Below are 72,089 nucleotides of genomic sequence, written 5' to 3'. Positions count from 1 at the left end.
AATGATAACCAATTTCACTCGCATTTTAGAATGAGCCGAGAATTATATGAGGTGAGGTATTTTTTAATAACAATAAATTTAACACTCTGAAATAATGTATATATTAACTATAACGTCTTTTTAAATATTTTTTTTACACAAGGAATTGGAAAATTTAATATATCGGCAAATTCGGCAAGGTGAAAACAACGTTCCGTTACGAAAAAAAATATTGTTAACTATATGGATTGTTGGCACTCCTGAGAGCTTTCGATCCGTTGCCGACAGATTTGGGCTCTCAAAAAGTAACGCTCATGTAGTATTTAAAGAAGTAATTTGTGCATTAAAAGAAATAATGCCACAATTTGTAAAATGGCCAAATGCCGAAGAGTGCGAAAATAATGAAAGGGTAATTTATATAATCTTTATTTTATTTCATATATCAATAATATGTTGTGAATTCTGTTTTGTTTGTTTTAGATTTTCCGTATGCGATCGCGAGGATTTCCAGGTGTTGTGGGGGCCATTGACGGATGTCACATTCCCATCAAACAACCGCCCGGAAATGCAAACGATTATTATAATCGTAAGGGATTCCATTCAATTAATTTTCAAGGTTCGTTGACTATCAATTTTTCATAATGATATTTACTTACATATTATTTAATACTTACATATTATTAGGTATCAAATCGTTGTGTGTGATAAAATTTGATAAAAATGCTGTTTTTGTTTTGAGAATCGAACAATTACATTCATAGGTTATTACAGGCATATGCGATCATACGGGTAAATTTATAGATTGTTTAATTGGTCGGCCAGGACAAGCACATGATGCAGCTGTGTTTCGCAGTAGCTCCATTTTTAACAGACTGATGGATCAAGAAAATCCAATTCTACCACCACAAAAGCACATTATAGGCGATTCAGCGTATCCATTGCTTCAAAATCTGATGACACCTTTTCGGGACAACGGACATCTCACGCCAGAACAGTCCACGTATAACACCAAACTTTCGTCTATACGGTCGATTGTTGAGCGTGCATTTGGATTATTAAAGTGCAAATGGCGGAGATTGAAATATCTTGATGTTAAAAGTGTAAGAATGGCAAATTACATCATTGCAGCGGCCTGCACTCTCCACAATTTCCTTTTAATGCACGATGAAGTTGATATAAGGGAGAATTACTTTATGAATGAGGACATTAATAATGAAAATGGTGAAGACTACAACGATATAAATGTCGATGAAAATGAAGCAATTAATGAAAATGCGCGGATGAAAAGGGAACAAATAATGAATAACTTATAAACTGCAGTATTTTTGTTAACATATAATAAATTTTGTATTTTTATTTTAAAATTAAATAAATCTTTTTTATACATTAAGATATAAGAGATAATTTTTAATTACTGCGTGGTATTATTCTTTTTCTCAATTAAACTTTCCAATAGCTCATTTCGTCTTTCCAATAATTCATTTTTCCGTTGCAATAATTCATTTTTATGTGCTACTGCTATTTCAATGCTTCGCAGTACATCTATTTTGCTCGCCTCCTGCTGCAATACTCTGTCATATTTATTTTCAATGCTTCGTAGTACATCTATTTTGCTCGACTCCTGCTGCAATGCTCTGTTTCTTTGTGAGTATAAGTTTTTTGCATGGGTGGATTTTCTAGTTTTAGATTCTTTTGATGGATTAGAACATGTTAAATATTGTGCGCTCCCTGATGATATTGGCTCTCCATTTGACACTGCATTTGAACTGCAACTACAATCGCCAGCATCCAGGTGATGTGAATTGGAGGATGTGTCAGCACTAGTTTCTGCATCACTGTCCGAAAACGCGTCAGAAGACGAGGAAAGAGACCGAATACGTGACGAAAAATGTGTAAAATTATGACTATCATAAAAATTTTGAAAAGATGACATTAATGTCGATGATAACCTGTATGCCGATGAAATTCTGTGCTGCGATAAGTTGATTGCTCCATCATCCATTGATGAGATACCGATGTCAAAATTGACAGATTTATCACTTTCTAAAATTTCCGCCATTTGTTGGTACCACTCCCGTGCTTGTCGACCTCGTCCGGTTTTTTTGTTATTATTTTTTATATTTTTATATCTGGCTTTCAAATTGCGAAATTTATGGTCAATCATTTGTGCATTAACCTGCGAAATCCCTATTTTATGAAATTCTTTTTCTATTTCTTTCCACAACGTAATTTTTTTTATTGTTGGACTTCTAAATTTCGCAAGCCGTTCAGAATATTTGGATAGGAGGAATAAAATGGATTTATTATCCCATCCAAATTTAGAATCTAAAATAAAGAATATATAAAAAATTGATTATGGTATCAAACAAATGTGCGTATTGTTTTTTTACATTTAACTTAATCTCTAACACATGAATTTAGAAAATTCATAATGTACCATTTTCATCATCGTCAGGTGATTCGATGAGGATCTCCTGTCCTGGCATTGTATGATGTGGATTGATTTGGCTAGAGTAAGATTCATCCAAGTTATCTTGTATAATATTCTTTCCAGTAGCTTTTTGGAAAAATTCGGCAAAGAAATTTTCATCTGCAATAAAATAGTTAATTTTATGACAATTCATATATTACTTACTCGCACTTGTATTACTACGAGAAACCTATAATTTCTACGTCCAATATATTGTAAATTTTACTAACCTGCCTGTAGTTTAGAGTGAGTTATACTACTTTCCGTCACTTTATATAACTTGCCCTGATAGCTATATGTTACTTTTAATATAGTTTTGTCTTGTGTCACATCCGATAATATCTCAGTCAATTGTTCATCCGGCAATACGTATTCAACAGGTGTGCTAAAAATAAATAGAAGTACATATATATGTGTGTGTGTCGGTGGCAAATGTCACAGACATAACTTACATATTAACACGTAATTATACTTACTAGTCCACATCATCTATCGACTTGAATAATACTTCTATGGGCTCATCATTCATGATTATTCCAGATTCTACGCACTTCATAAAAAAATTGTAGGCATATTCATCATTGTCTAAAACATAATTTTTTGGTTTTAAAGTATTTTTTCCAAAATATTGAATATATTTAAATTAAATTTATTTGAACATTATTACTTTTCACTTGCGCGTACGTATTTATTTTCAACCCTGGAATTATTATAGGTTCTTGCTCATTAATTCTAAACCAGATTTTGAATCGCCTTTTATCTTCACCTTCTATGCAAAATAAAGTGAATATTCGATAAATAAAAATAGATTTTTAAAAGATAAAAATACAGAAGTTTTCTATTTTATATCTGTTAGGATAAGTAACGTTGGAAAATTAACAAAAGGTAACTGAAAGAAAGAAACAGATTCATTTAACATAGAATTAAGGAGAATTTTAGTGATGATTTGAACATAGATTAACGCTTCGCGTCATACGACAGGTTTCGATGGTGTGTTCAATTAAGTTCAGGAGTTTTTCGGTCTGTTCCGCTATGATGAAAAAACGTTGTCCGTGCACGTTCTTTTGTCACCAGCCAGGATGGGAGGATCCATCGACATATAGAATGGATTGAGCATTGCGATAGGTTAGCGCGCGCCTGCTTTAGAGTGAGAGGTACTACACCTGAGGCCTATGTTTGTCTCTTTTGCAAGCTTCTGATTTGTTATTTCGTCCCCCTCCATTCACGGAGGAGGACGAAATAACAAATCAGAAGCTTGCAAGAGAGACAAACATAGGCCTCAGGTGTAGTACCTCTCACTCTAAAGCAGGCGCGCGCTTGCCTATCGCAATGCTCAGTCCATTCTATATGTCGATGGGGAGGATCTCGGTCGAGGAAAGGGGGAAGAAAAGATGGCCGGCTATCCAAGGAGTTGACTAATATAAGGCCCGAGTGATGAAATTTATGCCGAGCTGGATCTGAAACGGAAACAGAAACTCCTCTCGCTCTTCTAGATTGGACGACGAGGGCGTCCGCGAGTCTCCCTTTATCGGATACGACACTCGGAGTGTCCGTTCCCCGTCTCCGTTACGAATCGAGCCTCAATGGCCTCTACGAGTCTCCCTTCGTGAAATAATTCTCAACTGGTCCGAAGCTTCCCGGACGACAAGACTTACGGATCCGGCGTCGATATTAACCCAAATCTTTAACTCGATCGCTTCGCACGAATGCAAACACAAAGAGGAACAACAGCACGCACATACGCACACACGACTCAAAAAAACGACGAAATCGTATTCAAGCGAGCACCCGCCGTGTCAATCGCCTCAATCGACAACAACGTCCTCCCCCCGCGCGTGCGCGGGTATGTTCAGAGATTCATGACAGTCACACCAACGCCGACTGCGTGATACTCGCGGTACACTCGACTGTACGCTCTGCTCTCTTCGTAGGTGTGGAGACGAATACAGATACAAGGCTCTTATTCCGTAACAATATCACATACATGTGTTTATATATCAAGATATTTTATATCGCAATAATTTACAATTTAAAGAAATATAATACCTGCTTTAGTAGTCATAGTTTTCCAGTATATAAATATAATTTTTAGTATAAAAATAATCATCTAATTCAATAATCATATAATCATAAAATATAATCCCAAGATTTGTATGTATTTTAATCTAAATATTACAGAAAAACAGACTTTTTATCGTTAGAACATCAATATATTTCTCAGGTTATGTTCGATGAAAATAAACTTACGTAAAAATGGTGACCGCTAACCACCGCTAACTACCGCTGTTATAGTTAATTACTCAGCGCTTCTGTCCAGCCAAATGTTATGTAGCAAACGTTAGCCGCTTACGTGCGCTTGGCTAAGCAGAGGTTCGGCAAAACACAGCCAATATGATCTTCTGATGTTGATGGAAATGTGATATACATCTTGTAATCATATTATGATGATACATATCATGAGTACAAATTAACATTCATATGAGGACAAGTGTGAGAACACATACTGATGACACTTGTAAACTCATGATGATCACATACTGACTGCAATAATTAACTATCATGTATTATAAGTTTTGTATATTCAGTATTTCGTCATTATTATATATTACTGAGCTCAAGCGCCTGATCTTTTATTTTGCATAATATGAAAAGTTTTCATGTTAAAAAAATAGAAAAAGAAAATGAAACATTGTTAAATACAGGAAAAAAAATGTAATAAATGTAATAAAATTTTAATGTGTAATTAATAATATTAAATAAAATATTAATAAAATTAAATAAAATATATTTAACTCCGATTTCAGATATCTTGTATAGCTGTTATCTGCGCGCGCAGCGGCTACTACATCGATAATTGGTCGGCGAGCGACATTTATGACAAAGCTGACGCTCATTGGATATCGCGCGTTGAACGTGACGCTTGCCGCGCTAGTGTGCCGAGGCACGCTGCTTCATCACTCGAATCGTTCACCACCGTCCACCGCCGTCATTGCGTGTAATTGCTTAGTTTCTTTGTGTAATCGTCGATATGTTCGATCGTTCTCATGCCAGCGTGTGTTCCGTCCATCTTATAACGCGGGCACGCGGCTTCGCCGCCGACAGTTCGATCGTCCTCGTGCCGGCTCGCGCTCCGTTCATCGTATAACGCGATCGGGCACGCCGCTTCGGCACCGTTATTGCGTGCAATCGTCGATAGTTCGATCGTCCTCATGCTGGCGTGTGCTCCATCCATCTTATAACGCTGGCACGCGGCTTCGCCGCCGACATTTTGTGCAATCGTGGTCGATAATTCGATCGTCCTCGTGCTCCATTCTTGTTATACATCAGATTTGCTGCCATGCAGTACAGGTATTTTCTTTAAAATCTGCTTATAAATATGTATACATTCCTATATCCATACTTATTATATATATATATATTATATATATATATATACAGGGTGTTTGGTAAAGATTTATGCAATTTTTATAAGCAGGTAGAGCGCATTAAGCTGAACATAAAATCCTCATCGTTTTTCCATTTTCACAATAGTTAACGAGTTATAGACTTGTAAAATTTTCTGTATTAGCCCGGCCTACCGGCAAATGCAAGCACGCCGAGCGCCCGACCGCGGCGGCCGCCCCTCCTTAGCGCTTGAACCTTGAGATTGCTAGGCGCGCGGGGGGAGTTGTTACAACAAGCGGCAATGGCTACGCACAATGTGTACGTGTACATACATGTGTACAAAGAAATATCAGTTCTAATGCTTAAAGAAGCAATTACTAAATTTATTTTTTTTTAATAAATAATGATTATTTTTAATAAAACATTTTTTTTGGTGATAGTCTTAAATGTCGTAAACTGTCATAAATTTTAAAAGAAGCTATTATCATGTGCTCAAAAACAAATTTATCCTTCTTTAAACAACATTAGAAAATTTTATCGATTAAAATGGAAATAACAACCAAATAAAATGTTTCAACTTTATATTCTTAATTTGTTTCAACTTTATATTCTTAATTAAAAATTAAATAACGAAGATATTTATATTTTTAATAAAATTAATCCTTGTGATAGACTTATAATACACGGAAAAAACTTTGTGATAAAAATTACTATGGTAAGTAGTAAACGCGTGCTAAGGAGGAATTATGAAAATTTTTATTATGTTCTTCATCAAATTACGATAATATTTACACTACTTATATGATATAATTCTCTGAAATTTCTTCTTACAGTTCGTGGTTACTATCATAAATAATAAATCATACATAATTTTACTATAAAATTTTCTCCGTGTAGATTTACAAATATATGAATTTATTAAATGTTTGAAAACTTATAAACAATATTTATTTAATTCAAGAAAATTTTAGTATGTAATGTGTGTGTATTTGGTGTGTGTGTGTGTGTGTGTGTGTGTGTGTGTGTGTGTGTGTGTGTGTGTGATACATACACGAAAATGTTAAACATTATTTGTTTTGTGTAAAGTGAGGTGTTTATTATCAATATAATATTCTTTTCAACCATTAAAAATAAGATAATTATTAAAATTAAAAATAAATAATTGATTTTCTTAAAACTAGAATCATATTTTTCTACGTGTGCGTGTATTGTATAGTAATCAGCGTGAATAATAATAGTGATATAAAATCGCGAACTAAGGAATGATTATTCATTTTCCTGTCACAAAGTGATTATTCTTTTCTCGCGTATGTACGTACATACACCACACACGCACACACACACACACGCACACGCACACACACACACACACACACACACACACACACACACACACACCAAATACACACACATACATATTAAATTTTCTTGAATTAAATAAATATTGTTTATAAGTTTTTAAACATTTAATAAATTCATATATTCGTAAATCTACACGGAGAAAATTTTATAGTAAAATTATGTATGATTTATTATTTATGATAGTAACCACGAACTGTAAGAAGAAATTTCAGAGAATTATATCATATAAGTAATGTAAATATTATCGTAATTTGATGAAAAACGTAATAAAAATTTTCATAATTTCTCCTTGTCACGCGTTTATTACTTACCAGAGTAATTTTTACCATAAAGTTTTATCCGTATATTATAAGTCTATCACAAGGATTAATTTTATTAAAAATATAAATATCCTCGTTATTTAATTTTTAATTAAGAATATAAAGTTGAAACAAACATTTTATTTGGTTGTTATTTCCATTTTAATCGATAAAATTTTCTAATGTTGTTTAAAGAAGGATAAATTTGTTTTTGAGCACATGATAATAGCTTCTTTTAAAATTTATGACAGTTTACGACATTTAAGACTATCACCAAAAAAAAATTTTTATTAAAAATAATCATTATTTATAAAAAAAAAATAAATTTAGTAATTGTTTCTTTAAGCATTAGAACTGATATTTTTTTGTACACATGTATGTACACGTACACATTGTGCGTAGCCATTGCCGCTTGTTGTAACAACTCCCCCCGCGCGCCTAGCAATCTCAAGGTTCAAGCGCTAAGGAGGGGCAGCCGCCGCGGTCGGGCGCTCGGCGTGCTTGCATTTGCCGGTAGGCCGGGCTAATACAGAAAATTTTACAAGTCTATAACTCGTTAACTATTGTGAAAATGGAAAAACGATGAGGATTTTATGTTCAGCTTAATGCGCTCTACCTGCTTATAAAAATTGCATAAATCTTTACCAAACACCTTGTATAATTTATTATCGATATAGAAATTCATTAACTACCGATAAAGGATATAAGATTTTGCTAAGTAAATTTCGAATCTAAAAAATTTTAATTTTTGATAAATAGTTGTGTAATAGTTAAGGAATTTTAAGAACATTGTATTTTATATTACTAAAAATAGCAAAACCATTTAAATATTCCGGAAAGCAAAATGCAAAATTAAAGATATGATAATATTTTTATACAATCAAAATAAGTAAAATGTTTTTTAATATTTTACTTACTAGTTCTCCCTGTTTTTGTTCATTTTTCTCAAATTCTTCAAATTTTTGCATATTTTTTAATGGGAAACCTTCCGGAAGCGAATAAACTGGATAAGCTCCACTGTTATTTGCGTTTTTGTTTCTAAAAATAATTTAGCTGTTTTATATTTCGAAAATTAATATTTAAGAGAGTGTAAGATCTTGATTATCTACTTTTTGTCGTACAACTTCTTTTTTATCTTTTAAGATATTTTGATAAAATTAATAGATTTTTAGAATAGAGAATCACGTTAATGCATACTTACACTTGCAGATTATCTAATTTTGTATTGAAGTAAGTTTTCAATTTGTCCATTTTTTTCCCATAATAGTTTTGCATATCGTCTATTTTTTTTTGAAATATATTGTTCCTGAGTCTTGCAAAACATTTGCATTTTTGCCTCAAATTTTTGGAAAAATCTTTCTTGCGATGCCCTCAAGTTATTAAAATTGGCATTTTCAGATTTTTCATTACTTATAGGGCCATAATTGTTATTGTGAGAGCTGTAGAACTGCGAATGTCTGCGTGTATTATCCAATGGAGATCCTGTAAAAATTTGTTTGTTGTTTTAATATTTTATTTTATTTGATTTTACTAATTTTATTCATTTTAATCCATTGTATGTAAAAATATTTTGCCTGAGGTATTTAATTCCTGTGTATATATGGATGAAACATTGGCTGCATTTGTGTACATGCCACTAGTGCTCGAACTGTCGTAATATTCATAATTTGAAGAAACAGGCGGAGGAATATATACATAGTTACTTGTTTCAACAACTGTCCCTGAGTTGAAATCGTACACAGAATGATTATTTGATGTACGCATGACATCATCTCCTTGATCATAATTATTTTGTACTGTTTGTGTTGAACAACCAGGTGAGTTAAAATTATTGTTTCCATGGTGTTTAAGTTGCTGTTCCGATGATGGTTTTAGTGTTTCTTCTTGATTTTCTTGTTTTTTTCGGGCTGATTGTTCATTTTTTTGAGATCCTTTTTTCGTTTCAACATTGTTCTCATTGTCAGTCGAAAAATTAAATTCATTATCAGATGATTGACTTGATGCATCAGTTAATTCTTCAGAATTAGAGTTACTGAACATTGCTGTCATTTCTTCTAATAGTTTATTACTTTTAACCTTTTTCTTACTCGTTGGCTATCAGAATCTGTAGTACAATACTTTTTAGGCTTTTTTATTTTACGTCCTCGTCGATTACATTTTGAACTTTTGTCAGACATTTTTTATAACACTGCGGATCAATACATACACACACACACACATATATATAATATATATATAGTTCTTCCTTTTTTATCTTGTAATGGAAAAACATTTAATAAAGTTATGAGGTACAAAAAATAAACTATATTGGAGGATTTACATTGACAGATTATAAATCTAAAATTTGTTATGCAAATATAATAAGACATTCGCGTTATACAGGGTGTCATATTTTAAATAATACGCTCAAATATCTTCGAAACGGTGCGGTAAATAAAAAAATGTTTTAAACAAAGTGCACATATGCAGAATAATCAAGGACATCATGTTATGTAATAGAAATCATATAGTTCCATTAAAAAAAATTATGATGATCACCATATCACCTTGAGTTTTTTCAAAAATTTATATTATTATGTGTCCCCCTTCAGACCATACAACTTTAGTTTAAAACATTTTCTTATTTACCGCACCGTTTCAGAGATATTTGAGTGTATTATTTAAAATGGGACACTCTGTATATAATTTGGCTTTACAATATAAAATTACTTAATATAGTGTAACAAAATAGAAACAATATTCATCATTATTTTTTTCTGATTTTTTAGTTGAAGAGAATGAATTTGACCAACTTGGCATACTATAGCACTTCGCAGTTACATAATTTATACTGATTAATTGTAAGTCTTTTGATAACTCTTTGCATTTATAAACTTCGACACTTGAAGACTGAATTGGCAATTCGTAAAAATTTGTAACATTTTGAAAAGTTTGTACAACAAAAAAAACATCTTCATTTAGAGTCAAAATATTTTTAATTATGCAAACATACTTATCTCGGATCTTGCAGAAACTATTGCAATCATCTACTGCAAAATTAAATTTATTTGAGTAATATTTTTTGTACTGTATGAAATTGGTATTTTTAATAAATTCAGGAATAGGACCATTTGTGTGTATTGCTGAAAGGCGATGAATCTCAGGATTACGTTCAGGTGCACGTTGTATATAATTTTTTTCTCGTAATCGATTTGCAAATTGCTCAAGTGGACGTGGATGATTTCTAATACTTTTTTTAAAAAGCGGCATATTATTTTCATAAACGAATGCTGAACAATTTTCTAGACATTCTAATTCCGTTACGTCATCAACTAAATGTTGTAATCCATGAACATTGTAACTTACAAAGCTCGCTGTATAAAGATGTTCCGCATGTATAACAAACATTTAAGCATTTTTCAGCCGTTTTTAATTGCCTTTTCAAATATTTATTTGATGTGACTATTCTCATGGCTACATTAAGCAATAATAAATGAAAATAAAATTCTTCTGATAGAATTCCGAACGAAATAATTGGTGCTGCATATAAAAAAAAAATGTCTTAACTCGGTCGCTTTGAATATAGAGAACTTTGCAAGAGATCTAGGACGACGAGCAAATTCGTTAGGGCAAAACTTGTTTAACTCTACATATCGTGAAGACATTTCATTAAGCTCTGAGCTACGTAGTTTCGCTGCATATCCAAATTTGCCATCATACCATGCATTTAATAGCCTCATAGTAACATCAAGGTATACCAGATGCATAATTTCAAAAGGTACGTTTGTGACAATCGGTATTCCAAGATCCGCTTTTTCCTTTTTGATTGTCTTCATCCACACAATATATATATATTGCTCATTTGTTCGCTTTTTGTGATTAATGCCCAAGTAAACCGTTCGATTCTCATGTCGGAAACCACTAACTTTGCACTTAGAGCATGGATTACTAGAATTGTGTCCATAATGATTTAAAACTAAAGCTCTCGCCGCAGCATCAGCAACAAAATTTTTAAACACTATAGAAATGTGATGATTTCGTATTAGTATTCCTCCTAGTCTATTAGCTTCTTTCACCTCATTAAGAAGATTTTCAAAAAATTTATATACATTGCAAGGTTTATCAAGTCCTTTGTACACACCTATAATCATTGGCTTGAAATAGGGAATATTAATGACTCTATATTGTAAAGGCCAATATTGCATAGGATTGCTTTTACTTAATGATAAACCGTCAGTGTTAAGTTCTATTTCTAGAACAGGTGGAATTTCATTTGCAGCGTAAAACGAAAGGTGCTTTTCTAATGGTTTTACAAAACCAATATGCCAATATACACCTGAGCCAATCGGTATAAAGTTAATGCGATCACGGCTTGTTTTTAAAAGAGTTTTGCTATCTTTTGGCAAATTCCGAAAACATTTATGCGAACGAAGTACTCTTAAAATTGCTTCAGTCTGAAGATGATTTATATTCATGTCCAGACAGCATTGTCGTAAAAGGTTTTGAAAGTTTTCAAAACAATCTATTTCGATATTTTGAAGTTGTGAATCTTCGTGTATTATTTCTTCTACTACATTATCATGAGCACTCGGCGTTTGTGATGAAAAGTCTAAAGATGTTTCTTCAAAGTAAGTAGTGGAAGCTAAATTCTCTTTAGTTTCACTATCCAAATTTCCACAAGTCACATGATAATGATTTTTTTCAGATGAATAAATTAAGAAATTATTACTTTCATTTTGATTTTGTAAGTGTGTTTTATCTACAGAAAGATGGAATCCTCTACGAGTGCATAAACGATTATATTGTTGACGACTTGATAAATTGTGAAAAGCTTTGCGAGTCGTCCAATTCATGTTTCCTTTGATTTCAATTAAAACTTTCCAATTCAATTTCATTCAAGTGTAGCACTGTCAAAAAAAAAAATATTAAGACAGTGAAAAACATAATAATAAGGTAAAGTCTAATCACTGACATCTTAAAAATTCGAATAGAATAAGCTACTATTATATTTAACAATGTACAAATACGTTGATGTTTATCGGTGAACAAAAAAGCTTTATATTTTATAGCTCTTCAAAATTACAAATAAAAACATCTGATTACTAATGACTTAAGGGGGTGTTGAAGCTAAAGTGGTCACATTTTGAGCTGAATTTCAAATTGAATATCTACAGTTCATAAAATAATGGTAAAACAAAGCACGTATATTAATCAGTTTTTAATCAATTATTTATAAATTTGCAAGAATCTATGAAATTAGGAATTAAAAAATATCAATATTTTTGTCTGAGGTACTGCAGGTAAATGTGATTAATGTATTCATTATCTTCTTTAAATAAATAAGTTTTTTATTTAAAAAACCCTCAAAACTAAATCACACCGCATATTTATTATGTGTGAATATGTACGTCATAATAAGCAAACCAACCAAGTTGTCTTTATTAGTTCAATAATTATTTTTATGTATATTTAAAAAATTTTTATTACTACCGTGCATAATACTTCATATTCAAAACATTTGCTTATTACTATGAGTTTTAAGTTACTTTTCAACAATTTATTAGCTGTTTTTTCTTTATTTTTTTTTCTTTATTTTAATAAATTGAGATGCAAGAGTTATCAAAAACTGATAAAAAGTTTGCCAACACAGTTATAAATTACATATTGAAAATATTCATTAATAATTGTATACAAAAATCTGTTAATGCATAGGCTTATTTGTAAGTTTTCTGTATATGAATAATAAAAAAAAATAATACAACACATTAGACTTATACTAATACTTGTCATTGTCACTTCTCTAATAAAATTGTCTTACATATAGTAATACCACACACAATGCAAGCTTAATGCTACTAATCGCAGTATTCATTATTAAAAAATAAGACTTCATAGATATTCACAGTACATGCAATGTACATACATATACTGGAAATCATTATAATTGCATATGAAAATCTGTCAATGTATATGCTGTTTTTGATATAATTTATATTTCTATGAAATAAGCTTATTTTTTTGTAATTGTAAGTGTTTAATTGTAAATTGTAAAAAAAATAAAAATAGTAAGAATAAATATTGTACACAAATTTATACCAATCAATGAAGTTTATAATAATATTGACATTCTAGCATGTATTATTGACAATATATAATAATTTGGCATAATTTAACGACATTAATTTGAGTTATTATCACGGTTGTAACAAAAGGATTATATAAAATTCTAGGTTATTACGTGTGCAACATAATATGCTATTTAATGAAGAAAGATAATAATTACCAACAGTTATGATTTCCAACAATTCAGAATATAACTTGAATATGACGAGGTATATACCCAGACAGCACAGGATATCCTATGGATATCCGTTTTATGTCCATTTCTTGTCCTGATGTCCACGGACCTTATAAGGATATTCATAGGATATACATTTGTGGACATTGAAGGGATATCCTAAAATGGACTACTTTGTATGTCCATATGCTATCCTTATTTGTACTCGCTCCGCCAACACCATCTGCATGCACAGGTGAACTAAAAAGCAATATGGCCGTAGTAGTGGTTAGGTTTTCGTTGGTTATCAGCACGTTTTACACAGTCAGGTAAGAATCCTAAAAATTTTCAGAAATTATAAGTTACAAGAGCAGCAAAGAATCTCATTGTGTGCCGTTAGCTTTGCCTCTGCCTGATTGATCAATTCGCTAATATATTCCACCACAAATTCTTCTTTAACGAGAATGATGATAGATGCTCGGCCGACGCTCGCTTGCTCGTAGGCTCTGACCTACGTACGTAAACAGAACAGTTACGTGTACACGGTAGCAGCGACGAATTCTAGACGTATAATTACAGATGGTAATAGACGACGGCGAAGTGTACGCGGATTACGACGATGGTCTCGATAAAGAACAGCAACGAGATTAGAGATTGCAACAACGAGAACAATCAGAGCCTACGAGCAAACAAGCGTCGGCCGAGCACCATTATTTTCGTTAAAGACGAGTTTGTGATGGAATATATTGGCGAATTGATCAACCAGGTAGAGGCAAAGCCAATGGCGCACAATAAGATTTTATACAGTCTACTCTATAGCCTATGTATATATGTATATATATATATATGTGTGTGTGTATGTGTGTGTATAAACATAAAATTTAATTTCTGTTATAGTTGACGAGTCACAATCATTTGTTGCCTAGACGAGATCACTTGCATGCTGCAGTCATTGTCTGCAATATAAAGAATATTTGTTCCACTGTAATCGTTAAACAATGGATACACACTATATATATATATGTGTGTGATAATTACAAAATATTTTAAGCTGATTGTTTAATTAATATTATACGTATGATACTTATTTAATTAAAATTGTTTAATGTATAATCTATCGAAAAAATAATATAATTTCTAAAATAAATATTTATATTTATATATTTTATTCTGTTTTTACCCTTTTATTTAATGTAAAATTTAATTTTAAATACCGCTTTTTATCACGTCCATAGGACGTCCATAGAACGTTTATCGGACATATTTTATGGATATAGCATGTCCACCAATTTCATAAACCAATATCCCATGGACGTCCATAGAATGTCCAAAGGACGTAAAACGGATGTCCCGTGGATATCCTCAATATCCGTTAAGGACGTCTTATGGATGTCGTATGGATAACAGTGACCAGTATGCTCTGGGACTCCCTGTATATAAAAGGTGAAACTGAAGATGGCTCACTGGCGCCAAAAATTGAATGTTTTCAGCACAGTATGATGGAAATAACTTATAAATATATGAATTTCAATTATAAATTTATGAGATCCGAAAATGTATCTTAGGCCGGTATTCATAGTCAAGTCTTATATTTAAGACTGTCTTAAGTACTGCCTTAAGATGCCATCAACCAATCACAGAGCCGTATTAGCATCTTAAGACATTACTTGAGACGATCTTAAAATAAGATTCGACTATGAATACCGGCCTTAGAGAATGAAATAAAATTTAGAATAAGATACTTTTTATTTTCATGTGAGCTGGATCAAGTAATACTTGTATGGTATTATTTTCAATTTTAAAACTAGTTTTCATATTTTGTAAATTTAGTGTACATCGTAGCAAATTTGTTATTACAAAATTACTTTGGCAACTATCAGAAGTTAAACTTATTACGTTGATATTACAATCTAAGAGTGTTTTCAAACATGATATAACTAAATTCATTTTTTGTGTCCCATTAAATCCGTTTATAAAATAATATTCTACTGTACATTTCCACGTATTATTTATAGCAACAATCATGAAAACAAGAGCTTCTCGCGCAATGTCTCTATCTTGATCTAATGAAATTTCAAAATTTACATACCCACAGTATTTATTACCATCAAATTCTATTGGTAAATTTCAATGGACTAATCATCGATTAAAGTTAATCGGAGTTGGTTAAAATGGCCATTAGCGCTCAAAGCATCGCTCTATCTTCGTTTAATATTCAATGTACCACGAAGACAGAATAATGCTTACAGCGCGCTGAAAGCGTCAAAAGGAACGCAGCCTGTGTGTATTCGAATGATACACACGGTCACATGCACGCATGTCAGATATTTTTTTTTAAATATCGTATTGTACTTTTCAATATGATATGTATTTTTTTAATAATATTGTAAAATTAATAATTAATATCTGTAATAACTTACAGATTCTATTGTATTTTAATTTCCAAAAAAGTTAATTAAAATCAAATATAAAATATAAGGAAAATTGCTGGATTTTTATCTTAATTTAATAATGCAAGAACATACTTTAAAAATCTTAAATTTCCAAGAAATCATTCATCAAATAAAAAATGTGATGCATAATTTAAGCATTTTCTACCATAGTTCATATGTAATAAAACTTTTTCACAAACTGAATTCTACTAAAATTAAAAAATTTTTATCATTTTAGAAATTTCAAATATCATCACGGAGCTTCTGATTAAATAAAAAATAATTTTTTTAATTAATAAAGAAATAATTTAACGTTTCATTTATATAATATTTTATTTGACGAGCATGGTGTTTGTACAAATCTCTATACATTTCTGAGGCTATAATCATTCTTGAATCTCGGCAATTTAAGCGACAAATATTTTGTAATTATGCTATAAATTTGAAAGATCTAACGCGCTAAGCAATTTATATAATCAGACGTACAAATGCTTGCCTATTTTTTACGCGTTTTTGCTGCTCGAATCTATACTCGAAATTCGTCAGCATTTTAAGTGGCAAAAACTGTTGTTATTCTGCTGCAAATGTGCGTGAAGAGTCTAACGCGATTTGCTATTATTTTTTTGTCAGACAGATGCTTTCACATTTTTTTCGCATTTCTGTGATTCAGATCTACAAGGCAAAAACAACAATTTACGCGACATACACTTATGAAATTTTGCTGTCAATATGATTAAAAAGTGTAGCACACTTGACTGCTCTTTTTCTGACGGGCAAATGCTTGCACGTTCTTTTCGCGTTTCTGCCGCTCGAATTTGTACTCGAAACTCAGCATTTTACGTGACAAAAACTGTTGTTACTCTGCTGCAAATGTGCATGAAGGGTTTAGCGTGATTTGCTGTTATTTTTCTGTCGAGCAGATACTTCAATGTTGCTTTCACACTTCTGCTGCACGTCTACTTTTAACACATTGTATCAAATTTCATAGTAGCTTCTTATAGCAGACTTGCTGCAATAGTACAGTAAGTACTCGTTTAATAAGAGATATTATGCACCTCTGTCGCAATTTTGGATTGTTTTCTTGCGCACATCTTTGGGACGTATCTGAGCTATCATTTTGTGTTACCAGGGTGTAGATCTGTATTGCTTATTAAAAATATATTTTTAATAAGAGAGAATTATACCATTTTTTAAATTCTATTATAGCTCGGTATTCATAGTCGGGTTTTTTTAAGTACTGTCTTAAGATGCCATACCCACAGAAAAGATTTCTGGACCTAATGCCATTATTCTTTGATCTATCATAAAATAAGATCGATATAGCGCCAATCATATTTATTATCAAAGAAGGAATATTTCATTTTTAAATGGAAAGTTCTTAAATCTAAAATAAAATAACTTCATGTTACCTTATTAATTTTCTTAGAATAATTTAGTAAATTTGTGACAATCTTGTGATATTCTAGATTTAAGAATAGACCGATCTGAAGATAGAAATTTCTGATTTAATCTTAATTCTGTTTTATTTTCATACTATTTGAAGTTATAATAAGATGAAATGTGTCAAGAATATTTTTTGTCTTGGTATCAGAAATCCATTCTGAGAGGGCATCAACCAATTACAGAGCCGTATTAGCATGCTAAGACATTGCTTGAAACGATCTTGAAATAAGATTTGACTATGAGTACTAGCCCTAATGATGTAATTATATTAATTTTTACATTTAGTTCTTATATAACATTATATTCGTGTTTTACGTTTGTTACAAATAGCTAAATGATTAATTAATTGTTTTTAGACATTCCCAACAACAAAAACTTTTCTAACGATATGAAGGATTCGATTCTTTTGGAGAGGAAGTAATTTTATCTTATGACAATAATAGATTCATGTTTTTTATAATACCCTTAAGTTTTTATAAAATATTAATAAAAAGTTTAAAAACAGATAGAGAAATAACTTTTAGAAATTATGATATATTATCACGTTATAGATCCTTAAAATCCCCAAAATTAGTAAGATATATTTTTGTAGTAAGAAAGGAATAATATACATACGTACGCGTTTAGCAAAAAATAGTATTCAAAATTACAGATTGCAAAGGACCTATATATGCAAAACGGAAAGAAGGTATATAATCGATTTTTAACAAAATGATCTGAATATATGTATGTAGACGTATAACGATACGTTTTTTTTTTTTTTTAGTTAAACTAATTCATCATTTATTTTTCTCCTTCTAGTACAAAGAAAAGAAGATAAACTAGTGCAATCAATTAAAAAATCTTTTTTTGTTCTATCTCGGCACATGCACGTTTTTGTATTCGTTCACTTTACAGCATTTATAACTAGATGTTTTGAATTTTTGTATAGTGCATAAAGAAACGGATAGTTACATCACCGTATAGAGTAGAATCGTTCCGTTAGATACTGTTCGCGACTCGGCGACGAGTTCGCTAGTGTCCCTGAGGATGATAAGCAGAGAGAACGTCCGTAGAACAGGTGTTAAATAAGAAAACGCACTGCAATTACGTGTCACATGGACTTATCATAATGTCCGAGTCGTACGTCGGAAACAGATAGTTACATCAGCGCACAGATTTGGATATTTCCGTTAGAGATCAATTAGATGCAGTTAGCTTTCTTTCCATCTTTATATATACAGGGTGTCCCAAATCTGGTGTGCAATACTTCATGGAAAGATAGACGGGATCGAGATGAACATAAAAATCCAATATAATCTTGGTTAGGTCTATCAATAATCAAGATATAAATTTTTTAATTTATGCGAATGAGAGCGCGCCTTGCGCGCCGAAGGAAGGGCTCGAGCCGCTCGAGCCATAGCACGGCCTACTGTCTCAAGCATTGGCTGCCGGCGGCGGCGGGGGGAAGAAGGAGAAGCGTGGCGTCGTCGCCGTTCCCACGTCTCGCCGCACCGCGCCTAAGCTCGCGTCGATGGCTGCTACGCATACTCGCGATTACATGACAAGATTATAAATTATTAATAAAAATATGACAAATTTAAATCGTAATAAACTTCTGTAAATAAGAAAGTCAAAAGAGAGAAAGCGATGGAAACGTATGAATCCTGCAAATAATATAATATTTGCTGCATCAAATTCTCTTATCGTTTTTTATGGAATATTCAATTAACGAAGATTTATCACGATTGATTCTTTATACATTCTCCTTTCATAACCATCTTATTAGAAAATTACAAAATGCACGAAATACTATCCTTAATATACACTCTTTGTAAAATAACACGATAGAAAAATATTCACGTTTGATCTAAGGACTTCAGGATAAATTATTCGATGCGACTTCTACGGTAATTATAGGTAATCAGAGATCAATGTTATGTCAAGTATCGTTAGTATGGTTAACAACAAAGGATTTTCTCTTGTATATGATAGAGAACTTCGAGTTTCTTCTATCGTTAATACATTATAAGTCACTGAAAATCTGTCGTAATTAATAATGCAATTAAAGGTAGAAGAAACTGTAAGTTTTCTATGGTTATAAAAGAAAATCCTTCGTTGTATTAACAATACATGATATTAAACATTAATTTTTAAGCATAATTATTGTAGCATCGCGCCTAAGCTATCGTGAAATCGTTACATCAAGAGGGAATATTTTTCAGTGTTATTACAAAGAGTGTAACATACTATGGATAAGTATTTCGCGCATTTTAGTATGACACCTCTCTCTCTCTCTCTCTCTCTCTCTCTCTCTCTCTCTCTCTCTCTCTCTCTCTCTCTCTCTTTCTCCCTCTTTTTTCCTCTTTCCCTCTCAAGCACTACGTAGTACACAAATACAATAAATATTACCACGTTTAACAACATTAGTTTGTACTATTCTACTTTCATTATGTGTAATTAAATAAAGCAGAACGTTGCTACAATTTTTATATTAAAAAGACAAAGATAAAAAGATGTATTTCGCGAAGTTAGCAGAATATCTTTCCCTCTAAAGTATTTACAGAAACACGATAAATGTCATTTTCAACAACAGTTCCAATCAATATTATTAGAGTTTCATTAAATGTCATATAAAATTTTTTTAACAAGATTACTATTTTTTAACATTTTTAACATTAAACACGATACGACACTCAGAAAGAAAGTATCGTGCTGATTATTTATCGCAGTTTTAGTGATAATTTTTGATAATTTTTTTTTTGATCGTGTGTAATACTAAAAATATAAAGAAATGATAATTGTTAAAATTTTATTCAATTTACACACATAATGAAAGTAGAATAGTACAAACTAATGTTGTTAAACGTGGTAATATTTATTGTATTTGTGTACTACGTAGTGCTTGTGAGGGAAAAAGAGAGAAAGAGAGAGACAGAGAGAGAGAGAGAGAGTGAGAGAGAGAGAGAGAGAGAGAGAGAGAGAGAGAGAGAGAGAGAGAGAGAGAGAGAGAGAGAGAGGTGTCATACTAAAATGCGCGAAATACTTATCCATAGTATGTTACACTCTTTGTAATAACACTGAAAAATATTCCCTCTTGATGTAACGATTTCACGATAGCTTAGGCGCGATGCTACGATAATTATGCTTAAAAATTAATGTTTAATATCATGTATTGTTAATACAACGAAGGATTTTCTTTTATAACCATAGAAAACTTACAGTTTCTTCTACCTTTAATTGCATTATTAATTACGACAGATTTTCAGTGACTTATAATGTATTAACGATAGAAGAAACTCGAAGTTCTCTATCATATACAAGAGAAAATCCTTTGTTGTTAACCATACTAACGATACTTGACATAACATTGATCTCTGATTACCTATAATTACCGTAGAAGTCGCATCGAATAATTTATCCTGAAGTCCTTAGATCAAACGTGAATATTTTTCTATCGTGTTATTTTACAAAGAGTGTATATTAAGGATAGTATTTCGTGCATTTTGTAATTTTCTAATAAGATGGTTATGAAAGGAGAATGTATAAAGAATCAATCGTGATAAATCTTCGTTAATTGAATATTCCATAAAAAACGATAAGAGAATTTGATGCAGCAAATATTATATTATTTGCAGGATTCATACGTTTCCATCGCTTTCTCTCTTTTGACTTTCTTATTTACAGAAGTTTATTACGATTTAAATTTGTCATATTTTTATTAATAATTTATAATCTTGTCATGTAATCGCGAGTATGCGTAGCAGCCATCGACGCGAGCTTAGGCGCGGTGCGGCGAGACGTGGGAACGGCGACGACGCCACGCTTCTCCTTCTTCCCCCCGCCGCCGCCGGCAGCCAATGCTTGAGACAGTAGGCCGTGCTATGGCTCGAGCGGCTCGAGCCCTTCCTTCGGCGCGCAAGGCGCGCTCTCATTCGCATAAATTAAAAAATTTATATCTTGATTATTGATAGACCTAACCAAGATTATATTGGATTTTTATGTTCATCTCGATCCCGTCTATCTTTCCATGAAGTATTGCACACCAGATTTGGGACACCCTGTATAATTCCATACAATCTGCAACATATTTTATCCGTTTTTATCTGTAAATACAAAAAAAAACCGTATAGTAAAACAGTCAGAAACGGATAGCTTGTGACGTGATAGTTGCGCTGCCACGAATAGCAGCGTCCTTCTCCCGTCACAGGTTGCAAATTCGCGCCGAACGGGGAAAATAGGCAAGAAACGAGAGAGGATCTCCAGGGGGAATCGCGACGGGCATGGCAAGCGTAATATTAATTTTATAAAATTTATTTCTTTGCGCGGCGGCCGCCTCACAACGGAGTTCGGCAGGAAAACGGGAGAGGAAGAGAGAGCGATTGCAATGCAGAGAAGGAGGGAGGACAGCACCGGCGGCCGGGAGAGGCGAGCACGGGGACTCGGCGTGGCCCGGGAAAGCCACGGCCGGAGATTGGAAAGGCAACGCCCGCCAGCACCAAGGAAGAACATTCCGGAGGGCGGCAGAAGGGCCACGATGGCCACGATGGGGACAAACGCATCGGAAGAGGCGCCGGATCCTCTCGCGTGGAGCGGAAGTCGCGGTGTGCGCGACACAAGCGCTGGCAGAGGCCAGGCAGAAAATGGAAAATTTAGCGAGGGCCTGCGAGGCCCCCGGAAGAATTACGGCGCGCACGTCCCTGCGATCGCAGGACTGCGCGCCCTACCGTAATTGGGTCGCCGCGCGGAGGCAATGCGCATGACCGGGTGAGAGGGTCGCGGTGTTGATCCGGGATCGACCGCGATCTACCTTGCTTTTGCGTACGAGCGGTATCGGCGGTATTGGGGCCTCTCGCGTTATCGGTGCAGCCGGTGGTTTGTGAGGCCTCGACGAGAGCAACCGGGACGAGCCAGGTGACGAAGGAGGTGACGAGGTCCTGGATCTTATCGGTGAGGTGGCCCGCAGTAATTATATTGCGTTTTTACGTTGGTGCGTGAATTGCATGTGTCGCGAGGCGATTGCATACTTTCGTGTTGGGATTTTGGGGATTTATTGGATGCAAGCGGGCGGGGCACTAACGCGCCGAGCCACGGGGGATACGTTCGCGGGAACATTCAGATTCCCTCGGAGATTCCCCTCGACCGCGTGCGCCGCAAAGCCCTCGCGCGAGCGAGCATCGTGTCGCGAGTAACAGGTGGACGAGACTTCCGGTTTCGCGGTGAAGCAAGACACGTGGCGGCGGCCGATGATCGCTTTAGTAGGAATACTAGGCCGGTTGTAACTCGGGAGCTCCGAGGGGGGTGCGGGGGAACTTGTGGGCGCGGGTGGATGTTACGGCGGGGAGGGATGACGTCACACGAGGCTCCGGGAAGAACCGCTTATCAGAAGTAAACCGATATCCCACTTATCAGACGTAAACTATTTTGCGGTGCCTATGAAAAACTTGATGTGTTTTTATAAGGGAATATAAAAAAATACCGCTTTCTACCCCTCTCCCCCTCACTATGTCGCGAGGTGGCGGGAAATGATCGCGACATATAACACGCGTTCTCTCTCTTCGCTCTCACTCCCACCCATTGCGCGCTCTCGTTCCCACTCATGGGGTACTATCCTCTTACCCTTACTAGAATGTTTTTATCATGGTGGAATTAGAAAGATGAAGCATTCCCGAAGATGCGCAGTCGTTCGGTAATTTAGTGGGAGATCAGCCAATCAGATGTGTGCAAGAATGCAAAACCAACATGGTGAAGTAAACAATGTGACGGGGTAACCTTGCAGTCGATGGAAGCCATCGGATCTGCACCGATCCGCGACCTTTCTGTGGCCATCGAGATGATGTAGCCGACGCCGAGAGCGGAACCCGAAGACCGAGCGACCGAGGAGTCAATCCCGACGGCTCGAGGAGAGCGACGCCGACACCGATAATCGAGGAATCAGCGATCACCGAGACGGCATCGGAGACCCAGCCAACGACGAAAGTGACAGCGCGCGAGCTTGACAATGATAGCGACATACCGCCCGCGTCACAGTATGTCACGCTATAAAGTGACAACAAGAAAATGTATTTTTTTTATTAATCAAAGATACAATGTATTTTAGTTTACGTATATTAATTTTAAGTATTCTTTATGTAACGTTTACGCAACCGCAGCGACCGCAATAAACAACGTGATGAAACCGCGAACAGCGTCGCATGTGTGAGAGCGCGTGTGAATAAGCCGCGTGTATATACATATATGTACGTATTAGTACACCTGTTATTATAATCTGAAAATATTCATTACGTTTTGTTAAAGCGCAAGTAGTCGCGCAATGCGAACGCGCAGGAATTATGTTCATTCGAATAAAGATTTTATAATTTCATAAATAATAATATGTTAAGCATTAATATTTTGTTCACGTATAGAATACGATGTAAATGTGTTATTTAGTTCAACTCGACGAGCGAACGAGCCGACCACGAGCCGCGAACGGGCACAAGGCACCGAGAGCGCCTGAGTCATAGGCAACCCGCCGAGCGCGATATTTGACAGGTGCAGGTTAGGACCATAGAGATATATAATATAGAGTCAACCTTCTGTGAGCGGAGCTGTCCGCATCTTCTATGGGATAGAACGATATGTAGGGTGCGTTCGGGGAGCTCACTATTAGCGCTACGCAGCACTACCGCTGTTCGCGGAGACGCTGGATAGCGCTATCAAAATTATGATGACGTCACTGTCCGTAGCGTTTGACATCATAAACGCGCGCTATCCATGCTACTGCTTCAGAGGTAGTGCATGGATAGCGTTTGGCTCAATCCCCATTATCTGTTTAAACATCACGTGCTATCTCTCTTTTAAGGTTAGAGAAAATTTATGCGTGATCTTGAAAGAAGAAAATAAGAAATTGTTTATATGTCCTAATGAAAATATTTAATTAAAAATCTCTCTTCATTGAGAGAGAGAGAGAGAGAGAGAGAGAGAGAGAGAGAGAGAGAGAGAGATCTGTTTCATTAAAATTTATTAAATTTATTAAAATATATTAAAATTCCTTATATATATTCCTTAATATATATTCATTTAAATTTGTTAAAATTTCTTAAAATTCATAAAATTTATTTTATTACATTGTTATTTATTATATAAATAAATTTTATAAATTTTAATAAATGTTAAATATTAATTTTTAATAAATTTTAATAAATTTTAATAAATCTTAATAAATAATAAAAAGAGATTAAATAAAAATGTTTCTGTGAAATATTTCATTAATATATTTCTATCAAGATGATCAAGACTGGATCTTTGAGTTTAATATTATTTTTCATCAAAATATGTATATAATAATATATACTATTTTGATTCATTATACTGCATGTACTGTTTGTCTTAAAATGCAATCCTTTTCTGTACCAATTGCAAATATGTAAACGACTTAAGTATCATTATTATCAATTAAATTGATAACGTAATCATATATTATTTTAAAATTTTAGTTTAAATAATTAATGCAATTCAAGAGCGACAGTATACGACATAGTGCAAAAGAACATAAATTTACATAAAAAAATTATATTAGGCATAAGATTCAAACATATAATATTATGTAAAATAAATATAAATTAATAATTAATTAATTTGATTTTGAATTGAAAAATGGAACAAAATAAAAATTTATAGGAAATTGTTTAAATTATTTTATTTTATTACATATAAAATAATTTTAATTAAAGAGTAATATATAGAACTTATTAATTATTATTTAATTTATTTAAAAATTAAAAAATTTATTTAATAAGATTGTAAATAACTTTAATAATTTTTATTTTGTGAACTTCAATAATTTCAATTTCCATTAAAAAATTTAATTGTTTAATAATCATTTTATAATTATTAAAATATTGAATATAAAATAAATGTAAACAAATAAGTATCATATATATATAAAGAAAAATAATAATAAATATACTAAGTAACATTGTTAACATAAATAATTATTAATATATATATAAACATTTTGTTAATATTGCTGGCAGTGGCTAATCAACTGCCCAACAGTGTTTGCTACGCTATAGCTGTTCACGGAACTCGCTATCACTACCGCGCTATTGGCTCCACGAACAGTTCAGATAGCGTTAGCGTTTGTAGCGTTAATAGTGTCTCCCCGAACGCACCCGTAGTAAGGTGTTGTCTTCGTCACTCAGCTAGTCTGGTGGGAGAGCGCTCCCCGCTCCCCGTACATCGAAGCGTGCGTGGGGTATACGGGAAGCGAGGAGCGTATTATACAGGGTGTTTGGTAAAGATTTATGCAATTTTTATAAGCAGGTAGAGCGCATTAAGCTGAACATAAAATCTTCATCGTTTTTCCATTTTCACAATAGTTAACAAGTTATAGACTTGTAAAATTTTCTGTATTAGCCCGGCCTACCGGTAAATGCAAGCACGCCGAGCGCCCGACCGCGGCGGCCGCCCCTCCCTAGCGCTTGAACCTTGAGATTGCTAGGCGCGCGGAGGGAGTTGTTACAACAAGCGGCAATGGCTACGCACAATGTGTACGTGTACATACATGTGTACAAAAAAATATCAGTTCTAATGCTTAAAGAAGCAATTACTAAATTTATTTTTTTTAATAAATAATGATTATTTTTAATAAAAAAATTTTTTTGGTGATAGTCTTAAATGTCGTAAACTGTCATAAATTTTAAAAGAAGCTATTATCATGTGCTCAAAAACAAATTTATCCTTCTTTAAACAACATTAGAAAATTTTATCGATTAAAATGGAAATAACAACCAAATAAAATGTTTCAACTTTATATTCTTAATTTGTTTCAACTTTATATTCTTAATTAAAAATTAAATAACGAGGATATTTATATTTTTAATAAAATTAATCCTTGTGATAGACTTATAATACACGGAAAAAACTTTGTGGTAAAAATTACTATGGTAAGTAGTAAACGCGTGCTAAGGAGGAATTATGAAAATTTTTATACTAAAATTTTCTTGAATTAAATAAATGTTGTTTATAAGTTTTCAAACATTTAATAAATTTATATATTCGTAAATCTACACAGAGAAAATTTTATAGTAAAATTATGTATGATTTATTATTTATGATAGCAACCACAAACTGTAAGAAGAAATTTCAGAGAATTATATCATATAAGTGTAAATATTATCGTAATTTGATGAAGAACATAATAAAAATTTTCATAATTCCTTCTTAGCACGCGTTTACTACTTACCATAGTAATTTTTACCACAAAGTTTTTTCCGTGTATTATAAGTCTATCACAAGGATTAATTTTATTAAAAATATAAATATCCTCGTTATTTAATTTTTAATTAAGAATATAAAGTTGAAATAAATTAAGAATATAAAGTTGAAACATTTTATTTGGTTGTTATTTCCATTTTAATCGATAAAATTTTCTAATGTTGTTAAAAGAAGGATAAATTTGTTTTTGAGCACATGATAATAGCTTCTTTTAAAATTTATGACAGTTTACGACATTTAAGACTATCACCAAAAAAAATTTTTTATTAAAAATAATCATTATTTATTAAAAAAAATAAATTTAGTAATTGCTTCTTTAAGCATTAGAACTGATATTTTTTTGTACACATGTATGTACACGTACACATTGTGCGTAGCCATTGCCGCTTGTTGTAACAACTCCCTCCGCGCGCCTAGCAATCTCAAGGTTCAAGCGCTAGGGAGGGGCGGCCGCCGCGGTCGGGCGCTCGGCGTGCTTGCATTTACCGGTAGGCCGGGCTAATACAGAAAATTTTACAAGTCTATAACTCGTTAACTATTGTGAAAATGGAAAAACGATGATGATTTTATGTTCAGCTTAATGCGCTCTACCTGCTTATAAAAATTGCATAAATCTTTACCAAACACCCTGTATATCTCTATTGATCTCTATGGGTAGTACTTACGGCGTAACTTGGTTAGGTTAGGAATATATAAAAAAGCGTTATTATATTTAAAAAAATGTCATATTGCTGTATTTGTAAGTCGCATTCTGGGTCTCATGCAGATATTACATTTCATAAGTACGCATATTACTTTGTATTAGAACAAAAATAGTTTATACCTAATTTACAATGTATTTATAATAATAGAAACATTTTTTTCAAGCATATCACGATCAGAAGATATCAGAGCCAAGTGGATTGCTGTAATTGGAAAAAATGTTTCTAATTACAGTAAAGTGTGCAGTGATCATTTTAAACCAATTTTTTTTGAATTTAAGATTAATAAACTTGGCAAGATTCAAAGACATTTGATAAAAAGAGCAATTCCAACGGTAGAAAAATGCCAGGATTTACACGATATAAGGTAAGGTATTAATCATAAGCTATTTATCTGATAAAATTCTAAAATAATATTTATTTTTATTATGAAAAAATTATTATTAGGGAATTGAAGTCCAATAATGAAAATCTAGCAATCCAATATTCTGGAATAATTGAAGATGTTTTATCTCTTGTACCTCTATGTAATGCGGATAATAGAGCAATAGACAATTCTGACAATAGTCAGAATGATTCAATAAGGTAAAAGTCAGAACATGTAATAAGAAAATTATATAAAATTTTTTAACAACAGCATTATTTTCATTTTTTTTTTGTTTTTACAGAAAAAGAAAACTATCTTCAGACAAAGCCGTCACATGTAATAAGGTGCGAACTATTAAATTCATTGGTGATCTTCATCCTGAAGATTTTACTTCACCCGAATGCTACGAAGTAGTTAGGAAATATTTAAAAAAACATAATACTCGTGTAAATAGTTTGCAAAAGCAAGTTGGTCGTTTAACAAAAAAAGTTAAAAGCTTTGAAGATTTGCTGTCACAGTTACATGACAAGGGTCTTCTATCAAGTAATGCTGTCGATGATCTGAAGGTTATAATACCATCATCTTAATAATGGTCTTAGGTCTGATTGCACCAACGTTATTTTAACTTTAAGCACCATTTAAATATCTGTCTCTCTATTTGTTTAAAAAAGAGCTAAAGATAAAAACATTTAAGTTTTGCTTAAAGTTAAAATAACGTTGGTGCAATTAAACCTTAGTAGCATAAAACGTTTCTCTAAATTTGAAGATCTCTAAACTTAAAAGTTTTATGAACGTTTTATGTTACTAATAATATTCATTGATGTATTAATGTAAAAACATATTAATGTAATCAATATTTTTCAAAGCTAAAATTGGCCTGATTTCACTCGGAAGTTTTATGAAGCATAAATCTTAAAGTTTTTAAATATCCAGAGAAATCTTTGAAGTAGTATTTACTACAAATTATTTTTTTATAAATTATTAAAAAATGTTTCAATAAATGTTAGGAATTATATTATTTTATATACATATTAAATTATTAATTTTACATAACATCATTTCACTTATTTAATCTATTCTTTTTACTATTATTAAAATTAAATGTATTATAAATCACTAAAAATAAATTTTTTTTGAGCATGTATGTTTACATAATAAGCCATCATTACTATTTTTCATATATACATCTGATATTTAAATATTGTACATTTTTTATGATATTTAAATATTATAATTTACAGTATACATTTAATATAAAAATAAAATAACACAAATTTAACATAATCCATATTTATTTTCTTTTTTTCCTAACAGCGTACAATAAGTCCTGCATTGACAGAAATAGTTCAAAATGTCCTATCCACAAAAAAAATCATTATCCACATGAATTAAAAGAATTTGCAGCTAGTTTGATGTTTTATTCGGTGTCTGCCTATGAGTATACAAGACAGATGATTAGTGGCTTACCACATCCGGAAACTGTACGTAAATGGTATAGAAAATTTGACTTCAGCCCTGGTATAAGTAATAGCACTATTTGTTCATTACAAGTAAGGAAAGATAGAGGATCATCAAGAAACTTTTTAACAACTCCAAGTAAAGACATAATTAAAATTTGCACTTGTGCAGAACGGATAATAAGGAATGAATCAAACCTTTCAAAGATGAATAATGTGATGATTGATAGACTTAGTTATAGAACAAAGTTGCATCTTCCCACAAACTTATTTAATACTCTCGAAACAGATATGTTTTCACTAAATGTTGAATTGGATCATAAATCCATTTTAATCGACCAAATTATAAAAACATTCCTAAAATTAAGAATTCATCATGAATCAAAATCACTAAAAGATAAAATTTTTCGATTTAGATCATTTTGTAATTGATTGGTTATATTTAAAAATCAGTAGATATGTAAGACATATATTAATAAAAATATATATATTAATATTAATAAAAAAATTAATAAATCCTTATAGTAAAATCATTCACCCTTTTATATTTTGTAAAAAAGTTTTCCTCTCCTTTGAAGATATATACAGTAAATGTACCAAATTTATGGACATGACTCAATTATTAGACAAAATCATATAAAATTTTTTAATAAAAGGATAATGAATTTTTTAAAAACCCTAATAATTGAAACATTTTTCTTTCTATAATTAGAATTTGTCCAATAATTTGGACATTTGTAAATTGCATCATTTGTGGCAATTATTTCTAATAGATGCGAAAAATATATTGAACGACTAAATTAAATGCAAAAAACATCCACTCATACTAGGCATGAAACGCCCTTTGAAATAAACTAAAAATTTCGAGTTTATTACAAATAATTTTGTTTTGCAATTTTTTAACTGTCCAATAATTATGGTACATTTTTAGTAATAGATAAGATCCTTATATAAAATGTAATCCGTATATGTATAAAACGCGTTGCTTCGTTACTCAGCTAGTCTGGTGGGGGAACGTCGAAGCACGCGTGGGGTACGACTGGCGCCGTGGGGTACGGGGAGCGGGGAGCGCGCCTCTAAATCTCCCACCAGACTAGCTGAGTGATGAAGACAACACCTTACTACATATCGTTCTATCCCATAGAGGATGCGGACAGCTCCGCTCACAGAAGGTTGACTCTATATTATATATCTCTATGGTTGTCCTAACCATAGAGATATATAATATAGAGCCATACTTGTAATATGTACGCGAGACGTGTACACGAGTCAATAACGATTGAGATTCCACGCTCGCTGGCGATGTATTTCAACATCCGGTGGATGAACATGTCATACCACGTGTTTATAACAATTACGATTAGTCACCAGCCAGTTGGAATCGCGACTATAGTTTGGGAAGTATACGACGCGTTAGTCGAAGATAATATTTAGTTTTGTATTTATTTTATATTAAAATTCACGATTATAAACGTTTCAGAGCGTGCGAACTAAGCACGAGTTCAGGTCTGTGAACTAAGATTAATTATTATTTTATATTGCATATATATTGATTAAATTCATGTTTATTATTTTAATTATGTTTAATTAGAGCCAATTAGCTCTAAATCCACGAGATGCGCAAGAATAATTAAGCGCATATTAAGTTTATAAAAGCTTAAGCCCCATTTGTGAGGCAGCCATGAACAGACCTGTAGCTCGACCATGTATTTACGAACGCCGCTTGCCACCATAGGAACTACGAGAGCCCCATCGCATCGCGCATGCGAGTTATGGTGTGCAAGCGAGATGGGAAGATGTGCGAGTGAGAAAACCACTCGTTCCCCGATTGGTGAAAACAACCGAGATAGTAACAACGGCTCAATCGGAGAATCTCGAGAGGGGGAATGCATGGGGAAACGGCACGCGAGAAGCGTTGTGAAGAAAAGTCTGCATCGAGATCTCAGAGGAGACGGACGTGCGTGCGAGGGTCCGTTTCCCGCGCGGTTTCGCGATCAATTAATGATCGATAATTAGTGCGTAGGCAGTAACGAGCGCGACACGCGAGTGTATGCGACACAACCCGCGAGCCTTGCCGGCAGGCTATTTCCGCGTGATAAATATTCGCGAGCGCGTAAAATATCGCGAAGTCGAAACACGCTATGCGAGAGGCGTGTCGAGACAAAGAAACCGCGACACATGCGTAGGCGATAATAAAGCCGTTGCGTAAATGTGCGTGTGAGTGTTAATTCTGAATAAATCGAGTTGTGTGATAATTGTGAAAGCCTATTTTATTTGTGCAACCCATAAATTCCATCCTGGGCAAGTCTCACGTTTTGCGGGAGATTACATCATTCCACGCGGACCACGCAGGAAGGCTTCCCGGAGGATTTCAACAGCGAGAGGGACCTCAGACGAGCTCGGAATAATACCACGAGCGAGGACTTCCGCAAATTTCAGCTGATTAGGCGTATTCCAGCATCCGGCCGAAGGACGCATTAGGTCGTGACCACACCCTGGCGGCGGAGCAATACACCGACCTGGCGACCGTGTTAAAGTAAGAAATCTTTAGAAAATCATAAGTTTCTCGGGATCTTAACAATTCCCAAGCTGAGTTCGGTCACAACCTTGAGACCGCCCTCCAGGGACCAATCAACCACCGCACCATCCGGGACAAGGCGGAGGAACCAGCGAGCCTTAGGAGATACACCGCCACAAAGATCGAAACCAGGAGAGTTGACGGCAAGAGTGTGCTGACCGTCCGTCTGGAAAGATCACAGGACCCGGCGCAAGCAGAGGCGGGCACGCAGTAACGGTGGCAGCGCGTCGCGACACCGCGTTTCGCGGAAAGATTTTGCGTTCCTTTTTTCCTTTGTTATTATAATTACCGTTTTATATATTTTAAGTTCGCTGGCTAAGGTCATTGTTGGCATGCCTGCATAAAATGGTGTGGATACTCATTAAATATTATAACTTTTTTATTCTAGTTTGATAATAGCTTAGTTTCGTGTTACTTAAACGCGCGAGACGCACAAATGTTCCTACATATTATTTTCATTAAATTATACTTTAATTAAGATCTAGTCATAAGCGGGGCATACAAAACGCTACGCGATCAAAGTTTTTTTTAAGGTTAGAAAACCTGTTATATGTAAGTTTCAGCTTAACGGCATCAGTAGTTTATTATTTATATTTACTTACGTTGCATGATAATCAATAAAGATAAGTTTATTCGTTCAATTAATTTTTCATAAGTTACCTTAGAAATGTACGAGCTCGAAAAGGGACTCGTCGCGTATCTGTTAATTACAAGTATAACGATTTAATTACGTTTAAATATCTCATTTCTAATTTCCTACGCATTTACTCTTTGGTTCACTATTTTATAAAAATTATGTATTTTCAATTATTAATATTCTGTTTAAAACCCTCTAAGATAAGATAGGTAAAACAAGTTTGCATATCGTTTGCATAAATTTATATAAATTCAAGTTATTGCACTTAAATGCAAACATCTGCACTTTTAAGTGCAATACGCTAAGAACGGAAACGACGCTAAGTCCAGAGGGGCAGCTCTAATACACCATCTCCACCCTAAAGTACACCTCCATGATTGGCTGCAGGCACGAGAGTGGGGGAGACGTACTGGCATCCGCACCACAGCAGCGTCGCGCAGCGCCGATTCGTCCAAATCGGAGGAGAGGAGGAAAGCGCGTCTGCCGCGCGCCCGGAAACCGACGCCACGCGTGATTGGCGGAGCGATGCGAGTGGGGGGAATCCCCGCACTGGTACTTAAACGAGCGGCGGGAGCTCTCGAGAGCTTTCGCGCCTTAACTCTCTTGGAGAAACAATTCACGTCAGTCGGCATAACCCAAAAACCGACTTCCGAAACCCTAAGTAGGAAGGGCGTGGTCGCGCGTGAGTTCCGTGCCTCGCACGTTAAAAGCGAGCATTCGCGTGTTAATATAGTGCGTGCGACGAAGAGGCAGCAAGGCCTCACGCAATATAATTGCGAATATCAATCACAGCGTTTACTCATTTGTGAATTAAGCGTCGCGAACGGGCGTGTGTAACAAAACTCGTGCGTTGTTAACAATCGCGGAGACACACGAACACTCGTGAATGTGGCGTGACGCAAAGAGGGAGTGATTTCTTGTTAAGACATAACCTGAAATAAAGCACATTTGTTATTGTTTATAAAAAACTTAAAGTTTGTTCACTCACCTCGTTTCTCGTGTGTTCCTCTTTCCGACGGTATCATCCTGGGGCTGTAACGAAGCATCTCGCGAACCAGCGGGACCGCGGGTATCACATAACCTCAAAATCACTTACCCGACGGCGTTCCCGTGCGACGATCCGGATCCTGGCGATGACCTGGAGGGACAGCAGCAGCAGCAGCTGAAACAAAAAGAAAAGGGAATTAATAAAAGATTAATACGTGTAGTGACCTGCTCGAGACACAGTGCCGACATAACCTGTGAAGCGCGTGAAGTGTTCTCCGACGGCGGCGTTCCAGAGCGTAACGGCGGGCGTTCCAAGGTAGGACGGACATCCGCATCATCATCCTTGCTCCTGGGAAGGTGAAAGGAGCTGGCGACCGAAGGAAAAAGGGCAAAGTAAGGTACGTGAACCCAAGTTCTCGCATGGTTAGTGGTTTACGCCAATCGAATCCCCGGTTACAACCTTGAAACCGCCTCAAGGAGGTGGTGGAAAGGTCCCATCGCCAATACCATCCATGAGCAGGCAGGCAGACGAACGGGACGCAGCCCAAGGTGCAGCTGACGGAGTAGCAGAGCGAACGACGAAAAAACCTGCCGTAAGGTTAGAGCGTCTTACTGAGCGTAGAGCGAGGCGATAAACAATAACGTCGCGTAAAACTCGCGTAAAATATGCGAAATCGCTCGAAAAATATTTATCTCGCGAAGTAAATTTTATTTTGTTATTTCAAAGCAGATAGGTGCAGCGAGACACCAGAAAATTTATTATTTTGATTAGTTTATTTTATGCGCACGAAAAACGCGAGTCCGATAGCGAAGCGCGTAATTTAATTTTATTTTACGTTTAAAAATATGTTTTGTTCATTTAGGCATTGCCAAAGTAAAAGTAGCAGCGAGCTACGTGTTTCAGTTAACGTAGACTTAAATATGTTAAAGCTCATCGAGCTAATTCAGGATTATTACTTATACGTCGTAGTTACGATTATTTTGTGTTTAAACATTTCCTTTCTTTTGTCGTACGCTATGTGCATGTACGTCACCGTGACATGACGTGATGATTTCATTAAGTTTACTAAAAATTATATTTTGCATGTCTTATATGGTTATTATGATATTATTAATATTATTCGTTAGATGTAAGTTAATTCTAAGTCGGTGGCACCCGAAAGTGCAGAAAGTGCAGCAGGCGGCATCGCCTGCATGACGTTAGAGTGCAAACGGCACTTTTCAGTGCCCCAGTTACTCTGATCTTCCCGGTGCGAAGTCTCGAGCCGAAATGAGCTCATTGGCTCTCGCCGACATGGAGGGGAGACACGCTCCGGCAGGAGCGCCTCATTGGTTGATGCAGTCAGTCGAGAGCAGCGAACGAGGAGAGGTGATACCATTGGTCGACGGTCACCGCCAACTCGGAGGAACGCGCTCATTGGACGGACGAAGCGACCAAGACGCTGCAACGCCCTGATTGGCTCAGGAGTACATAGAGGGGGAGACGCGTATAAAACGAAGCGACGCGTGTTCCCACCAACGATTTTCGTTGCGACTTCCATCGGAGACACATCGTGCGGAGTGTCGGAAGTTTTCGCGCGACTTTTACTCGACTTTCGCGCCAAATTAAGAGTGCCGATACATAGTCTTGTAAATCCGTTCCGCGGGTGACGAGCCGCGATACAAAGAGCGTAACACGAATCGACACGATCGTGCAAACAGGCTGTCGCGAATTTACGCGACACTAACAAGCCGAAGCAAGCGACGCGCGACGTATTTTCGCGAATTAATTGCGAAATCAACAACTCTGCTGAATGCGAGTAGGCAGACATCGCGAGTGCAAATATCTGCACTATGTGAACTTTAAGTGCAAGCGACTCGGACACGATTGTGAATACGCAGCGCGTTCGGGGACATGTTTTTGGATATTTTGTGACTGAGGAGAGAGCATCGCGTACGGGAATTTGTTAACAATGTGACACCTGTTGAGTTAAAAATAAATTTTATTTGTGTGTTACAAAAATAACAAAGCATTGTTGAGTGATTCAAACATCCTGCGACGTACCCGCATGCCATCCTGTGTGAACAGTCCTGCGGGCTTCCTGAAAATAAAATAAAGTGGTTAAACGAAGTCAAGGGGAATAGTTCCAAAGGATTAATACTTACCTGGTGAGTTCCTGAGCGAGGTGATGATCCGGGCAGTCCACGGCGATCCGGCGGCGAGCGACGGCAACTGAAACAGAAAAAAGATATTACAGTTGAGAGGAATCCTTGCTTCTTGGTGGAAAAAAGAGCTGGCGACCACATCAGTGACACGGGACACGTGCTACGTAAAGGTTTGTGATCGTTCATTTCCTACGATACGTAACTTCCAATTCTCGGTACCGGTTACAACCTAACCTTGCAACCGACGGTACGACAACCCCTTAGCGAGGCGCAGCGGACTCCGACAACCAGCAAAGCAGAGCGCGAGGACGGAAACCTGTCAACGCGGACGACTCCGAGGAAGGCGCAATCCAGCACCAGACCGACATCCGTCAAATTGCGAAGGATCGACGACACGCGGATTAAAAAGTAAAAGCGCGTTTGCATGCAACTTCCGAGCGAATACACAAGTCCGCGCTTAATTCGTTAATTTCTTTATTTACCTTATTATTTTTTTTTTTAGTCTCTGTGATATAATTTATTTTGACGTCACAAAAACTGACGCGCAGAGAGATTAAGTTAAACTCACGTAAATCAAGCGTAAATGCGAGAGCGTGACAGATTTTAATTTTCTGCATTATTGCAATTATTATTTTACTTCGTTTTATTTTAGTTTAATATTTTCTATCGTATGTAATAATTTACTTCCGAACGATTAGATTTAGCGTTCACCCAAAGATAAAAATATATATCTCTTGCGTGACAAAGGTTAGCGTCACGACAATTAATTTACGTTTATGTTTAAGCTCTATTCCTGTGAACTTAGCATAAGGCTAGTTCGTCGAACGCTAGATGTTCTTATTTCATTTAGATGTTTTATTTTATGTAAACGTTTTATTTCATAAAGACAATTATGTGCAATCTGCAGAGAGAGCTGCAGGATTATTTTTTGCTAACATCAATAATAATTATTTTACGTTTGTCTTCTACTTTTTTAATATCACACGCGTTTTGCATGTGGATAGCCGTTTCGTAAGGAAATGTAGCAATAAGACTAAGTTTCGTAAACACCAGATCGAAATATCGCATTTGAGAGAAAGTGCAGAGTGGTGGCACCGAAAAGTACACCACCCGATGCGAGCTGTAAGCCTGTGCAGTTCCAAATGACGGGATTGGACAATCGGCCAGTGGTGGAGAGACTCAGCCATCCTGCAGCCTGATTGGACGCAGCAAGCGAGACGGGCCAAGACAACGCCTGTCTCGCTTGCTGCAGGAGCAGCCGCGCATGCCCATTGGACGAAGACCACGAAGTGAGACAGCGCGACCGCTGATTGGCGAAAACGGCAGCGCGACGGGCGGCGGCTCGACTGCCTATAAAACCGCCGTGTAACATGATTAAACTAACTAGTAGACTCTCAGCCACCGTGAGGCTAGGATCTCCGTGATTTAACTTACGCATATACGAGATCGCGCTACAGTTCCGCGGAATTGGCGATTGTGATAAGACGTCGCGTACGGGATTTGTTAAGCGTTTGAAGTGAAGTTTAATAAATTTTACGTTGTGTTATGAAAAACGAAATAAGAGTGACATCTTAAGTTTTACTACATCTGCTACGTACCTGCACGAGATCCAACGACGACGTATCCGGGCGACCTGAAAATAAAAGAAATCCTTATTAAATCCGGGTTGAGGGGTGAAGCTGCATAAGCGGGAAGACTTACCTGAGGCGAATCCTGGAGGGACGGGCGATCCTGGAGAGGTCCTGACGATCCAACGGCAGCTGAAGTTTCTGAAAAACAAAGACAAAATTAAACATAAATAAAAGTGACTCGTTCGAGTGAGTGTCTGGAATTATTACCAGATTGTAACAAACATTTATCTCTTCGTACGAGGGCCCAACGGTGATCCGACGGAAGGACGGAAGGGAGCCTATGAGCATATACCTTGCTTCTTTTTCGGTAAAAGGAGCTGGCGACCATACAACAACCGAAAGGCTGCAACAACGTAAAGGTAAAAAATTTAATATTTCCAAGCGGTGCAAATATTCGCGTTCACTCTTCCGGTCACAACCTAACCATGTTAGCGAGATAACAAGTGCGGCGGAATTTAGGACGGAAATCCATAGGGCTATTAAGGAGAAGAAGAAGACAAGTGCGGCTTGCGTGACCGATGTGACATCTTAAACTCCAAAAGATAAAAAAATAGAATAAGTGTTGCAGTGATTCTATTTATTTGCTAGCACTATTTTTACCTAAGTGCGAAGACAACTAATTAAGAGTAAAATATAAACAATTGTATAAAATAACAAATTAATAACTTTCGTATTACTTATTAAGGAAGTAATGATAAATTATAAATAATAAAATAATTTAATTATTGTAAAGTGTATGATCTCTTATTATTTCATTTTTATATTATATATTTGATTGATATTTGAATTATACAAAGACGTATAATAATTAGATTGCGCATTTGACTTGAAAGGCTATTACAAATTTTAAAAAGACAGCACCATGTTTGTATCATTATTCTATTTTTGTCTAACCCGATTGTTAGAGAAAAGTGGATTAGTGATGTAATTTCTTTTAATTTATAATGCGTTTTAATGTAGAAGACACGGGAATATGCAATCTAATTATTGTGCACTTATGTGTTCATACATTTGGTTCAGTTTCTTTAGAGATTCCTTTAGAGGTTCACTCAGTGGTATTTCTCCAACTAATTTAGAAATTCAGTTTAGAATTAAGGCTATTGGAAGACTTTGAAAAAGAAGTAGCGCATCAGAAAATTTATCAGAAGCTTTAATTTACATCGCAGATCAATGTTGCACATCGTTTTCGCTTTTCTCATTCTTATCTTGGTTTACCTACAAAGACAATGGGACCACTTGATAGGCATGATTGGTTATCGTACATATCAAAGGGTAATTGTATTTATTCCTTAGAGGGTTTTCAAATAGTTGCTAAAATTATGGAAGAAAAGTTTATAAAATTTCATGGTAATGGATTAAGTAAAGAAAGTGGGATATTTGATAAAGTTACTGATTGCGTCTTTTCGAAGATTGATTGCAATTTATATTCAAAACAAATAATTCATTGTCTACTCGAACTTATATACGTTTATAAGAAATTTAAATTTAAGAATAAAAAAAAAATGTATTAGGAAAAATAAAAAATATGAAAAAAATGAAGCACATAACAAAGTTTTATGATAATTTTATTGTTTTTTCGATATTATATTTTTATTTATTTTATTTTTTTATACAATGTTATATTTATATACAAACTAAAATTTTATATTAGTTTTATCCTTTCTTTTTTTATGTAATATAATATTTATAGGTATAAAAAAATATATTAGACGTAAATATATAAAAATAATGAATATTAATTTATAAATGAAGTTTTTTATTTCGTATCGCACAAATTTTCTTTAAAATTCGCGGCTTGCATTGGTGCATGCACCTAATTGGTCGAAATAGAAACGGCAGCCATTATGCGCAATGCTTCACCTTTCTAATTCCACCATGGTTTTTATTAGGGGTATCAAAAAATTCCGCTCTTTACCCCCCCCCCCCTCTCATACTATGTCGGTTTTGGTTACGCGAGAAAAGAGCGGTGGGATTCTCTGCTGCTGTAGATTTGGCAACGTTGCAATAAGTGTTTTATACGTTGAACATGTTTCACGTGATTGGCTTTAGATGATCACGTGATCTAAACGTTGGCAACGCTGTAATTTTGTCGGAAGTGCTCCAGTTGAGACTAAGAAATTTGTGGAGGGGTGTACAATATAAGAAGAGTTCTGACAATGATTCACGGTTACATGGTATGCGATAGTTTATCATATCCCAGCAAACACAAAGTTACATGTAACGTGCCTGTTAATTATAATTTCCCACTCAACAATGTAATTGTAATATAACACGTGTGTGGCACGTTACATGTAACTTTGTGTTTGCTGGGATATGATAAACTATCGCATACCATGTAACCGTGAATCATTGTCAGAACTCTTCTTATATTATACACCCCTCCACAAATTTCTTAGTCTCAACTGGAGCACCTCCGACAAAATTACAGCGTTGCCAACGTTTAGATCACGTGATCATCTATCGCATACCATGTAACCGTGAATTTTCAAATATTACATGTAACTTGGTGTTTGGTGGATATATGAATACATATAATCAGATCTGAAATTGCAGCATTCCTATCATATATACTGTTACGTGCGTCGCCCGGTATACTCCGCGACCGCGGCTCAGCTGTCCACGAGCCAATCGATAGTATTGATTTTCCGAGATGGAGCGTTGTCAATTGTCAAGAGCTTGATAACGTGCATAAACAACTAGTTGAATCTTGGCCCCGGTCTCGTGTAGACGTGTCTGTAATTATCTTAATAAAGTCGCCTGTTTTTTAAATAGAAGTGTCTTTCATTTCCGCGGCGCGCACGCTACATTTTTGGGAGTTCGTCCGGGATCCGCTAGTCAGATTCTGTAAAGCGCGTGTGAGTTTCAGTGATAAAAGCGCGGAGCGAAAGTGCGAGGAAAGGAAAGGAAGGATGTCTATTCTCCGTTCCCCCGTCGTGACCCGTTCTCACGGTCCAGTCCCTGCGGAGGATACCCAAACGGACTCGCGGGACTCTGAGCAGCAGACGGAAACGACTCTTAAGGCTCTCCTGGAGAAAATGCGGTTGCTGCGACAGGGCCAGACGTGGAGGGAGGAGGAGCAGACGCGTCAGCAGCGGGAGTATCTTGAGACTCTGCGGCAGCTACAGTTTCCCTGCGACACACAGCTAAGTCCCACCAATAATATTCTTTCACCCGGGGATGCGAGTGTCGCGTCACGCGTAACCGGAGTGAGTGTGGACGTGAGCGGAGATGCGCGGGCGTCTGTGGGTCTCAAATTAAAGCCGGATACTTTCGACGGCTCGGCTCCGTTGCGGGAATTCTTCACGCAATTTTCGTTAATTGCCGGCGCGAACCGTTGGGGGGAGACAGAAAAAGCCGTGGTTCTTGCTTCTTGTTTGCGAGGAAAGGCGCATTCGCTTTTAGATTCGTGCGCTGTAAGGCTGCTTTCACATGGGGCGTAACTTGCGTAATGCGTAACTTGCGTCGACCAATCACATTGTCGTAGATCACTTTAAAGCGTCTTTAACGTGCCCTGATTGGTCGACGCAAGTTACGCATTACGCAAGTTACGCCCCATGTGAAAGCAGCCTAAAAGGTTTTATTTCTTTTGAGCAGCTTAAGTCAAAATTAGAGTTGCGTTTCGAAGAGAACGAGCTCGCTCAAAATTATTATATGCTCTTCACAAATCGTAGACTGTGTCCGGGGGAGGATTACGCGGCGTTAGGCGCGGATCTCGAGCGTCTCTCGCGAAAAGCGTATCCCGAATGCTCGGAGAAGGTACACGATAAAATCGCGTGTTCGCAATTTATCGCTGCGTTGCCAGAGGAGTTTGTGAAACGTTCCCTTCAGGTGGAGGGGGTGACATCCCTTAGAGTTGCGATTGAGCGAGTGAAAATGCTCAAATCTATCAATCGGAACGGTTTTTCGGAGAATGGGGGAAGGGCGAATGAAAATTTTTGTTCAGGACAGAAGGCTCCGGAACAGAAGGAGGGGGAAAAAGAAAAGAAATTTTTAAAAGGGCGTGCAAAGAACGGTGAGAGGAAAGATAAGAAATGTTGTCAATGTGGGACGACTGGTCATTTCCGCGCCGAATGCCTGGAGGAAAAATCGGGAAACTAAGCTCTGTCGGGTTGTTGAGGGCCGGCTCGGCAGATGGAGCCGGCCCTCAACAACCCGACAAAGTTTCCCGATTTTCCCTCGGGCCTCTGTTTCCGCGTGCGGCGGGGCTGTTCTCGTTCGTCGTCTCAGCGGAGTGGGGGCGGGAGCGCGTGGCCGTTGTTGCGTGATTGGACTGTTAAACGGGAAAGAGTGTGTTTTTAAAATAGACACGGGCTTGGATGTGTCGGTTTTAAGCGCCGAAAGGGCCGCTTCTATGAAACAGGAGCGCTTGGTGTCTTGTAATTTAAGATATCCTGCCGGGGAAAAAGTACCGGTAACTTTTCGCGTTTTTGCTGAAATTTCTTTGGGAAAATTTTGTATGAATTTGCCATTTTATGTTGCAAAGGTTAGCGACGAATGCATTCTCGGAGTAGATTTTCTTTCCGAGGCGGGAATTTTGAATGGCTTGTTCAAAAGCGCCCTCGGTTTAGTGGGCAGCGAGGTAGAAAAGTGCGGGCAAATTTGTTCTCGGATCGAGAACTGCCCTGCTCGGCTTTCCGGTCTTCTTTTGCGTGTTTTAGAAAAAAGTTCGCGAGAACTTAAGATTGCTCAAAAGCAAACGTTTTCGGATTTCTTGAAAGAATTTTCTCATGTTTTCTCTGAAAATATTGTTGCTGGAAACTATGTTTTGTCTCATTGTATAAAATTATGTGATTCTCGCCCTATAAAACAGGTACCTAGACGAGTTCCCCTTCACTTACAAGCGGAAGTGAATAAGATTCTCGAGGATATGAAAGTCCAAAGAGTCATTGAGGAGTCAAATATAGTCCTTGGATTTCTCCAGCGGTTTTGGTAAAAAAGAAGGATAGCACCATAAGATTCTGTATTGACTTTTGGAAATTAAATGCTGTGACCATAAAGGATTCTTTTCCGCTTCCGAGAATTGACAATATTTTGGACTGTTTAAAGGGAACTCGTGGTTTTGCACCATTGATCTTAAAAGTGGATATTGGCAGGTAAGCTTAGATCCTAAAGATCGTAAAAAAACCGCGTTTTCAATTGGGAACGGATTGTGGCAATTCACAGTTATGCCTTTTGGCTTATGCAACGCCCCTACTACGTTTGAGCGTTTAATGGAAAATGTATTAAAAAGTTTGATTTCGAAAATTTGCTTTGTTTATTTGGACGACGTAATTATTTTCAGAAAAAACTTTGAAGAGATGTTGTGTAATTTAAAAGAAGTTTTTCTTCGCTTAGAGAGTGCTAATTTAAAGGTAAATCCAAATAAATGTAATTTTCTAAAAAGAGAAGTTAAATATCTTGGACATGTTTCCGCGGAAGGGATTGCAACTGACCCTGAGAAAATTTTGTCTGTGAAAAATTGGCCACTTCCGAAAAATCGAAAGCAAGTTAGAAGTTTTCTTGGATTTTGCTCCTATTATAGGAAATTTGTGAAAGGTTTTGCCGTTTGGCTAAGCCTCTGTATAATTTAACAGAGGGAAAATCTAAATTTCTTTGGTCTGCTGAATGTCAGCAAGCTTTTGAGAATTTAAAACAGGTTTTGATGTGCCCTCCGGTTTTGTCTTTCTCTTCGGGGGAAGGGCAGTTCATTTTGGATACCGATGCCTCGAATCATGGAATCGGTGCGGTGCTTTCTCAGTTACAGGGAGAAGAGGAAAAAGTCATCGCTTATGACAGCCGGATTTTCAATAAAACAGAACGAAATTATTGTGAGTAGGAATACAAGACCGGTTCTAACTCGGGAGCTCCGAGGGGGGTGCGGGTGTGCGGGGGGATTTGTGGGCGCGGGGGGTGTTACGGCGGGGAGGGATGACGTCACCTGGGGCTCCGGGAAGAACCGCTTATCAGAAGTAAACTGATATCTCGCTTATCAGACGTAAACTATTTTGCGGTGCCTTTGAAAAAACTTGATATGTTTTTGAAAAACTTGATATGTTTTTATAAGGGGGTATTGATATAAAAAATGCTACTTTTTACCCCCTCCCTGTTTTGGGTGTTAGAGGGGGGGGGGCAACGTTGCATTAAACATGTTGCAACATGTTTCGCGATAACGTGATTGGCTCTCGATGATCACGTGATTTAAACGTTGGCAACGCTGTAATTTTATAAACGTTGGCAACGCTGTAATTTTATTGGGTGTGATAAGTGCTCCAGTTGAGACAAAGGATTAAAAAATTTGTGGAGGGGTGTACAATATAAGAAGAGTTCTGACAATGGTACCGCATCACTCGCGTGTTACAAGACGGACAGCAAAACTTCTCGTTTGCTCCTCAGTCGGTGGAAGACAGATTTCAAAAGCTTCCCGAAACGTACAGCATGAACTATTACGTTCCGATCCAACAGAACGAGGCGAATGATAAACCGTAAGTATTTTTTATAATTTTTAAAATTTTCTTCGTATTAATATCTTATATTTTTCTATAGCAAGCTATATTTTTTTTTACAGAGCATTATCGCAGCCGCGTTATACTCCACGCATCTTGGGTAGGAGATACGCCTTGACCGCCACGGCATACAAATACTTGGATATTGCAATCGGCGTGGGACCTATATCTTATGTGGAAATACTGCTTGGTGACAACAGGGGCAATCAAATAATTTTGCCATACGCAACATGGAAAACGTTTATAGATCGACGGGTGGATATTGAACGATTTGTGCGGTCAGCTTATTTTGACTGCACAACGATTTGTGCAGTATCTTCAAGATTTGCAGTTTGTGATCTGATTATAAAACTTGTAAAAATGCGCGATGAAAATATTATAAAGTTGGTGTTGCATGATAATTGCATGTACATGAAGCCGTCAACCTTACTGTTCCTATATGAACTTGAAGATTGTGTTGATTATGTATGTCATCAATTAGATCAACATACGTACAGCGTGAGCGATAAATATAAGAAGTTTATTACTATTTTGCGTCAAAATCATATTACTAATAAAAGCGACGCTGCAAAGTTATTACGCAAAAAATATGATAAAACATGTCTCGTAGAGTGTGAGCTAATTGCTTACGCTTTCGATAATATTGTATATGATGCTTTATATGACAAGTAAAAATGTGTAAAGAAAACCAATCTTGTAAACTGTAAGCTAATTACGTTGTGAATCATATTGTACGTTATGCTTTATATAACAAAATAAATGTATAAAAATGATATTGTTCGAATTATTTTTTCCTATATAGTTTTAAGTTAAAAATTATTGTATAAATAAAACGAGATGGGGAAAAAGAGAAATATGAGGGGGATAAAAGAATGTAAAAATGGATACGATATATATTTTTTATTCTTAGACCACCAATTAAACAGCTTAAATACATTTTGTAAAGCACAGTTGTTCACATGATTCTGACATCGTAAAGTACATAATGTCCAACTTGTTTAGAGGTTTTATGTCTTCGTAATGCGTCTCGATATTCTCGACGTAAGCTTCCTGTCTCGCCTCGTCCAGAAGCAAATCACGCAACCATTCTCGTTTCTCTTGACGTACACGAGAATTTCATCATCGGTTGCAGTTGTACCCATTACCGCCTTTGTAATCAAACTCCTAGCCATGCTGTGTGGAATTAATCCATCCTCCCATGATATTCCATGATGATTCACTTTCAACCATGCCACCTGACATCTTTCTGCCTTGGTAAGGTATTCCCATGGATAAGTGGGTGTAAACAAGTAGTGGGTGAGTTCAAATCCATCTTTGAGAGAGGCAAATTCCTTAACGATAAATTTTCCTCCAACGATGAAACCTTGCAGGTCTACGAACGTTGGTACAAGCATGACAGCTGTCGTTGAGAATACTGTGATTGACTTCGATGCGTCGTAGAATTATATATTGTCTTATCTCCCTCTCCTTTAATGTACAACGTTGTTAGGTGATTTTGCGCACAACGTTTGTCAACGGGTTGTACTGAACCACGCGGTCGTGTATGATGAGGCAGTACGCGGTGGTATTCATCGACACATTCTCTTTGCATTCAAATTCTATGCGCACGTCCACGGTTGCGCTCTTGACCGATTCATTTTGTCGAGAGCAATCGATGATTACGAATGGACCGTTAAGTAGAAAAGTTGAAGTGGTGAGGTTCGGCTCGAGATACTCGTATCCATAATAACCCTTGCAGAAACGCGCGTACATGTCGTACAGAATCGCCCATTTATTTTTATCGAAATCCAAGTTCATATCGTCGTATGGATAACATTCCGAGTTCAGATACAGTTTCACGTTTGTCAATTTGAAATGATCGAATCGGCTTGGATCCTCGGACACAATGTTCTTTCGACCCGTCTGCAGAGCAAAGATAACATATCGTGGCTTTTCAAGCTGAGTAGCGGTCTTGATGGCCCACGAATGCTTAGTTGTTTGCTGCAATAGTGGAAACTCGTACAGATCCCACGAACGAAAAGCCATGCTCAGGTACCGTCCGCTCTCCAGAGTACGCAGCATCGACAACTTATGTATCTCGTTCAGCAGTACGTGAGGCATGCGCCATTGTATCTTGAATATATCAATCGTGGGTTCCAACTCCGAACTTCCCATTAGACTGTTGTTATCGTTACGCGTGCGTATTAAAATTAACTCGTGACGAGCGTTGATCACCACGCGTCTGTAATCCTCGCAAAACCCCAACAACATGTTGAGTGGTACGCAATAATTAAAGTATCCATTCACGTCCCAACCCGAAATCCATCCTGCGTTCCTCAGAATCACATTTTTGTCTGACGACACAGTTGCATAGTTTTTCAGTGTGCTGGTTATTCCAACATTTCTGTTGCGATCAATTTCTACACCGTCGAGTTCGTATCGAATCTCATCGAACATGAACGCGACACAATTATTTCCCAGTACCACTGAAAATTCCTCGGCTGGTTTGTTTATTGTCACTTTTCCCCCGATGTATAGAAAACTTTTGAACGGCAATGTGTACAGATCCTGTTGGTGTATGGGTATTCGTATCTCGTCGCTGTGCCCGAACTCTCGTTTAGACGCGCACCACTCGTCGGTAACGCGTTACGCATAAAAACACCTCTGAAATATGGAATACGCGTGCGTTTTGCTAGTTGCGTCAATTGCACGTTCGTCGTCGCACCTGTGGGTAGTGTTAATGTTTCTTCGACGTTTTTTTTTTCTTCTGTACACCTTTTCCATGTTTGTACGGGGCGAGATACAGTCCTCGCCCGCGTTTGTATGGGGTGAGATATAAGCCGTGACCTTCCATCGCGCGATTGTGACGCTGTAACTCCTCGAGCTGACGTCGCGCGGCTTTGTTGTCGTTCACCGCCTTTGCCACACCAGCCGCTCCACCAATCAAGGATCCGAGTGCACCCAATATTGGTAAAATCGGTAATGCACCACCTCGTTTTGCAGCCTGAAGTATGCGTTTTTTTTTCGTCGATTTTTTCGTTGAATTCTTCTTCATACCCATACCAATTTTCGTCTTGGCTTTCATGGCTGCCCAGACAGCAGCAGCTGCTGCTCTTTCCCCGAGAGGTGAATCTTTCGCGATTACCCGTTTTAGCGCTTTGTCCGCGAGTATCTTGTCCGCCGCGTGTCTGTCGATGAGCTCGTTGCTCTGGGAGTACGCAATGTCGTGTTCGCGACACGCCGCGTCGAGCGGATTTATACCTTGATCACCTCTGGCCAATCGCTTTTTCAGCCGAGTACCCGGACCGCAAAACTGGTAACCGGGAATATGTAATTCGAAAGGAAGAGCGTTTATCGCGCGATTCAGCAGTTGACCACAGCCGCGTTTTACCGTTGCGACAGCCGGCATTCGACACAATTTTTGATCAACGGCGCGGGTCCGTCGATATGCGTCCGCTGCCACGGTTGATTGTAATGCTCGTAGCAATGACGATAGCTTCGAACCTCTAGATCAGCCCTTATATGTTCCGGAAGCCTGTCCCAAACGTGTTCGATGTAGTTGCCACACACGCGTAGCAAAATAGGTTTTGGCACGAATTCTAACTGCTCGGCGCTCAATTCGAGTATATCGGAGGGGTGTGACAATATAAGATACATGTTTGATACTGAGCGATGCATGATTTTACACGCCTATAAATAGCCTCAGATCGCAACATGTTTCGTTCTGAATAAAGAAAAAATATATAGAGAGATGTTAAACATGAAACGGTTATACATATACGTAAGGATGTTTAAAACGTGAAATGAACGTAAGAAGTACGTGAACGAATGTGGAACGAACGTGTGAAGTATGTGAACGAACGTGAAATAAACGTAAGAAGTATGTAAACGAACGTGGAAAGTACATGAACGAACGTGAAACGAACATAAGAAGTATGTGAACGAACGTAAGAAGTACGTAAACGAACGTGGAAAGTATGTGAAACGAACGTGGAAAGTACGTGAACGAACGTAAGAAGTACGTGAACGAACGTGGAAAGTACGTGAACGAACGTGAAACGAACGTAAAACGAACATAAGAAGTACGTAAACGAACGTGGAAAGTACGTGAACGAACGTGAAACGAACATAAGAAGTACGTAAACGAACGTGGAAAATACGTGAACGAACGTTAAAAGTATGTGAACGAACGTAAGAAGTACGTGAACGAACGTGGAAAGTACGTGAACGAACGTGAAACGAACATAAGAAGTACGTAAACAAACGTGGAAAGTACGTGAACGAACGTGAAACGAACATAAGAAGTACGTAAACGAACGTGGAAAATACGTGAACGAACGTTAAAAGTATGTGAACGAACGTAAAAATATTAATTCTATATTAATTTAGCAGTCATCTTCAACAGGATCGCCCATTAGTACGCACGGTGATAAGTTGTGTCACGCCCGACTATTGATAAACACAGCGATCACGCCCAACCATTGCGGGGTATAGCGTCACACCCGCGCAGCCATTGATACACGCTGCGACGAGCTTATCTTCCTTCTTCGCGCGGCCATTGATACGCACCGTAATGAGCTTATCTTCTTCCTTTATGCTTTCTCTATCCGTACGCTGCATTCACACACACGCACACATACTCATACACAGCATACGCTGCACTCACTCGCCTATAAATAGGTCGTTCGATTCCACTATATAATCAGATTCCGAAAACATGAGATTCGTGCGACAACCGTTGGCGATATGCGTTACGAATTACGATTACAAGTTACGACTAATGGGGGATGACGGAGAGAGGCGCAAGCATGGCGCGATGCTGCCTACTACCATACGCGCGATTATTTGTGGCCCATCGAACTGCGGTAAAACCAACATTATGATAAACTTGTTGGAATGTCCGCACGGTGTACGTTTCGAGAACGTGTACGTGTACTCGAAATTTTTGCAACAGCCGAAATATCGGTATTTGGAAAATTTGTTAAGATCGATGAATGAAATTAACTATTTTACGTTCTCCAATAACTGTGACGTCATTCCGCCGAATGAAGCGCGTCCAAACTCAATTTTCATCTTTGACGATATTGCGTGCGACAAGCAGGATGCCGTGAGAGAGTATTTTGCGATGGGTCGGCATTCGAACGTCGACTGCTTTTATCTTTGTCAGTCGTACGCGAGAATACCTAAACATCTTATACGCGACAACGCAAACCTGCTGATCCTGTTTAAACAGGATGGTACCAACCTGAAACATGTGTACAACGATCATGTTAACACCGATATGTCATACGATGATTTTTGTGCGTTATGTCGTGATTGTTGGCGGCGTGATTATGGATTTCTAGTAATAGACAAGGATAGTTCACTTACTAACGGGCGATATAGAAGAGGATTTAACGAGTTCGCGATGCTGCGGAGCGATTAGTCGTCATCGATACTTCGTTGGGGATGAAACGTAAGCGATCGACGCTGTCTGTCAACATGATTGGGAACAAGGAAACGCGTGAGCGCGAGAAAATCGCGAAGGAAATTGAGAAAACGAGCGAATCGATCGTAAGAAACATCGCGCTTTGAAGACCGGTAGGATCGAGGAGAATATCGCGACGAAGAGACACTTCGAGCCGCTCATTGAGCCGCTGCAAAAGATCATCGATAATTCCGGCGTCCGCGTGATAAAGGAAGAACCGCGTGTCGATGACGTAGGCATCGAAACATCGTTCATCCAGAAGGATGTGATAAAAAATAAGGGAAAACGAAAAGACAGTTCAGTAGACCATGCATTAAGTGAATCGAACAAATGGATGCGATATATGTCAAACGATGCAATGAATTTACCGTCGCCGTCGGTGCAGCATACGTCAAACGATGCAATGAATATACCGTCGCCGTCGGTGCAGCGTACGTCCAACGACGTGATAGATCCGTCAGCGATAACGTCCACATCGCGTACGGTAGCTGTACAATCAACGATTGAAGCTCCAAAACCGTTAAATAAGGCTCTCGAGACTGTTTTTGAATCCGCCGACGATTCGTTTGTGACAACCATTCGAAATCAATTACAAACGTCAGAAGGTCTAGAAACGTTATCTCAGCACTTGGGGCCGCTGGGTCAAAAGTACATCGGAGATTTTCTCAGCGGTCGTGGTGAAAAAGAGAATATTATGGATACCGTGTACGGCGTTCGTTTAGACAAGGATGGTATGATGTTGGGTAATAAAACGTTCGACGTCAACAGTAGTGATCACATAATTATCGGTGATGTAAAATACGTTGGTACACACGGTCTTTACGAACTGATCTTTAAACGATATCCCAACGATTCAGTCTACACGGAAAACGATAAACGAAAGTACAAAGATATATTGTTGGCTACAAACGCGCATAAACGTAATTACGTTACACACGGCCGATTATTAGCCAATAAGGGATACAAGTATATGTATAATTGCACCGTTATTAAAATATGATTTTACGAGCGGAATGGGATTACCTCGCGCTATGACACCAAACGATGATGCAATCGGAAAGGAATTACCTCGCGCTATGACAATAAACGACAACATGATCGATTACGTGCATTGGGACGATCCTAACGAACTGGTGGATCGTCTACGGTTGCTCGAAGCCTCACATCGGGCTGGTCATAACGCTCATGACAACGAGATGCTGTCCATCATCGAAGAACTTCGCGAGGCAGGCCTTATTATAAATTAACTTGCGTATCGTCAAAACAAATCAGTTGATCGACGTCACCCCATACATCAAACATGAAATTACCGAAATCTAATGTTAGTTCCGAAAAACGACGACTCGTCGAGGAACTGCACGCTTCAGCGAGAAAAAATTTTCCGCGGAGACACGTCATAGTTCGAGGATACGATGATCTGTGGCAGGCCGATATCGTCGAGATGATTCCGTACTCACGTTTCAACAAAGGTTACCACTACATACTTACCATCATCGATGTGTTGAGCAAGTACGCGTGGGCTATACCGCTCAAGAGCAAAAGTGGAAGCGAGACAGCTGACGCTATCGCTGAGATAATTCAAGAGAGCGGCAGACGTCCGAAAAATTTACAAACCGATATGGGGAAGGAGTTTTACAACGCCGACGTGCAGAAACTATTGCAAAAACATGACATTAACCATTATTCCACGTACTCGGTAATGAAGGCGTCGGTCGTCGAACGCTTTAATCGCACGCTGAAGAACGATATGTGGAAGCAGTTTACGCTCAACGGTAATTACAAGTGAATTGACCTGTTATCACGTCTCGTGTCGAATTACAACGTTCGGAAGCACCGAACGATCGGTGTGCGACCCGTCGACGTAACTCCTGCGATGGCTGAAAGACTCTTGGATACGATATACAGCACTATAAAGATTGTTGGTCCAGCGAAATTCAAAGTAGGCGACTCTGTACGCGTGAGCAAGTACAAGACAATTTTCGAGAAAGGTTACACACCAAATTGGACAACCGAGGTGTTCAAGATCGTTAAAGTGCAGCGTACCAACCCCGTAACTTATTTACTCGAGGATTATCGTGGAACATCTATCGCTGGAGCGTTCTACGAGCATGAGTTGCATTGCGCGACTCACCCGGATGTATTTCTGGTAGAGAAAGTATTGCGCAGGAAAGGAAACGAGGTTTATGTCAAGTGGTTGGGATTCGATGGATCACACAATTCGTGGATACACAAAGACAATGTTATTTAATCAGTATAAAAAATTGTTTTTATTATAAACATATAAAAAGTGTAGTGCATACATTATATAAAAAATATAATTTTTTTGTGACATATATGAAGCATCTTTATTATCCTTCCATCGTCCATTTCTAACGTTACACATAAATTATCAAATAATTTTTTTAAAAATACATATAACATAAAATACATAATATGTGTAACACGTAAAATATATGAAGTATTAAATGTAAAATTATAAAATAAATGTAAAACGTAAAATACATAAAATATAAAAATGGCTGTACAATACAAAAATATTATAAAGGTATTTGATAATGTCCCCACGGCAACGTCTTTACCGAATCAGGTACGAGATACCGCTTGTCGTCGTATGGACTTAGAGCTATTTTCGTTTCACGTATCGTGTATACCTCATGCAATTTAGATCGTATACACGACTGATGACGCGTCATCTCTATCTCATCTCGCAGACACCGCATGTAGTCGTCGAATGTTATCGTTCTTGCGACAACGTTACACTTTACACCCTTTGCCTTTTTAGTGTCATTTTTTCCATCCACCTTTAACGCGTACATTTTCGCCCTGAGTCCAACGAACTCGGTCATTATCGCACCGTTGTTTTCGTCCTTCATTAGCCCGGGAACTTTTTTGTTCGCAAGAGGCATACCGTACGCGTTACCAGTCGGATAATCGCTCGTGTCGAACCTTGTGATATCGCGTCTTATATTTTCATATACGTCGTCGCACTCGATGTGATACACGAGACTATCAGTATCTGTGTACATGACTTTAGATTTGTCATGGTACAAAGGTAGCATGTACTCGTGGTGAAATTCATACAAGCAAATTTTCGATATGTCTAGTATACACATACCTACATAAATCGGCTTGTTGAATTTCACTTCAAGTTTTCGGAGTTCGACTGCAATTAAATTTTCTGCAAAAACACTGCGACTGTGGAAATTTGGTTTAGCAATCATTGCCTCCGCACCGTATCGTCCTGTCCATTTTGTCAAAAGTTTTACATCTACGTGATTGCGCACATTTTCCATAGTTTTTCCGAATACGGCGTTATTCATCAATTTATATAAATTTTTCTCGAAATCGTTTTTCGCGAGGGTACGAAATTGTGTGTTTAACTCGATATAATCGCGAAGCCAGGTGGATTGAACGAATTGTAATACACGATGTATCTGTGTTATGCGGAGACCATGACGAGTGCATTGCTGCAAGTTGCGATAATGAATGACGTACCGCTTCTTATCGTGCAAGGTCGCTAAAAGTTTACGTTCTCGCTTGCCAGGCGGCTTATCGCGCGTCGGGCAGAACGGTAGGTCAGTATGTCCATCGTGCAGATGTTGCGGATACTCCAGATCGACTTCGAGAATGTACCCTGTGGGCGAATCAACAGCGATCGCATTTACGTCAAAATTTGAGACGTCTTCGACCCATTGAAATTCTCAAGTTTTCACATTATTTTGTCTTCGATGGATTTCAAGAGTATCTTCTCCCATGACTACGCGTCTCATAAGTTAGCAGCCGACAAAAAAATTATAACATTGTTATTTACAAATTTTAACCGTTTGGACAATAGATTTCGTCTATCGCTGATAGTAGAGAGAATTTCAAAATTTTTTTCCAACGACTTCCCCCTACCTACATCTAATCTTTGTATATTTTATCTTTTTTCCCTTTGTCTCAACCAAAGCATTTTGTTATTTTGTTTTTTAACTATACAATTTCACAGCGAGCCGCTATTTTTACAAGCAACTATCAGGTATCGATACTTAACCGCAAATCGCATCCCTTCCACGAATCGCATCCCTTCCACGAATCGCATCCCTTATTTACAATTCAGTTAAAACGTCAGTCGGTGTGACAAACGTTTCTTATTTTGAATTATACACCACTTCTCAGATTTTTTATATTATTTTGTCTTCGGTAGGTCTCAAAAGGTATCTTCTTCCACGACTACGTGCATTGTCCCCCTCATAAGTCGACGCCGACACAGAAAATTACGACGTTTTTATTTATAAAATTTTAACTGTTATGGCGACACATTTTGTCTATCACCGATAGCAAAGAGTAAGATTATTCCCACGACTTCCCCTCCCCACGTCTTCCCTTATTAATATCATAAGCTTGGTGTGAGTAAAAAACGTGCAAAAATATATATGCGGTGAATGAGAGTAAGAGCGCGCGAGAGAACGCTAGACCGCATCCCTTATTTACAAGTTGTATCGATCGAAGCGTTGGCGCTATCTTATCTAACGTCTAAATAATAACTTCCGACTGATGAAAGATTCCGCTACGTACGCAGCATCTCGCACAATAAGAAAGGTGTACTTACTCATTGTCAGTCAGTCAGTCTCGAGTCGTCCACCCGTCGAGATGGACATTTCCGCGTCGGGACGGGCGTTTCGCGAATTCAGTTTTTTACGCGTGTGAAAATAATACATGCGATCGGTCGCATGATGGATGACTGCACTTCGCCTTCGGAGTCCGAGTCGTTCACGCGTAGCTCTTTTCCCAATTGATTGACAATTTATCAATTGGGGGAACAGTTACGACGTGAATGCATCGGACTCCGAAGGCGGGGTGTTTTTTGTTCATCACGTGGCCCATCGCCATGTCAACTGTGAAAGAAGTGCTATTAGTGGCGAGTCGCCTGGTGGATGGGCACGCTTCGCATTCGTTACTCGAAAACCATTTGCGTCATATCGCGAAACATGCAATTATGATTATAAAAAATATTAAAAACAATTTGCTGAAGATGATACGTGGAGGCTGGTGATATTTGTCGATTAGGTGACAATGGTCACGTACCCACGTATCATCTTGATGTGCAGGTGCGCAGTCACTGCCATCTAATCGGCAAATATCGATGATGCGTGGGTACGTGATCATTGTCACCTAATCGACAAATATCGCAATCCCCACGTGTCAGCTTCGACAAATTGTTTTTAATATTTTTTATAATCATAATTGCATGTTACACTATTGACGCGAATGTTTTTCGTTGGCGAATGTGAGGTGTTCTTATGCACCGATCGACTCGCCACTATATCATCGTAATTAAATTCATTTGTGTGTGCTGATTTCAAAAACGATGAGGAGGGGGAAGATCTCTTGGACTCAGTACGATATTAGAAAAAATTAAAAAAATCTAACATTGCTCGGGGTCCATTAGATCTCTTTGCTCCCAATTCAACGCACAAGTGACATGGATTACGTAAAAAAAATATCTCCCAACACGACGAAAGTCGTAATGTAAGTCTAAAAACTATACGTTTCTAATATCTTGGGGGAGGGGGAATATTTTGGAGTCGGCTCATCGTTAGAAAAATTAAAAAATCTAATGATGGATTGATTCCAAAAGATCTCTTCATTCCCAGCACAACATGGTCTACAGTGACATATGGAGTGAAAAAATCGAGGGGGGGGGGGATATTGGTTCTAAAACTCCTGAGCTCCGAGGGGAGTGTGGGGGTGCGGGGGTCTCTTGCTGTTAAAGGAGGAGGGGGCGTCACGTTGGTGGGGAGAAAATGACGCCTCCCTCTCCCCTTTACCAGCAAGAAATCCCCCGCACCCCCGCACCCCCCTCGGAGCTCCCGAGTTAGAACCGGTCTAGCTTTCCTACTATTGTGTTACTCGTCGAGAACTTCTTGCCGTCGTGGACTCGGTGAAATCATTCCATCATTACCTTTATGGCCGGAAGTTTTTGGTAAGGACGGATCACGTTTCCCTTCGCTGGTTGATGTCCTTTCGAAATTTGGAAGACAGCTGGGTAGATGAGTAGAACGCCTGCAGCAGTATGATTTCGATGTCCTTTTTTGAAGAGGGAAAGTGCACAGAAACGCCGACGGACTTTCGAGACGCCCGAGTTGGCAAGAGGTTGCTTTGGGAGAACCTTCTCTAAAGATCTATTGGTCTTATTGGGACACGCTTTTGCTAATCGATGGGGTTCTTAATAAGAAGTGGATTTTCTCAGGAGTTGCGCAGGAGTGTTTTTCAGATCGTGGTCATGTTTTAGGTACCCTTCAGCGCCCTCATGATATCAACGACATGTACTACGTAACCAATGTTCACATTAGGACCAAGGAGTAACACATATGTGTAGAATGTTCCATTCCGTGCTATTGTGTATATAATGTCCCCGATAACACAAAGTTATCATGCAAAATAATTTTGAAGATTCATGATTGGATTGTAAATAATAACAATCAAAATTTAAAAATTGTCACGTTTCTATTTACATTAAATCACAGAATTATTCATAAATAATTTGTTTTAGATTATATATTAATATAATTGTGATATTAATACACGCACACACACATATATACATTTAATGTATTAAAAAATATTAAATTTATTTGATTTCTATTTTAAAAATATGCCGGTCTTATAATGTAATTATATGTAAACGAGCGAGACAATAATAAAATCGAACAAAGTAATAATAAAAGCGTGCAAGGATCGATCCGATCATGGGTCTTCGAGATTATTTTGCATAATTTTGTGTTATCGCACGGATATTTCGTGCACAATAGCACGAAACGGGACCAACATTATACAGATACGCGTTACTCCCTGGCCCTAACGTGAACATTGGTTACGTAGTACATGTCCACGTCGTTAATATCATGAGGGCGCTGAAGGACACCTAAAACCTGGCTGTGTCAACTCTCAACCTCTTGTGGTATAAGTTACCCCCTCCACGGCCAAAACGTGGTAACAGATCTGCAAATCTGGCAGGCCTGAGTGGAACAAGTATTTTCACGTCACAGAATTCCCTTGGAATTGCACACTGATCAAGGGAGAAATTTTGAGTCTCGTCCTTTCAAGGAAATGACTTTGCTTTTAGGAATTAAGAAGACTCGTACAACCCTTCTTCACCCGCAGTCAGACGGACAAGTCGAGCGTCAATATCGCTCGATCTTAGATTATTTGGCAAAATTCATTTCTGAGAATCAAAGAGACTGGGATCGTTGGATTCCTCTGTATCTTTTAGCTTATCGTTCTTCGAAACAGGAAGCTATTGGGATGTCTCCTGCTGAAATGTATTTGGGACAAGATCTTCGCTTGTCTTTAGATCTTCTTAGAGGAAATCCAACTTCCGTGAGAAAGGAAGAGAAGACTAATTTTGTTTTTAAGACGGAAGCTAGATTCGATTCATTATTTCGCCCGACAGCGTCTTCTGTTAAGTTCAAAGAATGCTAAGTTCTGGTATGATCAATGGACGAGGCGTGTTAATTTTGAGCCGGGACAACTGGTTATATAGTCCTCAACGAATTCCAGGAAGAGCTCCGAAATTGCAGAGTCCATGGGAGGGACCATGGAAAGTAGTTAGGAAAATAAGTGAAGTTTTGTATTGTATACAGAAATTTCCTAAACGGAAAAATAAAGTTGTACATGCTAATCGTTTGGCTCTTTTCGTGGAAAGGGAAAAAAATCGGCACGAGTCCGAGCCCGAGTGTTAAGAGAGTGATTATTTTGTTTGGGGTGTTGTGAGCGAAACACTCACAACCAATAAATTCATATTATAAAATAAAAGAAATAAAATATTAAAATTATAAGATAGCTCGCCGAGGAAGGCTCGTTATCACAAGATGTCAGGTGACACATGCCTCGTGCGCTGCCGGCCGGGCAACGCACTAGCCACCTTAAAGAAGTAGCGAAGCCAGCTTAGCAACAATCATGCCACCGGAAATGCATACCTGCATTTTGGCAATTGTTGCTAAACTCGCAAATATTTCCCGGGCGCCGGATGCGCGCGGGAATGACCATATATGGTCATGCGGAGGGCCCGATGCCCCCACTAATAATTAAAACCGCGACACTATTTAAGCCGCTGCCGAACAGCGGCCAGCGGGATCAGTGAATAGTAATCAAGCCGATACGTACGGCCCGCACGAGTGAATTAAGAGTTCGGGACTTAGCCGCTAGCAAGTCTCGAGCGAGCAACGAGACGACGCGTTAACTCCGAGTCACGCGCCGTATCTAATCTAATGTAACACGACGCGGCACCTTCGCCGACCGCAACCAGTGTACAACAACAGAGAAATAAATCTTTTATGTCAATTTAACTTAGAATCAGTGAGTGAGTGATTTGAGGACTCTGCCTACAAAAACCGCCTTTTTCCGCGAGTTTCTACTCCTTGGGCAGCAACGAATCCCGAAAGATCTTTTGCCGCACCGCAAGGTACGGCAAAAATATTTTGTTGTACCGCAAGGCGCAACAGGGGGTTTCCGCGCGTTATGCAGAACGCTGTTTTGCGAAAATGTTATTAATTTAAATTTCTTTGTTCTTGTTCTGTTTGTTGTGTTTGGGTTTCAGCATCATTGTCGAAAAGAACTTCGCGATGGGAGAACTCCGCGGCGAGGAGAGAATGTTTTGACTTTTTCCAGCGGAGAAGGAGATTGTGGGAAGAAGTCTGCCTTCGTGGTTTTCCCGTGAGACTTTGGGCAAATGCCGAGGCGGGGGACAGAGAGCTCTAATAGCGCAGGGTCCACAAGAGTAAATTCCCTTCCCCTCTGATCCCAAAGTAAGAAGTAAGAAACGCGCAAGATTTGGCAGGAAGAGGAGCTCCGTGGTGGAAGAGGAGCACAGGGATGGAAAAGGGAAGCGGAAAGGGGCATGGAAATTTCGCGAGGGAGCCTGGCCAGCTCTGCGTGGAAGAGAGTCCGTGGAAGCCCCTTTCGGAGGAAGGGACACTTGGTTGGACGTAATTGGGGAACTTGTTGCGACAGCGCTAGAAGGACAAGAAATCGTCCTGGAGCTGAAGTGGCCTTCCAAAAGTTACACAGAAACTGCCTCTCGGATTGTCGGGACGACAATCTAGAAGAGGGGGAGCAGTGTTACGTGCGTCGCTCGGTATACTCCGCGACCGCGGCTTAGCTGTCCGCGAGCCGATCGATAGTATTGATTTTCCGAGACGGAGCGTTGTCAATTGTCAAGAGCTTGACAACGCGCATAAACAACTAGTTGAATCTCGGTCCCGCTCTCGTGTAGACGTGTCTGTAATCATCTTAATAAAGTCGGCTGTTCTTTGAATAGAAGTGTCTTTCATTTCCGCGGTGCGCACGTTACAATACTTAATATGATTAGATAAATATATAGGGTTTCAGGAAATTTGTGCACGTGTAATATTTAATAGCGTTTTTCACTGAAAGAACAAGTGCGCACTGAGTGCGCACTCGCCGCAGGCAACATGTTTCACTCATAGGATGCGTTTTTAAATTCGCAACGGATGCACTGGAGTGTCATTCTATCTTTGTTCAACTTTCCATAAGTAACAAAGATGGAATGACATTCTGGTGTATCTGGCTGCGTCCGTTGCGAATTTAAGAACGCACCCATATAGCGTAAAACACGTTTCCTGTGGTAAGTGCTCACTCAGTGCGCACTAGTTCTCCCAGTGAATAACGCTATAAAGCTATATGGACTAATATTTTCTGTGTAATGCGTATTGTTTAACCAATCAGAGGCGTAATTTTATTACAGCATTAGGGATGCAGTTACAGAGTTCAAAATATAATAGAATGGAAAAAACAAATGGTAAGGATTAACTAATCAGAACAATTCCATTCCGTTGTTTTATGGTTTTTTGATTGGTTAACACCTACTATTTGCTTTTTCCATTCTGTTATTTCGAACGCCATGTGACCGTACCCTAACAGGAGCACAACAAAATTATGTCTTTATATAATTATTAGTTATGCAGTACACATTATTCAGAGAATATCAATCCATGTAGCCTTTACTCTCAAATTATGATTATAATATTTTGTATGATATTCCATAATTTGCAATTTAATTATGCTATTTTTTAATAAAATTTATTTTTTACATTTTAATAAAAAAATTAATCAGACATGTATGTTGAACGTGAACTACAAATTATAGAAAACTGTACACAAAAACATAATATGAGAGAAAATACTACACATACAAAGTTTTTCACATTTTCAAAAACAGTACATGAATTTCGTACAATATGTACTTTAATATCTTAATTACAATATATTTTAAATAATTACAGTTTATTCTACTATACAATACTGTAGTATGTCTTATCTATAAAATTGCACATGCATTAAAATAAAAAAAAAATTTTTTTGAAACAGTTGGAACAGTAATCAAAACGAGTGAGGCCCGATTGCGCACATAAGCGATTGGACACAGTAGTATTTCCTGATTGGACACAGATCCGATTGGACACGGACCTGATTGGACATGGACTCAATTGAACACAGACACGATTGAACACAGACCCGATTGGACACAGACCCGATTGCACACTGACCTGATTGCACACCGACCCGATTGCGCACTGATCCGTTTGCACACGGAAGCGATTGCGCACCGACCCGATTGCACACGACCCGTTTGCACACGACCCGTTTGCACACAGACTCGATTGCACACGGACCCGATTGCGCACCGACCCGTTTGCACACCGATCCGATTGCACACGGACCCGATTGCGCACCGACCCGTTTGCACACCGATCCGATTGCACACGGACCCGATTGCGCACCGACCCGTTTGCACACGGACCCGATTGCACACAAACCTGATTGCACACCGACCCGATTGCACACAGACCCGATTGCACACCGACCCGTTTGCACACGGACCCGATTGCACATCGACCCGATTGCGCACCGACTCGTTTGCACACAGACCCGATTGCACACGATACGATTCCGCATCGCAGAATAATGCAAAAACAACCTGGATAGCACAGAAAATTTAGAATAAATTTTTATATTATACGAATTTAATTTTAAAAAACATTTTTTTAATTATATAATCGTTTTCATAAATTATTTAGAAATTATTATTAACAATATATAAAATATATTTTTTAAATGTACTAAAAAATATTTATGGTATATAAGCTCGAAATATTTTTGTATTTTTGTATAATAGCATAAATATTTATTTTTAATATTTTCATAAATATTTATCATAATTATTTTATACTTGGCAAACTCATAAAAATAGACATAAAAATACGTACAAAATATTTATTATAATATTTTTCTTTCTTATACATATTTTATAGTCGCAAACCTATGTGGTGCAGAAAACGCTTTGTGCACACACACACACACACACACACACACACACACACACACACGCGCGCGCGCGCGCGCGCGCGCGCGCGCGCGGAGGGGTGCAAGGGGGGCTTCGCCCCCCTCCCGCACCCACCCGTCCAAGTCGCTAACCCATGTACTATCTGAAATGCAAAATCATATCGTGTGCAATCGGGTCCGTGTGCAATCGGGTCGGTGTGCAATCGGGTCCATGTACAATGGAGTCCGTGTCCAATCGGGTCGTGTCCAATTGGGTCTGTATCCAATCGAGTCCGTGTCCAATCGGGACTGTGTCCGATCGGGACGGTGTGCAATCGAGACTGTATCCAATCAAGTCCGTGTCCAATCGGGTCTGTGTCCAATCGAGTCTGTGTCCAATCGAGTCCGTGTGCAAACAGGTCGTGTGCAATCGGGTCGTGTGCAATCGGGTCGGTGCGCAATCGGATCTGTGTGCAAACGGGTTGGTGCGCAATCGGGTCCGTATGCAAACGGGTCGTGTGCAATCGGGTCGGTGCGCAATCGCTTTCTAATACATTATTTATAAAATCTATTATTTTATTGAATTTGTTGTCTTCTATGTTTGACTTTTAAATATATCGTAAAAAAAACAAAAGTTTTAAATAGAATAACCGGTATCAGACTCGTAATATGTTTTTGTAAGATTTTAAAAAAATACCATTTCTGTATTACAAATACTGATATCTATTTCGATTGATTAAACGAGACCGTGTGCAATCGGGTCCGTGTGCAATCGGGTCTGTGTCCAATTGAATCTCTGTCCATTCGGGTCCGTGTCCAATCGGGTCTGTGTCCAATCGGGAAATACTACTGTGTCCAATCGCTTATGTGCGCAATCGGGACAGTCCCAATCAAAACAGAGGGAAAAAGTATTATAATATGTTTTCATATTAAAATTAAAGTAACTGTACTTTCAAAACAATTAAAGAGGAAAAAAATTATAATATAATGTTTTCATATAAAAATTAAAGTGACTGTACTGTTACGTCCGGCAGACTCCACGATTTCCCTTCGTCAGAAAAACAAATAATTTATAAAAGAAATTCCGTTTCAACGGTCTCCGATAATTTTTTATGCGTCTAGGATTAGTCTGTTAGAACCGTAATGACAAACATGAGTGGACGAAACGACCAAGTTGGTAATTCCGACTCGTTTTGAATATTGAGTCAATAAATAATAAATTCTGAAGATAGAAATTCAAAAACAAACATGGGATCTAAGCAAAGTTTTACGTTTCCTCACAAAAAATGAGCAATAAAGTATCTAAACATAAGCAAAAAATAAATAACCGTTTCCTCCGTCTACAAACCATGCCGTAGCACGTCTAGCACGATAAAAAAAAATTTATTTATCTCTTAATAGATTTATTTATCTCTATAGATCGGATCCCTTCGATAAAATTAAAGGAATGTGGGAGGAAACAGAGAAACTTTCGACTGATTACTTAACGTATGATTGGGCAAAAAGGAAAAACTATTTCTCCAATAAGAAAACTTAGAATTCACCACAATTCTAAAAAGGAGTCCTACCAATTAGAATATTTGAACCACCCACATCTGAATCCTCTCCCTGTAAGACTCTGTATATATAATACCAAATCTTGAAGAGAACGAGTTAGTTGTTGGTTAGTCAGTTAGTCAGTTCAGTTTAGTTTTTCACCCCAGTTAGTAATCGATAATGAGTTCAGTTAATAAGAGAGTTAGTAATTGGTAACGAGAAAAATAGTAGTTAGTTAGTAATAGAAATAATCATGTAGAATTAGTGCGCAAATAAACTTTAGTGCTGTTCCATCTGGTCAAGAAATTCCTTCGATTTCAACGGATTTATTCGAGAACCAGTAATAAGTAAGTCTCACAATTTTTTTTGTTTTTACGTTACACATCCACTCCCTTCTGTTTTAATTCTTTAAGATAACCTATTATTTATAAATAATTCTCTCTTAGAGTTTTTTGTCCCCCTTTTTTTCCCGGTTTGCGGATGCGAGCCCTGCCGCTCGAGAGTCCGACTGGCCGTTCCGGTGCGCAAATTCCGTGGCTGCCGTTCGAGAGTCCGACCGGTCGTTCCGGTATGCGGATTCCGCCCTTAGTATTCGAGAGTCCAAACAACAATTCACGGTTTTAATTTTCAAGAGTCTGCACTTTCCTCACCTTCCCTCCCCGAATTACTTAAGATATAATGTCACTCACAAACAAAAAGCTGTCCATTAGTTTTACACTTCCGAAATTTATATTAATAACCTTTGTGTATTTTTTTAAATTTTATTAATAACCCTTTGTTAAACTTTAAAACTTTTGTAAACTCAACCGAAAATCTATTCTTATAACCCTTTGCGTATTTTTAAACTTTGTAAACTTTTGCGAAATTTATTTAGAACCATTCTTGTAATTTAATCTTTATAAATTCATAGCCAACAAATTATGTTAAATCATGACTTCAGCGCCTATTTATATTCTTATAAGATTTTGGAAAATTTAGAATAAATACTTTGTTATTTTTTTGTTACATAAATTTCATTATTTATTTTAATCAATAACGACCTCTTCTCATCCCCAAAAAAGACTGCAACTGGTCCGATCCCGAGTTAAAGCGATTCGATTTGTTGACTCGAAACTTGGACCGACAGACGTACGACTCGAAACAGGTTATAGGGGCCTTATCGGCACGTTGACCTATATTTTTGAGTCATAAAAAGTGCATTCGATCCGAGGCACCTACCCTCTCTTAATCTGTGTGCCTACGGGAATTCTACACGTTTTGTTACGTTCTTTCCTGCCTTACCTGTTCTTCTTGAAATACCCTTCCTACCAAATAAAGAGTTAAATCCTATAAGGCTGGACGTAACAGTACTTTCTAAACAATTAAAGAGGAAAAAAAGTATTATATAATAATAACTTTATTGCTTTCCTTTCGGGATTACAAGACGCTTTTCACTTACGGAGCGTACCCGAACCGTTTACAACAATTTTCTCTCCTCTTCCGACCCGACCTTGCAGCCGCCTGGCATTGCCACGCTCGCACCAATCCGAGACCTATCCATCGCCGTGACGAGGATAAACCCGAGGCCGACGAGCGACCGGACGACGGGAGGTACCGGAGCCGAGCCGCAGAGGAGACTATCGCCGACATCGCCGAGAGCGCGGACGAGCGAGCCGACGCCGACCCCGAGGGTGACAGCAGATGCGCCGAGCGCGCAGGCAGCCGAGCCGGATGAGTCATATCCGCCGGCCCACACCGATCCGACCACCTCACGAGGGGGAAACCAGAGCGACGACGAGTAGAGCATTCCCCCCGCATCTCAGTTCGTCGAGTTATAAATAAAAGACAATGCGAGCGTTGTTACATTTCGCGTACGAAGAGCGCAATATCTTAATTATGTTTGTGAAATTGAATTTTGTTTATTTTATTAATTATATATTTTAGTTACTCGTAAAGGTAACCGCGCGAGACGCCAAAGCCGAGCGAGCGAGTATGCATGCGTGTGTGAGACCGCGTGTGAAAGCGTGCGACGCGAAAACCAAATGTAACGCGAAATCGCTGAAAAAATATATATTATATACGTTTGTTTGAATTACTGCATTATATTTAGTTATTGCCTTGATACACGTATAGTATAAGCGTGTCTAATATTATTTTGTTGCTATTATAAAAAGCACATTATGTTTCATTAAAATATATTATAAAAGATTGAGAAAAGACCCGATTTGAATTACAGGAAGCGCGACGGAGACAACGCCGTGAGACAGACGACGTCGCGAAAGGCCCCTGACAAGCAGGCAACCCGGCCTGCATACGAATGACAGGTCGAGGTTAGGATGCCCATGGTCGTGATCCGGGCAAAACGCTATGTACCATAGGCGCATTGCGGAACATATAATCGTTGAAATCCCGAGTTCGATAACGCTGTATTTCCGAATACAGTGGTTGAATATTGTTTATCATGTGTTAATTGTAATTACAGTCTCAGAGAGACCGCAAGAGATTTCAATAATTACATGGGAAGTATATGAGATCACCGTGAGTCAAACGGGATAATTTACGTGAATTTTATTCGTATCGAGTCAGATTCACTCGTGTAATAATTATTTTATGTATTTTAAAACAGATATATAAAGGCTCAGGTCCGCTGGTCAATGAGAACCTTCGTTTCTATAAACGAGCGAGATATTCCCATCCGGGGGATAAAATGCTTTGTTGCACATTTAATTTCATGTAACAGACGCTGAAATTAGCAGCGTGTAAGATCCTGATGAGATATGTCAGAATATTAATTAATGAATGGACCTGAGGCTTTAGCATTGTGTACAAACGTACCATAAGGTGCGAAGCGCCATGGTGTCAGTCAGGGCACGGGAACTGCCATGTATTTTCTTTTCCTAGTGTTTCAGCGCCCTCATAGAAAGTTCGGGCTGAAGGAACTAAATATAACCGCGCGCGATTTAAAAAAAAAAATATATATATATATATACATTTATTAATATTTCTTAAATACTGTTTATTTTAAGAAAAAGAAATAGTGACATAATATATTGTTACAAAAATAATAAAATATTTTATTAATATATGTAATAAATACATGAAAAAGTATAAAGTATATGAATTGTTGTGTATTATGTATACTAAAAAAGATACAAATGTGTGTATGTGTGTGTGTATAATTCAATATAAATATGTAGATTATATTGGGTTATACAAATGCCTTGCTTTTTTTCAGTTCGTACTTTTTCACATAAAATGTAAAAATTAATTTTATCACAATCGTGATGGATATTAGTAGACTAAAATAAAATCCCATAAGAGCGTTTAATTATATGAGATTTAATGTTGTGAGCGATATCAAATCGGTCTGCCGATTTTCGTCCAATCCTTTGTATAACATGGAACGTATAAAATGTAATGCTCCGAGTAGTGAACCAATGAAATCCATTATGATAGCCGATAGATCTTTTCTCCTAAGTATGTTTGCCAGCAATATGACATACTGTTAATTATCCAGGATGCAAATAAAGTACCAATGATCGTCGCGGCAACTGTGTAACTTTTGACAATTCCCAGATAGCAAAATATATGCATTCTGAGATCATATTGTACTCATATCTCTTACAAACCTGATGACAAATATAGACACAGATGTGGGCTCATATGCTGCTCAGATCGCAGACATGTTATGATATCTTTAAAATTTTGCAAAAAACTACATAATGAGTACATACATGATGTTCAAACTAATATTGCATATTATATGTTATATGACGTTTATAATATGACAGCAATATATGTTTGCATTTATTGCGATTTATGAGTTTATGATAATTATGTACCTGTTGTTAGATTAGGCTAATTTTTAGGTTAGGATATAAAATTTAATAAATTTTATTATAAAAGGAATTCATTTATTATATAGTTTTGCATACATTAATAATATAAAATTAGTTATAATTTTTATAACATTGCATGTAATCTTATTAAAACATTCTTCTATAAAATTAGTTATAATTTTTATAACATTACACATGTAATCTTATTAAAAAATTTTTCTATAAAATTACAAAATTATTAAATATGCCATTTAAATATGCAATATATGAATATGTTATTTGAATAGTACATTTTTAATTTTTTTCCTCCATTTGTTTAAATAAACAGAATATTCCTGTGTGATTCTAAACAAGTGGTTAACTCCAACTTCACAAAAAATGGAATTATACCACTACAACGGCTTGAAATATATTATATAGGATGTGTAAAACAGAAAATGTTGCGGTAATGTGTGATTACATCTAACGGTCAGTTTACAAGCGTATATCTATCTAAAGAATAGTGCTATACACATAGAGTACAGTTCTTGTAATATATATAACAGCTTTGGCAAATTCACAGCAGATGCCGTTATCGTTATCACTAAGAAATATTACAAAAAATATTTTAAAACCAAAAGCATACAATCAAAAATGCACATCCGACAACGACAATGTCACCAAGCACGCAAGATTATTGTCATTCCGTAGTATCTCCACGCATAAATGATTTATCCGACTTATCTCACATTCCAGATACTCAGATTTGGCATTCAACACGATTTCACAAATACAAATTATATATGGCGAATTCGGTTGGATTGCACCACTGTACATGATTTTAGTATTTCTATTCCGTTTGTAACCGTTGAATCCTGTGTGCCTATTGGCTACGGATAGCCGCGGGATTCAGGGTCCGGGCGGCGGGCTCGAATAAATGAGAAGACGGCGTGTTCGGTATAATAATATGTTTATTTAATAATTCCTTATGCTACTATGTACAATGTCTTATGCTACTATTTACACGGGTGTGTTCTCGTCGTGCGAGGTATTCGTGTGCGTGGTGCTGGCGACAGTGTCGCGGCGGATGCCCTGATTGGCTGTGCGGTGTGCGTGCCGATCGGTCGGCGTGTAGTCGGTGATGGCGGCGGATCGCGGCGCTACGGTTGGTCGCGGCGGTGCGACGTGCGGCGCGGCGATATGGCCTTAAGGCCCGGCGCTAGCGGCGCGGCGGTGTACGGTGGCCAGCCTGGCTGGCGGCGCAGCGGCGTGTAAGGCGGTGCGGTTGGCGGCGCGGTTCGCTACCCGGTCTCAGCTGATCGGCGCATCAGCTGTTCGATCGCGCTGCCGTTGCCACCCCGCGTGGCGACAGTCGCGGCACCGGTTTCTCCTCAGTGCGGAGTCCCCGGGTCGGGACGACGGCGACCGCTCAGTGCGCGGCCGAGAGCTCAGGTACGGAGCGTGGCGGTGTGCGGCCCCTCAATACGCGGCCGGGAAGGCACTCACTGCGTGCCCGGGTAGGATCGCTAGGTTAGGTGACGGCGCTCAATACGCGCTCGAGGATGCCTGGCTCAGTACACCAGGAGGAACGGTCTGCTCACTTCGCAGGCCGGGGAAGCTCTGACTCCGGTCTCGGGTGGAGGGCTTATATACCCTCCACTCGGTGGTGAGGGAAGGCGAGAAGAGCGGAGGGAACCTGCGCGAGGTGGGGGTAACGGCCTTACCTCCGCTCTAGCGGTAGCGGAGGAACGACTCGTTACACCTCCCCCTCGGCAGACCCTGTCCATATGTACAAAAGAACTTTTACTTTATTTCACTAGCCATGACCCGTCGCGACGGCGCCGAACAATGATTTTATGCCCGTGGTGACGGTATCGTTGTCCCGGACGGATGCGGTCCCACGGCACGGTACGGAGGGCGTCCTCGGGGAAGGGTCCCTCCGGGATGATGGCAGCCAGCGGGATCAGCGGTCCGGGTAGCGGTGATGCCGTCGGGGCGGTTGTTGGTGGTGGGGGCCCGGTGAAGTACCCCGGTGCTGGCAGCGGAGCTGGCGGCGTCGGCAGCGGTGTTGGCGGCGGTGTCGGCAGCACCGATGGTGACGGTGGCGCTGACGAGATGTCCTCTGGCGGGGCCGTGCTGGGCTCCGTGATTGTTAGGGACGCGATGTCCGGCATGGGTGCTGGTGCGGGTGTCACGTGCTCTGCGGTTACCTCGTTGTCGTCGTCGTCGTCGAGGTCCGAGAGCGTCGAGCCGAATGTTGCCAGTAGCGTGGCTTGGCGAGCGGTGGCCACGTTGTCCGGAGCTGGATCGTACAGCCGTTCCTGCCGTGAGCGGACGGTCCGTTGGCGGATGGTCGGCGGCCGTCGGGTTGCTTGCGGCGTCGGAGCGGGCGCTCCCTGGCCGGAGGCGGGTGGTTGGTCGGTCGCCTGGTCGTTCGGCTGCTTCGGTTGCGACGGGCGGGCCGTCGCCTCGAACGGTCGCTTGCTTACCGGGATGCGCGGTGGTCTGGCGATGGCGCGTGCGAGGCGCTCTCGGAGGGTGCTCCTGCATTTCCCCATGTTGACTGCCGTTTCCTTTTCGCAACTCGTCGCGCCTTATATACCCTCCCGGTCATGTCCCGTTTCGGCGTCTTTTAAATCCTTAACATGTGCGGTGCCGATGATCCTATTCTGTTGATCACGCAGGCGGACGATGACCGGGGAGATGTGTTTGTCGACGGTGAACGGCCCCGAGTAGCGGGGCGCTAACTTGCCCGCGAAATGTTCCTGGGCGTTCGACAACGGGTGTTCTCGGCGGTAGACGTGCTGTCCGATGTCCGGCCTCCAGTTGCGCCTCCGCAGATTATAATATCGCGCTTGTTTTGCCGTGGCTTCTTCTTGTCGGCGGGTGGCGATTTCAAATTGCTCGCGCATTTGCTGAATCTTTTGAACTCTCGCGGTTGGTCGGTCGGTCGGTGCGTCACCCAGGGTTTGTTCATGTTTCGCCCGTAGCGTGCCGGGTGCGGTAAGTTCCCGTCCATACGTCAACATTGCCGGCGTGTATCCCGTGCTCTCGTGAATAGCTGTATTGGCGGCGAACGTTAGCTGTGGCAGGTGTCGGTCCCATTGGCGGTGATCCTGGCCAATGAACTGCGCGATCATCGTTTTCAATGTCCTGTTAACCCGCTCGACGGGGTTGCATTGGGGCGAGTATGGCGGCGTTTTCCGGTGTTCGATTCCGGCCTGGGTGATCATGTCGCGGAACTCGCGGCTTTCGAATTGACGTCCATTATCAGTAATGATTCTTCTCGGGCATCCATGTTGGAGGACGATGTCTCGTTCGACAGCTCGTGTGACGGCGGAAGCGGTAGCTTGTCGTAAAGGCCTGGTGGTGATCCACTTGGTGAACACGTCTTGAAAATATTAGATGCAACAGTCGTGTGCTTGCACGAAGAACGTTCGAGACGGTTTCCCCCACTCAACGGACCCCCGGCCCCCGGCCGGCGCGGGCGCCGTGCAGACGCTCGAGAATTTTCTTTGTCGCCTTATATTTTCGCTACTAATATAACATTTTTATATGATATATGTGTATAAGATATATAATATGTGGTATCGATACATGTAGCGTAGCATCCTGTCTCGCGAATAATTACGACACCACGCGTTTTTCCAGATTTTCCCCAATTTTCTATGTGTTCTCATCATATGACGCAATTTTAACTAACACCATCAGATTTCTCGCAAAAATTATAAGAAATACAGTTTCTTTTACTTTTTCTTAGCGGAGTAAAAACAGATTTTTTTAATTATAAAAAGTTAAAATAAATTATGATTTTTAGAAGATCCTTGAACTCTTAGCAATTATTATAAAGGCCTTCTAGAAATAAAAATTTTATACTACCGCCATTTATACATATGTTCAGCTTTAATTATCATTCTAATATAATTTCAGATTTTTAGAATGTATCACTGTCATTTTTGTACATATACATCCAATTCTTGGGGTGATAATCTTCAACATCAACAATTCCACAAAAGTGTATCTGATCAATTTCATTGTGGATACAACAACTGCCGTAAATTTTTTAAAAAAGAAAACAATTTACGATTGCATATGATTCGCACACATCGTGTTTCTATCAAAACTGAAAGCATTTCGTCAAAAGTACGTCTCGTTAACCAAAATGCTCAATTAATTTGCACTGTGCTTGTGTGTAAGAAAGTATTTCAAAATTATTCTGAATTTTTAAAACATCTTAAAGAGCACATCAGAAATGATGTACGTGTAAATTGTCCGTACAGTAATTGTAATAAGGCATATGAGAATGTCCAGTCCTTCACTGGACATTTAAGTAAATATCACCGGAATCTGTGTTTAACATATACAGAAGACGATAATATTAATAATGAATATGAAAATTTGCCAGTTGAAATAAATGCATTATCAACCGATGAGGCTTCTGCTGTTTCTATTAATAATAATGAAAATAAAGACGAACTATTTTTAACGTATATTGCTCAGTTTTACTTAAAGCTTGAAAGCCAGTATCTCGTTCCTGTATCTACAATTGATCATCTTGCAGCTGATATAGAAAATATGTATAATTATGGGTGGCAAAATATATTGGACAATGTTCGTCAATGTTTAAAACAAGAGAAAATATCGGAGAGTAACATAAATAGAATATGTAAAGATTTAACTTTAAACGATCTGTTTCTAAAGAACAATAAACTTTTGAATAATAAGTTTAAAAGAACTAATTATTACATGCATAAAAATACATATGTAGCGCCAAAAAAAATAAAACTAGATACAGATGCTGAAAGTAAAGAAAGCTTTTTCTACTACGTTCCAATTTTAAAAACTATAAAGGCAATGTATGCAGATAAATGTATAGAAGCATTTTTAGACTTACCATTACCAAGTAGTACAGATATTTTTCAAGATTTTATTGATGGTAAAATGTTTAAAAAAAATGAATTTTTCGCAAAAAATCCTAAAGCAATTAAAATTATATTATATCAAGACAGTTTTGAGATAGTAAATCCTATCGGATCAGCAAGAACGAAGCATAAAATTTTAGGAGTATATATGAGCCTCGGTAATCTTCCCGATTATATAAGGACACATATTAATTCAATTCAATTAGTGGCTTTAGTAAAAGAAAAATTATTTGATCATAATAAAGTGTATGGTCCGATAGTTAAAGATTTACAAATATTAGAAACGTTTGGAATTGAGATTACTCCAAATAATATAAGAAAAGGAGGTCTAGTTTTCATAGCTGGTGACAATCTGGGTAGTCACGCTCTTGGTGGTTTTATGGAAAATTTTAGTTCTGCAATTTACTTTTGTCGTTATTGTATTATAAAGCATGATGATTTTTTTACAAGTAAAAAGAAATGCAACAATAGCATTGAAAATACGTTTAATAAAAGCAAATCATATGAACGTAAATCTTTTGAATTACGTACTGAGGTATCTTATAAATCAGCTGTAAGTACAATGTTGATAAATAATCAAAACAATTATGGCATTAAATTTGATTCTGTTTTCAATCAATTGCAAAGCTTTCATGTTTGCAAGCCTGGTTTACCTCCATGTTTAGGTCACGATTTAATGGAAGGAGTTGTTGCTTATGATTTGGCTCTCATTGTGCAAGAATTAGTACGAAAAAAGTGGTTTACATATGAACGATTAAATTGCAAAATTGAAAAGTTTTTTTTATCACCTGAAGACTCTAGAAATAAGCCAGTGAAAATACAACCAAATTGTGATAGAATCGTTGGTGAAGCTTGGGAAATCAGAACACTCTTGAGATTTATGCCACTCATGGTGTACAATGACGTTAAAAATAGCAATGATCCAATTTGGCATAGCCTTTTACTTTTAACTGAAATCATGGAAATTGTATGCGCGCCTGTTATTCATAAATCCTTTCTGCCTTATTTACAAGTAATCATTAATGAATATTTAGATTTTTGAACAGAATTATTTATGAAAAATTTACGCCCTAAACATCATTATTTAAGCCATTATCCTTATCTTATTGATCAATTTGGTCCTTTAATTAAAGTGTGGACATTAAGGTTTGAAAGTAAGCATACGTATTTCAAAAGAGTAATTCGAAATATAAAAAATTTTATTAATGTTACA

At 38.0% G+C, this 72,089-nt stretch overlaps 7 protein-coding genes across 12 annotated transcripts in view; 3 read left to right on the top strand and 4 right to left on the bottom strand.

Moving 5' to 3' along the window:
* The window catches only part of LOC118646155 (putative nuclease HARBI1), a 1,924-nt gene extending 555 nt beyond the window's left edge, over positions 1 to 1,369 (top strand). The window contains exons 2-5 of one of the 3 annotated variants that reach the window (XM_036288501.1): positions 1 to 51; positions 143 to 388; positions 460 to 595; positions 781 to 1,369. The exon at positions 1 to 51 is cut by the window's left edge and continues 125 nt beyond it. In XM_036288501.1, the coding sequence (XP_036144394.1) occupies positions 1 to 51; positions 143 to 388; positions 460 to 595; positions 781 to 1,292 (945 nt within the window). In that variant the 3' untranslated portion in view covers positions 1,293 to 1,369. Of the gene's footprint in view, positions 52 to 142; positions 389 to 459; positions 596 to 740 lie in introns of all 3 variants that reach the window. The other 2 variants (XM_036288493.1, XM_036288507.1) reach the window with 2 other exon arrangements.
* LOC105838393 lies at positions 1,308 to 4,242 on the bottom strand. Of its 3 annotated transcripts, XM_036288482.1 has the most exons (6): positions 4,126 to 4,236; positions 2,926 to 3,034; positions 2,680 to 2,834; positions 2,417 to 2,569; positions 1,929 to 2,304; positions 1,308 to 1,814 (listed from the first exon to the last, which is right to left on the bottom strand). In XM_036288482.1, the coding sequence occupies exons 1-6, from the start codon at positions 4,187 to 4,189 to the stop codon at positions 1,391 to 1,393; spliced, it is 1,281 nt and encodes a 426-aa protein (XP_036144375.1). In that variant the 5' UTR covers positions 4,190 to 4,236; the 3' UTR covers positions 1,308 to 1,390. The 3 variants fall into 3 exon arrangements, with proteins under 3 accessions (XP_036144375.1, XP_036144371.1, XP_036144367.1); XM_036288478.1 differs by having other exon boundaries at positions 1,356 to 2,304; positions 4,105 to 4,242; XM_036288474.1 differs by having other exon boundaries at positions 1,356 to 2,304; positions 4,126 to 4,204.
* Positions 4,243 to 8,695: 4,453 nt separating this feature from the next.
* Positions 8,696 to 13,832, bottom strand: LOC118647409 (myb-like protein M). 2 transcript variants are annotated; one of them, XM_036292267.1, is made up of 2 exons: positions 13,757 to 13,828; positions 8,696 to 9,682 (listed from the first exon to the last, which is right to left on the bottom strand). In XM_036292267.1, the coding sequence occupies exon 2, from the start codon at positions 9,541 to 9,543 to the stop codon at positions 9,040 to 9,042; it is 504 nt and encodes a 167-aa protein (XP_036148160.1). In that variant the 5' UTR covers positions 9,544 to 9,682; positions 13,757 to 13,828; the 3' UTR covers positions 8,696 to 9,039. The 2 variants fall into 2 exon arrangements, with proteins under 2 accessions (XP_036148160.1, XP_036148156.1); XM_036292263.1 differs by lacking the exon at positions 8,696 to 9,682 and adding an exon at positions 9,705 to 12,380 and having other exon boundaries at positions 13,757 to 13,832.
* A 13,753-nt stretch (positions 13,833 to 27,585) lies between these two features.
* Positions 27,586 to 29,775, top strand: LOC114254754. The gene is made up of 5 exons (XM_036289615.1): positions 27,586 to 27,647; positions 27,733 to 27,933; positions 28,014 to 28,151; positions 28,235 to 28,499; positions 29,248 to 29,775. Exons 1-5 carry the CDS (start codon positions 27,586 to 27,588, stop codon positions 29,323 to 29,325), a joined length of 744 nt encoding a protein of 247 aa, XP_036145508.1. The 3' UTR covers positions 29,326 to 29,775.
* Positions 29,776 to 45,335: 15,560 nt separating this feature from the next.
* LOC118646527 lies at positions 45,336 to 46,286 on the bottom strand. Its single transcript, XM_036289606.1, has one exon. The coding sequence runs from the start codon at positions 46,284 to 46,286 to the stop codon at positions 45,336 to 45,338; it is 951 nt and encodes a 316-aa protein (XP_036145499.1).
* A 4,883-nt stretch (positions 46,287 to 51,169) lies between these two features.
* Positions 51,170 to 51,544, top strand: LOC118646516. Its single transcript, XM_036289594.1, has one exon. The coding sequence runs from the start codon at positions 51,170 to 51,172 to the stop codon at positions 51,542 to 51,544; it is 375 nt and encodes a 124-aa protein (XP_036145487.1).
* A 16,218-nt stretch (positions 51,545 to 67,762) lies between these two features.
* Positions 67,763 to 68,512, bottom strand: LOC114254178 (inverted formin-2-like). Its single transcript, XM_028189800.2, has one exon. The coding sequence runs from the start codon at positions 68,510 to 68,512 to the stop codon at positions 67,763 to 67,765; it is 750 nt and encodes a 249-aa protein (XP_028045601.2).
* Positions 68,513 to 72,089: the final 3,577 nt, after the last annotated feature.

The sequence above is a fragment of the Monomorium pharaonis genome, chromosome 1, assembly GCF_013373865.1.
Source record: "Monomorium pharaonis isolate MP-MQ-018 chromosome 1, ASM1337386v2, whole genome shotgun sequence".
Lineage (NCBI taxonomy): Eukaryota > Metazoa > Arthropoda > Insecta > Hymenoptera > Formicidae > Monomorium > Monomorium pharaonis.
This window is presented reverse-complemented; position numbering and strand designations above follow the sequence as displayed.

Bases quoted from the DNA above. Each gene is read 5' to 3' on its own strand.
- LOC114254178 (XM_028189800.2), bottom strand. From the start codon at position 68,512: ATGGGGAAATGCAGGAGCACCCTCCGAGAGCGCCTCGCACGCGCCATC.
- LOC114254754 (XM_036289615.1), top strand. From the start codon at position 27,586: ATGTCATATTGCTGTATTTGTAAGTCGCATTCTGGGTCTCATGCAGAT. The intron at 27,648-27,732 runs GTACGCATATTA...ATTTTTTTCAAG, and splicing joins GCAGATATTACATTTCATAA to CATATCACGATCAGAAGATA. The intron at 28,152-28,234 runs GTAAAAGTCAGA...TTGTTTTTACAG, and splicing joins AGTCAGAATGATTCAATAAG to AAAAAGAAAACTATCTTCAG.
- LOC105838393 (XM_036288474.1), bottom strand. From the start codon at position 4,189: ATGTGCGTGCTGTTGTTCCTCTTTGTGTTTGCATTCGTGCGAAGCGAT. The intron at 2,570-2,679 runs GTTAGTAAAATT...ATTTTATTGCAG, and splicing joins TCACTCTAAACTACAGGCAG to ATGAAAATTTCTTTGCCGAA. The intron at 2,305-2,416 runs GTACATTATGAA...TCTTTATTTTAG, and splicing joins ACCTGACGATGATGAAAATG to ATTCTAAATTTGGATGGGAT.
- LOC118646516 (XM_036289594.1), top strand. From the start codon at position 51,170: ATGGCTGAAAGACTCTTGGATACGATATACAGCACTATAAAGATTGTT.
- LOC118646527 (XM_036289606.1), bottom strand. From the start codon at position 46,286: ATGTTCGATGAGATTCGATACGAACTCGACGGTGTAGAAATTGATCGC.
- LOC118647409 (XM_036292263.1), bottom strand. From the start codon at position 12,368: ATGAAATTGAATTGGAAAGTTTTAATTGAAATCAAAGGAAACATGAAT.